This window comes from Henckelia pumila, chromosome 1 (assembly GCF_033568475.1).
Source record: "Henckelia pumila isolate YLH828 chromosome 1, ASM3356847v2, whole genome shotgun sequence".
Lineage (NCBI taxonomy): Eukaryota > Viridiplantae > Streptophyta > Magnoliopsida > Lamiales > Gesneriaceae > Henckelia > Henckelia pumila.
Window position 1 is genome coordinate 153,314,767 of NC_133120.1, and position 72,089 is coordinate 153,386,855.

Sequence of the window (72,089 nt, forward strand, 5' to 3'; positions counted from 1 at the left end):
CGAAAAACCTTTTTTTTTTTTTTTTTTTTTTTTTGCTTTTTTTTTTTTTGAATTTGAATTTTTTTACCAATCAATTAATATGTACATCAATATTGTGTGCCTATAAAATTAATTTTATTGAAAAACTGAAATAACAAAAGTCATCCTTCGTTCTTTTTTTAAAAAAACATAATTGGTTTAATTAGTTATCTAATTATTCAAACATACTTGAATTGTGGATTTAACTTGAAAAATGTATTGATTTAGTGATTTTAAAAAATATTGATTTTTGAAATAGAAATAATTAAAAATTAATGAAGTTATTTTATTATATTATATATACACATATTTGCATTATATATTACATTATTTTTATAAATTCAAAAATTATTATTATTGAAATAAAAAACGTTAGCAATTTTTTTTGTTTTAAATGCAGTTATTTTCAAATATATTTTTCGAAGTATTAAATCACAAATATTTGATTTAACCATTAATTTTTTCCAAAAAATTATTCGAATAACTAAAAATATTTATTTTTTTTTAAAAAAAAATTATTTTAATATTTTTTTCACAAAAACCGATTTTTAGAAAAAAAAAGATTCAAAATTTTTTTTTTTTTAAAAAAACCGAAAAACCGAAATAATTTCGGTTAAAAACCGAACCGAACCGCCCAGTTCGGTTCGGTTTTCGGTTTGGCTTTTCGGAGAACCGAAATTTCGGTTTAACCGAAATTTCGGTTCGGTTCGGTCCAAACCGCCCGAATGAACACCCCTATATGTGACTTGAGCTCTTTCTTGTGTCTATTTGTTTGTTTTCCAAACATTATATTTTTATCTGACAATTTAAACTTTGCTAATTAAAATTTTCAATCTACCCCTTCGACGGATGATTTTCTTTTAAAATTTTCAGTAATTTTTAAAATGTTTGTTCTAAAAAAGTATTTATTTAACACTAAAATGTTGTGTAATTGCATAATAGAAACAACTAATTTCTAGTTAATTCGACATTCCCAATCTTTATTTTAATTATACTGATTTTAAACCATAATATGTGTTATCAAGAAAAGTTCATAAAGTCAGTACTCAAGAAAATAATTCAAAACAATATCCAAATTTTGATGATGTCGAAATTTTATCATGGGTTTGGTCTGGTAGAATGGATCTTCCAATTCCTTTTTAGAGCAGGTCGGGTCGTGTACCACCGAATTCTGCACAAGCAACAACTAGGTCAGGGGGCGCCGAAAGTGTTTTCGGCGTGATCCCTTCGATGCCTAAGTCAGTGTCTTGAATGCATATGATATGATTAATGCGAAAACTGACATATTAAGACTCCAATCAATAATATTTTGGAGAAATTCACCACAGAGAAGTTGGTAGGAAATAAACAATAAATTATTAAGGGAACAGAGCAATCACAAATGAATGTACAAAAACTCGGGCCCAAATATTAAAGGTGTTAGAGACTTATCTCATTTAATGTCAGAGATCACATTCTGGGCACCAAAACCACGAACTTGAACAAAACTCCTGGATACCCTGATTGCTTGAGTTCCCTGATATCAACTTGCTCGCAAACCCAACCTATGGGTGCTTCAACTGACCCAACAAAAGAAGCTCGCCGGGACTTACTACTCAGTTCATCATGTCTTAAATCCGCCATCATGCGCGGGAGGTTCCCTTTCATAGGATCGTTCCTCATGGTCATTCTGAACAGAGAAGGTGGCAGCTTTGCCTGGAGTTCACTGGAGTCATCCCCGTTGCTTGCACCCGGAAAACTTCAGGCCTCAGGCATGTTGTCTAAATGTGTCTGTTCCAGGCTGGGTAGCGAATTGACGGAGGCGGGGATGGCCTTTGAAAAGCGGGCTCCTCTAGGGGCTAAGCCCCTGCTACCAAGTAAAGCAAGAAATAAAAGCGATCACGGGGCCATGGAAGTTGCTGTGAGATAAGTCGAGGTTAGTGACGATGAGAGGAGCGGAATATCCAATGGAGTCAAGTGCTATTTAGGAGACTCAAAATACAGAGCTGATTGCGACATCCCAGCGGGAAACACAAGTGAAGTCCCATGAAATAAATACAAGAATCAGAGGTGATGATGGCAGGACTGATGGCAGCCTTAGGCTGCTCCAGGACATTCAAATCCTCGGGGTGGGTGGTTGAATCTTCCAGTATAAAGAATTGAACAACAACTATTGTTGTTGTAAGTAGCAACATCCAAACAAGAGGCCGCACATAGAAAAATCGAAGCTCACGAGAAGCAGCACTGCGCAACGTTCAAATTTCTGCGAATCGAGCGTCCATAATAAGAAATCTCGAAATCAAGCAATAAAACGAGAGAAAATCATCCACTTGAACCAATAGAAACCATAGCCCAAAGTTATCCAACCCACGATAACCCATCACCAAGTCATCCCATATCTGCCACTCACGATTCTCTAAATGGCCAAATTAGTGGGGAAGAAGCATGGAATCAACGAGAGAAAAAGAGAAATTTCTCTCCGAGGGTGTTTCTTCGACGAAAGCCATATCAACGTCCTATAACTCAATTCACACGTACGGCGCCAATTGATGATGTCAAAATTTTATCTCGGGTTCGGTTTGGTAGAATGGATCTTTCAATTTCTTTTTAGAGCAGGTCGGGTCGGGTACCACCGAATTTTGCACAAGCAACAACTAGGTCAAGGGGCGCCGAAAGTATTTTCGGCGTGACCCCTCCGATGCCTAAGTCAGTGTCTTGAAGGCAGATGGTATGATTAATGCGAAAACTGAGAGATATGAGTGCGTGAATGTAAAAGTGAGAGTGGATGTGTGATGAATAATGAATTGTGAGTAATGAATAATAGTACCTGTATTTATAGGAGAAAATAGAGTAAGTTACCTTGTCGAATTATAATATGTACTGGACTAGGACTCTACATCCATTGAGCCTTTCTTAAGTTTATCTCTATCTTGCGAATATTTGAAAAGATCCAGGATTATCTCATATATATATCAGAGTCCAACTTGAACTAGAAAAGAATAATTGCGGCCCATTAAAAACAGCATAGGTCGGCCCATAATGACCAGCTCAGGTCGGCAAAGTCCAACATAATTTTGGACTGGACTGGACCTTGCCACCTTGGGCTATATCGGGTAAACCCATTATAAATGGGCTCGGATTTAAATATTTTCTAGGGGTAACAAATTTGTACTACGTATAAAATATGTAAGTTTTAAAAATATTATCAAAAATTACACGGGGCACAAATTCTTTTTTCTTTTTCCACCATTTCAACTTGAAAATTAAAATAAATATATTTCATTTAAGAAATTAAATTTGAAGTAATTTATACTAGTACCTGATTTTTTTTTTTTACAATAGATATAATTTTAAAGTTATAAAAATATTTTTATCTCAAAAAATTAAAATTACAAATTAGTGATCGGGTTGTCGGGTTGGTTCATGATTGGGTTTGGGTTTGTAGTTTTCGGGTTGTTTTAGGTTTGGGTTGTGAATGTTTTTTGATTTCCTTGCTTCAACCTGACCCGACCCATCCGAATTGACATTCCTAATAATAGTCAATTTACAATTAATTAATTTATGCGAGGCTACAAAAATAGTTCCAACAATCTCCTACTTGGGCCACAAAAGTTATCCGCTATTGTACGTGCAAAACTGGATTCAGCTCGTGCTATCTAAATCAAAATATTCTTGAACAATCTGGTCTATTGATCATACCAATATAGAATTACCAAATGGGCTTTCATTACTTTTGTAAATTACTAAACCCATAACATAGATCAAGTATGGATGTGTAGCATAGAAATACACAAATGTGATCCAAGAATAAAACATATATTTCCAATTGGTCATCTTAATGACTCAATCCAATAACAAACTCATTCATATGTCAAACCGTAGTGAAAGTCGTCACTTTATTTCAGAGTAATTCAAATAAAACTTAGGGAAAACTGCAAATTTGGTCTTATATATTTGTCACTTTGCGATTTTGGTCCTCTATGTTTTAATATTTCAGTTTTAGTCTTGCATGTTCTGATTTTTGGCAATTTCGATCCTTTTTATTCGAAAATGCTTACGTGACACTATACACGTCAGCTCCATATCAACACTGAATTTGAGACGTCAGCGCCACCGCCACGTCAAAAAAAGGACTAAAATTATCAAAAAAATAAATATAGCGAACTAAAACTGAAATTTAAAAATATAAAGGACTTAAATCATAAATTGACAAACATATATGACCAAAAAAGTAATTTTTTCTAAAACTTAATATGTACAGAAACTTAAACCATGTCAAATGGCTCAATACTCAAACTAAATACAACTCCTATTATATAGGAATATCAACCATATGGGCAACACCAATATGTATCACATGCCCACAAAACATCTTGGGTGGTCAACCTGTAACAAATGCATCCGTAATTGTGGAGTTTGGAAAATATGTTCACTTGACACACAATCATTTTGAATTATTTCCTTCACAACCAAAAAATTCATGTCAATATGCTTTGACTTCGAAAAGATTTATTCGCACTTTAAGTATAACTTAGCAGTTTTATTTTCACAATTGATCCTCAATTGTTTCTTAGACCAGTGATCATTTTCGATGATAAAAAATTATGCAGGTTTATTCGAAGTCTATATATCTGACTATCTCCAAATGTCAGATCTTCGATATGTATGTATAAAATCTTTAGTTCAATTTAAATACCACATAACCCTATTAATATCTCGACATCGAGTTTATTTGCTCAAAATTCCAACAATCATGTACAATAAATCCTTATGCAGAAATAACACTCCCACTGAACATGAGATGTATGAAACAATTGTTGGTGCTCTCTCTAGCTCCGAATGAGATTACCACAAAATCAATTCTATGATTGTCACGCCACGAGACCGAGACGTGCCACCGGCGTTGTTTCAAATTCACAAAAATTATAAAACAACCAGCCTCGTAGTACAGTATAAACCAAACCAGTTTATTATCATAAATAAACTCCAAAACATTGTCTTTACAACTCGATAAATCCAAAATAACAAAACAAATGCGGAAGCGTCTAAAAACTTAATAATAAAACATTAATGCTAAAAATCCCAAAAATAAACATAGCGAAATTTAGTCTTATTGGTCATCTATCACCATCCCCAAAACATATCTTGCTCACGAACTTCTACATCATCATCTTCATAATCTGGGAGGGAAAAGTAAGGGGTGAGTGTTTTGGGAAACACTCAGCAAGTGGGGGCCGATCGATCATACCAAAATATATACATATATATATATATTTATTTCAAAAACTCATGAATTAATTTAAATCATAAACATTTCATATCATGTCTCAACATAGCATAGCATAGCATAAATAACATCATAACATATTTGACATGACATAACATAATCTTTGATAAGACACTGAAATTCCTCTCATTATTTGTGGCTAACTGATTAGTCTCCTATATGTAATCCCTCTAAGGGGTGAGGTCATAGAACGGTTATTATACCCACCGTATCAGGTCCATAACATAACATGGTTCGGAAATTCTCTTTCCACTCCTAATTCGATTCATAACAGTGTCAAAACATTTTTTTCATCAAAGCATTATCATGAACAATATTAAATAGCAAAATTCCAACGATTAACATGAGCGATCGAATTTTAAATCATACATATAATTTTAAAGCATAAGCCCACTTACCGTCACACGTGCGAAATCGGATAACTTGAATTGGCGAGGCTTGAACCCAAAACTGGGAAATCACAATTCGAAAAGTTCAGACTTGAAAGTCTCGAAAGGTTAGGAAAATTCTTTGGACTATCTCTTGAGCACTATCTTTCCAATTCCTAGACCACCACTTCGAAGCTAAGGGAAAAATATACATATTAAAACTCTAAATTGCTAGTCTTGATTTTTGAAATTAATAAAATAGAGTGGACCCACCTTCAAAATAAAAGATGCAAGAATTCTGCACACTCCAACCCACTTGCAGCTTTGTACTAACGTGAATAAGGGAAAAGAAGTGGACAGGCTTCAACTTTGCAGCATGGTTCAGAACTCGAGGCTGTGAGGATTTTTGGAGGTGTGTTGCCGAAGAATTTGCACGAGAGTGATAATGGTGAAGGGAGGCGGTTCTTGTACTTAAATAGGAGGCCAATAATCGGCCAAAAAGGAGGAAGAAAATCTCCTTGATTTAAATTTCTGAAATTACCTTGATTTGTGTCCAAATTATCGATCATTATATCTTGAAAAAAAAGGTAATATTATACTCTGCATAATTTGAGAGACCCTTCCATATTGATGCATACTTGCAGGCCAAGTTTCGGGTGTTCACATTCCTCCCTCCTTATGAGAAGTTTCGTCCTCGAAACTTGAGTTAACTTGCTCTTCAAATAAATAGGGATACTTTTCCTGCATCTTTTCTTTCAACTCCCAAGTAGCTTCTCTTTCAGTGTGATTTGACCATTGTACTTTGACATAAGGAATTGTCCTTCGCCTAAGGACTTGGTCCATGGTATCCACTATTCGAATAGGGGCTTCTTCATATTTCATCTCTTCATTCAGATTTCCATCAGTCACTAGTGGCTCTGCGTCCAAAATATGACTTGAGTTGGGAACATATTTTCTTAGCTACGACACATGGAACACATTGTGAACTCTTGACATAGCAGGTGGTAAAGCTAGTCGATATGCTAATGTTCCTACTTTGTCGAGGATCTCAAATGGTCCCCACATATCTTGGGTTCAATTTTCCAGCTTTGCAAAATCTCACGACTCCTTTCATAGGTGAAAGTTTGACGTAAGCCTTTTCGCCTACTTCAAATTCCAAGGGTCTCCTTTTTAAGTCCGCCCAACTTTTCTGGCGATCTTGTGCAGTTTTAAGTTTCTCCTTGATTATTGCAACCTTTCCCACTGTCTCTTGAATAATTTCGGGTCCGATAACAGCCTTCTCCCCGACTTCATCCCAATAAAGAGGAGAACGACATTTTATCCCATACAGTGCTTCATACGGAGCCATTCCAATGCTGCTATGGTAGCTGTTGTTGTAAGCAAACTCAATTAAAGGTAAATGTTCGCTCCAATTGTTGCTGAAATCCAGGGCACATGCCCGCAGCATATCTTCAAGGGTTTGGATTGTCCTCTCAGTTTGACCATCAGTTTGAGGGTGATAAGCCGTATTGAGTGTAACTTTACTCCCCATAGCTTGCTGAAAGCTCTTCCAAAAGCGCGATACAAATCTTGGATCTCTGTCAGACAAGATACTGACTGTAACCCCATGTAGCCGTACTATATTATCCATATATAGCGTAGCTAATTTGTCCAAACTATACTTCATGCGTACTGGTAGGAAATGCGCAGATTTTGTGAGTCTATCTACGATCACCCAAATACCATCATGCCTCTGCTTTGATTCAGGGAGTCCCACTACAAAATCCATGGAAATGTGCTCCCATTTCCATTCCGGGATTTTTAATGGTTGGAGTAACCCTCCAGGTCGCTGATGTTTGGCTTTAACCTGTTGGCATACTTGACACTTAGAGACGAATTCTGCGACATCCTTCTTCATTCCATTCCACCAAAAATTCCTTTTTAGGTCTCTATACATTTTTGTACTCCCCGGATGAACTGAGAACTTCGATTTGTGTGCTTCAGACAGGACTTCATTCCGAAGGTCACTGGCGTCTGGTACCCACAGTCATCCTTTCATCCATAGAATTCCTTTATCATCCACTTGAAAGTCTGGTAACTTACCCTCCTTGATTTGCTCCTTGAACTTAACCAACGACGGATCTAGGTCTTGGCTCAACTTGACTGTTTCACGAAGACACGGTTGAGCCGTTAATGAAGCTAGAATATTCTTGTTCATGTTCTTTCGACTCAAGGCGTCAGCCACTTTATTGGCCTTACCTGGATGGTAGCTTATGATTAGATCGTAATCTTTTAAGAGTTCGATCCATCTTCTTTGTCTCATATTCAGCTCCTTTTGCGTGAATAAATACTTGAGACTTTGGTGATCAGTGAAAATTTCACACTTTGCACCGTAGAGGTAATGTCTCCAAATTTTCAGTGCGAACACCACTGCTGCTAACTCAAGATCATGAGTGGGGTAGTTTTGCTCATGAGATTTCAGCTGTCTAGATGCGTAGACGATCACTCTCCCTTCTTGCATTAGCACGCATCCCAAACCTTCCTTTGATGCATCACTATAAATTGCAAAATCTTTTCCTCCCTCGGGTAGCACTAGTACTGGTGTAGATGCTAACCTTTCCTTCAGGACTCCGAAACTCTTTTCACAGTCCTTGTTCCAATCGAACTTTACGTTCTTTTGGGTGAGTTTCGTAAGAGGTATAGCTATTGAAGAAAATCCTTCAACAAATTTTCGATAATAGCCAGCCAACCCTAGGAAGCTTCGAATTTTGGTCACTGACTTGGGTCTGGGCCAGTCTGTTATTGCTTCAAATTTCTTGGGATCCACCAAGACTCCGGCTGCTGAGATAATGTGTCCCAAGAATGCCACGCTCCTTAACCAAAATTCACACTTTTTGAATTTGGCATAAAGTTTATTCTCCCTTAAGGTTTGTAGTGTAATACGGAGATGTTCTTTGTGATCCTCTTCGCTAGGTGAGTATACTAGGATATCATCAATAAAAACCACCACGAACCTATCAAGAAACTGTTTGAAAACTCGGTTCATGAGTTCCATAAATGCTGCAGGGGCATTTGTCAAGCCGAACGACATTACTAAAAATTCGTAGTGCCCATATCTTGTTCGGAAAGCCGTCTTTGGAATATCTTCTGTCTTGACCTTCAACTGGTGATAGCCCGATCGCAGATCTAGTTTGGAGAAAACAGTAGCTCCTTTAAGTTGATCGAATAAGTCATCTATCCTTGGAAGAGGATACTTGTTCTTGATTGTGATCTTGTTGAGCTCTCTGTAATCTATACACATTCTCATGCTTCCATCCTTTTTCTTGACAAATAAGACTGGGGCTCCCCACGGAGATGCACTCGGTCTAATTTGATTCTTGTCCAGCAACTCTTGCAGTTGTTCTTTCAATTCCTTGAGTTCCGCTGGTGCCATTCGGTAAGGAGCTTTCGAAATCGGAGCAGCTCCAGGTTCTAGCTGAATCTCAAATTCAACCTCTCGGTCTGGAACCATTCCGAGTAGTTCCTCCGGAAAGACATCCGGAAACTCTCGTACAATTGGAAGGTCTTCTAGTTTGAGCTCTGGCTCTTCTTTTACCTTGCTCACCATAGCTAGGTAAACTTCTTCGCGACCTTTTATCGCCTTCCATGCTTGGGAGGCCGACAAGAGGGGTTTTCGCATCTTGGTCTTTCCTTGAAATGTAATTTCTTCGAGGTTTGGGGTTCGAAGTTTAACATTCTTATTCCGACTGTTAACCACTGCATGATTTCTAGACAACCAATCCATCCCAAGGATAACATCAAATTCTACCATGTTGAGTTCAATCAAATCAACATCAAAGATTTGTTCATAGACACACATCTTACAATTCCTATGTATCTTGAGTGTCTCAATTATCTTGTTAGTAGGGGTTGCTACTCTCAGTGGTTCAGTTAGATTCTCAGAGATAAGCCCTATCTTTTTAGTGAATCTCTTAGATATAAACGAATGAGTGGCACCACAATCAAATAAAACATATGCAGGCTTAGTATTGATTAAAATGGTACCTGCCACGACTTCATTCGCGTCATCAGCCTCTTCTCGTGTGATAGCAAACACACGGGCTTTGGGCTTTGTCTCTTTAGGTTGGTCCTGCGCAGTACTAGTATTTGGCCCGGTCCTTGGCTTCACTGGTTTAGGACAATCAGTCATTCGGTGCCCCAACTTCCCACAATTGAAACAGGCGCCAGTTTTTCGATGACATTCCCCTTCGTGACGGAAGTTGCAGGTAGGACACAGTTTGATTAGTGGTCGACTTGGAGCAGAGTAAGTTCCTTTGGATGGTCCACCAGTTTGGTTCGGGTGCTTGGGTTTTGGCCCGATTGCTGTAGATTGACCAGACAGAGGTCGTTTATTCTTGAAGTTGTCTTCCCGACGCTTGATATCCGATTCAGCTCAGATAGCTGCTCCCATCAAGTCTGCAAAGTTGGCAGGCTGAAAAACTGCTAATGCCGACTGGATTCGGCTATTCAACCCCTTTTTGAAACGGTGCAGTTTCAGATCATCATCTCCCATAATGGTAGGGGCATAAGACCCAAGCTCATTGAATTTAGAAGTGTACTCCACCACTAACATATCTGACGATTGCGTGAGGTTTTCAAATTCACTTAGCTTCTGAATTCGAACCTCAGTTGGAAAATATTGCTTCAGGAATGCAATGCGAAACTGTTGCCATGTGATTGCTCCAGCAGCTAACATAGCAGGCGAGACAGCTTCTCACCATTTCCTTGCTTTATCCTCCATAAAAGGAATTGTTACCTCCACTTTAAGTGCTTCAGGGACTTCAAGTAAACGCAATTGGTCCTCCATTTTCTTCATCCAATTTCTTCCCACCTCTGGGTCAGCATCTCCCTTAAACATTTCAGTTCGGTTCTTACGGAGTGATTCATAATGGAATTTGACTCCATTCTGAGCAGGTGGGGGAGGTGGCAGATTGCCGTTGCCATTGGTATTTTCCATCCCTTGGAGGGTCGTTGCTACAATTGCTGCGATAGCCGCAAGATCTTCTCGGCTCAGATTGATTCCTGGAGGTGGATTCGCATTATCCCCACGATTGTTGTTGCGTGTTCTTGGAGTTCTCCGGCCATTTCCTACATTAAGGGAGTTCTAAGAGTTTGTCGAAACATGATACTTAAAAAGAAAGGAAATAGCAGAATAAAATGAATCAATAAATAATCCCAAGAATAAAAGTTATTTTATTGATTCTCAAAATGAAATGAAGATAAATGAAGCAAAACAAACCAAGTCTCAAAACATTAAGGTATCATGCTGAATCAAACAAAAACAATGCTGAATAAAAGGACTAAGCTAGATGAAAGCCTAATCTATGATTTCTCCATCGCCCGAGGCTTCATCTTCTGCAGGAGCATCTTCGGGGTTCTCTTCTGCCACCATGTCTACTTGTTGTAGGTGATTGATATGCTCGAGCAGGGCTGCGTTCACTTCATCACGACCTTGCACAGCGTTTTGCAATACTTGCACTTGGTGTTGGAGTTCTAACATTTCCATCATTCTTTGGTTGCGTAGGTCCTCGAGGAAAGTGATGGTAGCTAGGGACGACTCCAACTTCTTTTTCGTCTCCTCATGTTACTTATCTTCCTTATCAAGATAATATGCAAGCCTTTCGACGTCGCCTTCGAGGTGGTCCCGATGCTCCTCCATCTCACTCTTGTTCGCCTTTAGCTTCTTTATGTCTTCCATCATCTCCTCTTTCTCGTATTGCTCCACATATAGTGAAGTCCTCAATGACTCGATAACTTGATTCTTGCTTCGCACTACGTTTTTGCGAGCTGTGACTTTGGTGCGAGCCATCTTTTTCTAGAATAAAGAGGAATGGATTCAGGTCAGAATTCACATTGATGAATACTTCAGACAGAATTGATATAGGACAAGATTTTCGGGCAATATTTCCAAAAATGGAAAATTTTGAGATTTCTTTATGGGCAGAAACTACAAGTTGAGGGTGTCGTGGGAAAATTCGCGGAATTGGATTTCGAATTTTTTAGGTGAAGTTATAAGCATCCGAAAACTTTCCTAAAACGACAAAAACGCAATTTCGAAGGCTTAAACGATTGAATTCGGGCTAAAAGCGTCATTAATCATACATAGTATGTGTTTAACTCAGAAGATTGTTTCAGGTCAGGATACGCAGGGCTTTGGTCAAAATTTGACAACGTCAAATTTTTCGGTACGAAATCCCATCCGGATTTATGAACCTGGCGGCTCTGATACCACTAAAATGTCACGCCCCGAGACCGAGATGTGCCACCGGCGTTGTTTCAAATTCACAAAAATTATAAAACAACCAGCCTCGTAGTACAGTATAAACCAAACCAGTTTATTATCATAAATAAACTCCAAAACATTGTCTTTACAACTCGATAAATCCAAAATAACAAAACAAATGCGGAAGCGTCTAAAAACTTAATAATAAAACATTAATGCTAAAAATCCCAAAAATAAACATAGCGAAATTTAGTCTTATTGGTCATCTATCACCATCTCCAAAACATATCTTGCTCACGAACTTCTACATCATCATCTTCATAATCTGGGAGGAAAAAGTAAGGGGTGAGTGTTTTGGGAAACACTCAGCAAGTGGGGGCCGATCGATCATACCAAAATATATACATATATATTTATTTATTTCAAAAACTCATGAATTAATTTAAATCATAAACATTTCATATCATGTCTCAACATAGCATAGCATAGCATAGCATAAATAACATCATAACATATTTGACATGACATAACATAATCTTTGACAATACACTGAAATTCCTCTCATTATTCGTGGCTAACTGATCAGTCCCCTATATATAATCCCTCTAAGGGGTGAGGTCATAGAACGGTTATTATACCCACCGTATCAGGGCCATAACATAACATGGTTCGGAAATTCCCTTTCCACTCCTAATTCGATTCATAACAGTGTCAAAACATTTTTTTTCAGCAAAGCATTATCATGAACAATATTAAATAGCAAAATTCCAACGATTAACATGAGCGATCGAATTTTAAATCATACATATAATTTTAAAGCATAAGCCCACTTACCGTCACACGTGCGAAATCGGATAACTTGAATTGGCGAGGCTTGAACCCAAAACTGGGAAATCATAATTCGAAAAGTTCAGACTTGAAAGTCTCGAAAGGTTAGGAAAATTCTTTGGACTATCTCTTGAGCACTCTCTTTCCTATTCCTAGACCACCACTTCGAAGCTAAGGGAAAAATATACATATTAAAACTCTAAATTGCTAGTCTTGATTTTTTGAAATTAATAAAATAGAGTGGACCCACCTTCAAAATAAAAGATGCAAGAATTCTGCACACTCCAACCCACTTGCAGCTTTGTACTAACGTGAATAAGGGAAAAGAAGTGGACAGGCTTCAACTTTGCAGCATGGTTCAGAACTCGAGGCTGTGAGGATTTTTGGAGGTGTGTTGCCGAAGAATTTGTACGAGAGTGATAGTGGTGAAGGGAGGCGGTTCTTGTACTTAAATAGGAGGCCAATAATCGGCCAAAAAGGAGGAAGAAAATCTCCTTGATTTAAATTTCTGAAATTACCTTGATTTGTGTCCAAATTATCGATCATCAGATTTTGAAAAAAAAGGTAATACTATACTCTGCATAATTTGAGAGACCCTTCCATATTGATGCATACTTGCAGGCCAAGTTTCGGGTGTTCACAATGATGATACCATACATGATATGCATACTTTAAACAACAAATATACTTACTTAGCTTGTATACAAGATGCTTTGAATCTTTGGACTCAAATTTCTCCAGCAGCATCATGTATATAAATTAAATAATGCCAACTTTAGAAAATATTATCTTAACATCCATTTGATATAACTGAAAACTAGGTATGTCACTTGTTGGTTCTCCGGATTCGCATATAGCTAGAACATCGAGAAAATCGATAGTTAAACATGAACATTGCAAAAACGGGAACATCGATGTATTTATTTATAATGTTGACTTTTTCATGAGTTACTCTCCCACTAAAGTCAACATACTTGATAAACTTTGCATTCTCATTTTAAAGGAATCGATGAACCAATATTTAATCACATTAGAAGTTTATACAATACTTAAAACTTAAAAGTTTCATTACCAAAAGGATAAAAAAAAATTGATTTGTCCAAAACTGAAACGGAACCAGATTTTTTTGTCTAAATTATTGTACACTAAATATATTATTTTATATTATATTATATGGTTGTGTTTGGTGAATATGATTACACTCAGATTGATTCCTTAACTAATGTTTCTCTCGTCATTTACGCCTTTCCCCCAAACCCGAAGCCACGGGATATTTTACTGTATAATATGGAAATCAGATCCACTCCTCACTCTGGGTTTAGGAATCCATTTACCTACAGTGAACTGGATTGAAGGTCAACATTACCAAATTTCCCCTGGATATTTCAACTTAAATTAATTATGTTGCGTGGTCGATATTATCAGATCTGGATTTGAAAAACTTTCACGATGAAGAAAGAAAATGGTGTCTATCAATGTCGATCTTCGTGGACATAGGCAGAGAGCTGCATGGATAGTAGGAGTCGGTACTGCTTTCGTCAATGATCACAACAGTAGTTTCGTTGGTTGCCTCGTTCGAGTCACTTGGTTTTCCTTCTTCTTCATTTACGTCTATAGCGTTCGAAAATGTTTCTGGAGATTGACAGATATAGAAGTTGCTAAAACAAAATATAATGAATACTCACAATAACCAATAGTACATGTATATATTTAAATTCAATGAACCACAAATATATATATATATATATATATATATATATATATATATATATATATATATATATATACACATCAATGTGGTGGGCCCGTATAGATCAACATTGAAATTTAGTCTTTCGACATAAATAACAATTTGTTAGTGGTATACTTTAATATCATGTTTATCAAATATTGATAATAAATCTGGCCAACAAAATACATTCTTTGGACCGACATATTGCATGCATGGACAATCCCAAAATCATCACATATTGTGTTATAATTTGGTCAAAAAATAATCTTTCTTTGGGCCGATTATTTTTCACATAAATTCAACACAATTTAATACCCTAGGATAGATATGCATATAATTTGAGCAGAAAATAATCTTCATTTGGGCCGATTTTTTCCTGCATAGATGTAACAAAATTAAATAAAATATATATTGTGTTTATAATCTAGCCAGAAAGCAGTCTTCCTTTTGACCGAGCATTTTTTATTAACTCGTATCCCATTTTACGAGCTCAATATTTAAACATGATTAAAAGATTTCAATCTAAATTAACCAAGTGATTAATCGGATCAAAAATGTGGAATCATAGCTTATGAACCACCGAACAGATCGAAACTTTCGAAGTGGGTTCGGAACCACCGAACCCTAACAACTGAATATCGAAAGCAAATGGTGAGTTTGGACCTTCCAAATGTGAGATCAGAGCATCTGAAGTTTAGACCATGCGCACAAAGTGAGGTGTCACTAGCGTTTAAACACCCAATCACATGCATGAGATCGGAATGTCCGAAGATAGGATCATAACTTCTGATCAAGACAGTCTAGCAAAATGGCTGGTATGCAAAGATCGGAGCTTTCGAAGTGGAGATCAGATCTTTCGACCGTCTCCTATAAATAGGGCATGCGAGAGCCTCATTTCCTTGCCAATTCACAAGTTCTTTATCTCCAATCTTGTTGTTTCTTGGGCGTTTCCAGGCATCTAAGCGAGGTCCAGGTGGTACCGAGGCACTTCCAAAGTCGCAGCGGAGTCATGCCCAGGAGTTAGGGCCTTCGACAGCAAAGGGATGACGACGGAAGTAGGTATAACCTTAGATCCCTAATAGAATTACGGGATATCTATTATCTTAGTTAAAACTTTTATTTTAGTAATAGTGATATTGTAAATATTTCCTTGTAGGCTTGGACCTTAGACTGGTGTTACTAGGGCTGCCTTAGTAAGGTACGTAAGTATTGACTGAGATAGTCAGCGAGTATTCATGCTTATATGTTGCATTTTATGTGTCGATACATGTTTTACTGCTTTGATATATCATGATGCATGTGCATATTCATGTTGATCCGAGTATCTTTCGAGATAATCTTTGTAGTAGGGTCGCTCAGTCCTATATTTATTGATTATATTGTTTGACACCAGGAGACGTTGTGATGACAGAGATTGACTCTACGATGATCTTGACGAGTGTGTGGATGTACCCAGCGGAGTTGACCCCATATGGTACTACATGCTCATTGGAGTCTAGACTGAGCAGGACTAGTAATAACTTGTACCCAGTCATTTGCATGCATCATACTAAGTTTGTATACTCGTGCTTATTGTAGTCATGCTTATCGTAGTGAGCATAGTCTCTCACGTCCAATTTTTTGTTTCTTGGACACCCTATTTGATGGGACAGGTCTCAGGTTAGACGACGTCAGTGAGTCGAGATAGGGTTGAGAGCTGGAGCTGTGATTGCAGTGAGTTTTTGTTAGTTTAGTGGTGTTGATACTGAGTTTCCATTTGGTTGTATAAACAGTTTACTGTTTTTGGTTTTAGTCAGCGGTTGTATTCCATCGATTTGGTTTGTAAACCTAGCTTTAGTTTTTGTTGTTTAATTCTCTTTCTCTTTGCTTAAGTTATTTTGATTGCATGATTATTAGGTCACAAAGTAGGTGATTCGGGTAGGCTCGCTACATTTATGGTACTAGAGCATGCATAGGATTTTGGGACTTATGTTTGGTTTTTTGGGTTTTTATGTTCACTAATCCTTTCAGATAGCCGATAAAGATGACGAGAGCCACAGTATCATAGGTCATTGGGGTGACGACAATGCTCAAATATGTCCCCCATACACACCACCATCACCAAGAGGGTAGAAACCGTTTCAAAATGCACAGGTTCCTTCAGATGAAGACTAATCCTTTGGTGGTAGGCGAGAAACTGGAGGTAGCTGAGGATATGTTAGAGCGCATGGAGAACTATTTTCATGCTTTTGAATGCTCTGAGGAGCAGAATATGGAGGCCACTAATTTTCTCTTAGAGGTTCATGTCCGCAAGTGGTGGAGATCCACATCTGCACAATTTCTCTAGGAGCATGGTCATATTCTGTGGATTGATTTTCTTATGTTTTTCTCACAGTTGCACTTTCCTCCTGCCCTCCGTCAGGCAAAGACGATTGAGTTTCTCAATATAAAGCAAGGGTCCATGATCGTCGATGAATATCAGCAGAAGTTCATCAATCTTCTATCGTTTTGCCCTCATATTGGCACCAATTCTGAGGCAAAGTATGACCACTTCGTGCAGGGTATGAATCAAGAGATCTTTGACCGGGTCACTATCTGTGATGATCCCACTTCTTATGTGGGTTTAATGAACTGTTGTCGATAAGCGGAGATCAGTGTGAGCCATGCCAAGTTGTTGTAGTCTTTTCGACTTGCTAGTTTTTTGAGTGTGCGTGCTCGGCCTTTCAAGATCTAGGGATGAGGGATCTACATCTTCTTCTTCTAGCTCTGGTGGTGTCTTTCGTTTTGGAAAGAAGAATAAAGAGGAGGAGGGCCGTTGTGAGAACTGTGGGAAGAAACGCCCATTTGATGAGTGCCATCGTGTTTCTGGGGATTGTTTCTTATACAGAGAGATGAGTCACATGAAGAAGAATTGTCCTAGCCGTGGTGGATCAGGTAGTGGTTCTCAGTATACCATTCAGCAGCGCCCTCAGGATTCATCTCATGGTCCGTCCACCTTGCGCCCACGTGTTCATGGGAAAGTCTTTGCACTCAACCAAAATCAGACCCATTCCGAGAGTGAGTGCATGATTTCATGTACATTTAGTTTATGTGGTATATATGCTTGCGTTTTGATTGACACTGGTGCATCGCATTTGTTTATCTCTGCACTATTTGTCAAGAAACTTAGATTGCCCTACATTTACTTAGACATTCTCTTAGTAGTATTGACTCCAATGGGTCAGGAAGTTTTAGCTAAGAGTCTAGTGGTAGGTTGTATCCTTGAGTTCGAGGGTCATCAATTGTGCGATAATTGGATGGTGTTAGCAATGGATGATTTAGATTGCATCATTGAGATTGATATTTGACTGCTTATCGAGCTACAATGGATTGATACCAGTTGTTTTTCCAGTTTCGTCCAGAGTAAGGTGATGTGTGGTACTTTTATGGTGAGAGAGCACGACCCTCGATGTCGATTGTATCTACTCTAAGAGCTTTTCGTGTTTTAGAGTTCGGAGGGGAAGACTACCTTATCTATGACATTGACACGTCCTTTGAGGGTTCGGATATTTAGGATATACCAATGGTCCGACAGTTTCCGCATGTATTTCCTGATGAGATTCCGGGATTACCTCCTGTCCGTGAGTTAGAGTTTGAGATTGAACTGATGTTAGGGAAAATAACGATTTCCCGAGTGCCTTATCGTCTGGAACCATCAGAGATGAGAGAGTTGAAGCTGTAGTTACAGGATTTGCTTGACAACGGTTATATCCGACCTAGTGTTTCACTTTGGGAAGTTTCGGTTCTGTTTGTCAAGAAGAAAGATAGTTCGATGTGTCTTTGCATTGACTACAGACAACTGAATCAGGTGACAGTCAATAATAAATATCCTCTACCGTGCATAGATGATCTGTTTGATCAGTTTCAAGGGACTTCTGTGTACTCAAATATTGATCTGAGTTCCGAATATCATCAGTTGCAGGTTAGAGACGAGGATATTCAAAAGACAGCTTTTCGTACGAGGTATGATCACTATGAGTTTTTTGTGATGTATTTTGGACTAACAAAGGCTCATGCGGTCTTCATGGATGTGATGAACCGGGTTTTTCGAGACTACTTGGATAAGTTGAGGTCGTGTTCATTGACGCTATCCTGATCTACTCGCACAACATTGACGAGCACGTTTATCATCTCAGGATAGTCATATAGAATTTTGCAGGAAAGACAATTGTATGCCAACTCATCAAATGTGAGTTCTGAATTGACAGATTTGTCTCTCTTGGTCATATGATCTCTAGATACGGAGTTTCAGTTGATCCTAGCAAGACAAAGGCGATTTTGAATTGGTCGCGGCCGACGACAGCCTCCGATATTCGTAGTTTTTTGGGCCTAACAGGGTACTACCATCATTTTATCGATAATTTCTCGCAAATAGCTAGACCGTTGACTCGGTTGATGAGGAAAGATGTTCCTTTCATCAAATCTACATAATGTGAACAAAGTTTCTGCGAGTTGCAATGTAGTTTGACACGGTTCCTGTGTTAGCTTTTTCGTTTGGTTTTGGTGGCTTTATAGTCTACACTGATGCTTCCCTTCCGAGCTTAGGGTGTGTGTTGACTCAAAATGAGTATGTGATTGTCTATGCATGTAGACATCTGAAGACTCACGAGGAGAATTATCTCGTACATGATCTAGATCTCGCATCCATTGTCATTACTTTGAATATTTGGCGACATTATTTGAACAGTGAGCGGTTTGTGATCTTTTCGGATCACAAGAGTTTGAAATATTTGTTTACTTAGGTAGAGTTGAACATGAGGCAGCGCTGATAGATGGATCTATTAAAGGATTACGACTGTGAGATCAAGTACCATTAGGTTATTCAAATCCGGCTGCTTATGCACTCAGTTGCAAAGTGTATTTGAGTTCCCTTGGTACTAGTGTAGTTTCTCGAGTGGTATATGAGTGTTATTCCTTTGGGATTTACTTTCCGCCATAAGAAGAAACAACAAGGAATTCGAGTTTCTTCAGTACTTGCGGAGAGCCTTGTACACGCGCATCAGGGAAGCACAGTGCTTAGATACAAAGTCTCAGATGTTAGCTCGGTTAGCTCAGGGAGGCAATACATCTGGTTTTCACCTTCAGATAGATGATTTGTTGTGTCTTTCGAGATCGTGTGGTAGTTCCTGATGATTCAACATTGAGAGACGAGATCTTGTCTTAGGCTCATCGTAGTAGATTCTCTATACACCCAGGTAGTATTTTCATGGCACCCTTCAAAGCTTTATACAGACGCCTTTGTCGCAAACCGTTGTTTTGGGACGATGTTGGCGAGTGTTAGGTTGAGGGACCAGAGTTAGTTTAGCATATCGCCAACAAAGTAGAGTTGATTAGACAGAGAGTTAGAGCTGCTCAAGATCGGAAAGCCAGTTTCCCAACACGCAGCATAGACCTCTATAGTTTTAGCCTAGTGAGCATGTTTTCTTGAGAGTTTCACCTTTCCTGGGTAAGTTATCGCCGAGGTTCATAGGGCCATTTGAGATTCTCGAAAAGGTTGGAGATGTAGCCTATATGTGAGTCTCGTATGTTGCATCCGACGAAGGTTCAGTTAGAACATGATCTATCATACGTGGAGAGACCCATCAAGATCATTGGCAGGAAAGAGAAAGTACTTTGGAACAAGAGCATACCTCTAGTCATGGTGTAGTGGCATCGTCGAGGCACCTTGAAAGTGATTTGGGAGTTAGAAATTCATATGCGTTTGAAGCATCTTGAGTTGTTTTGAGAGATGCATTTTCTTTTGATTTTAGCAATTATACTTTGTAAAATGTTTAGTTGTAATAAAAACATTATAACATTTTGTTTTAGTATCCCCAGGCTTGATTTTGGGGACGAAATCTCTTAAGGTAGGGAGAATGTGGTAACTCATATCCCATTTTATGAGCTTAATGGTTAAACATGATTAAAAAATTTCAATCTACATTAACCAAGTGATTAATCGAATCAGAAATATGGAATCATGGCTTTGGAACTAGGGGTGGGCGTCGGGTCGGGTACCCGAACTTTTCGAGTAATAAAAATACCACCCGAACACGACATTTATTATGCACTACACGACCATTAGGTTACCTGAAAAATTCGGGTAGTGTCGGGAACCCGATATTTATAGCCTAAAAACACGAAAAGAGCCATTTTCTTAAGCTGATTTCTGAACAAAAGAAGTTTGCACTCTGCTCCAGTCAATTATAACAAATCAAAAACAAAGATCCATCTCTCAAGCTATTAAAAACAGGCATAAGTCCAACACAAGTTACACAACCACAAATATATCACTTTTAGTTTCTACTTTCCAAACAGTAAACAAAAATCATCACAATTCACAAATTCACAACCATCATTTTACACTCCAATAAAAATCAAAGCTGCCCCAACTCAAAAAAAAAAAAAAACCAAAAATCCATCACATATTAACCAATCATATTTGAAGTAAAAATTTCTAGTTCTTCTAATCATCATTCATCAACAATAAATAAACAGGAGGCAAAATCTTCCAACTTCCAAGTTATATCATCATCTGTCATCTTCTAAATCAAGAGTGAGCCAAATACCTAAAATGTTGTAATACTTTGAGAGTTTTGTAAGATAAACAATAAATGTGATACCCCTGTCCCACATGAGAAAATGAAAGATTTAAAATGAGTTTATAATGGGCTACAGTGGACTTCTATAGCAACTTGGGTTAATCATTTTCGTAAAGCGAAGATGGATACGAAGTAGTTGCTATATGGGCCCATTGTGCAGTTGCACTTGCGCGGGCCTGGGCTCGGGGCCTGGGCCCGGGGCCTGACAGAATGGTATCAAAGATGGTCACTAGCCGGTAGACCCCGAAAAATAAATGCTATGCGGGGCAAAGTGCAACATGACGGGAGCCACCTCTTGAACCCGTAGGAGCCACCTCTATATTTTTGTGCTGGTGGATCAAAGGTCAGTCTCAACGAGGACGCCGCGTTCTGAAGGAGGGGTGATTGTGATACCCCTGTCCCACATGGAAAAAATGAAATATTTCAAATTAGTTTATAATGGGCTACAATGGACTTCTATAGTAACTTGGGTTAATCATTTTCATAAAGCGAGGACGGATACAAAGTAGTTGCTATAGGAGCTCATTGTGCAGTCGCGCTTGCGCGGGCCTGGGCCCGAGGCGTGATAATAAAGTACAAAAAATATAATGAATTCAAACTTTACAAACTTACATTCAACAACTGATGCATTTCATAATCATATATCGATCATGGTTGAATCCTTCCCTGATCTTGTTAATTCTTTGCAAACAAATCAAATAGATTATTGATTAGAGAGTAAAGCATGATCAGTAAGTTTAAATATATCAAAGTAAAAGGAAAAAAAAAAAGATGTCTTTCTCAAGTGTTTCAATTTCAGCCAAATCTTCCTCCCGCATATAGGCTTTGAATCCATCCTTAGCCAATCTTGGGCACATACCAAAGACTGAACTATTCTAGGAGATAAAGAACTTCTAAAAGCATCCAAAACACGATCACCTGTACTAAATGATGATTTTGAAGCAACAGTAGAGACAGGAACCGCTAAGACATCACGTTTTATTCAAGAAAGAATAGGAAATCTGAGAGAATTAACTTTCCATCACTGAAGGATATCAAAATTTCATCACAATCTTCATGATCTTTACCTAGATATTTCTCCAATTTTGACTTCACATGTTCTTTTTCCCACCAAGTTTGTATTTTCTAAACTTTTCTTTCAGGTACGTTCGAGAAGTCATGAAATTATCAGATTGAGAATCTTTTGAAAATGATGTAGAACCTAATGCTGAAGCTGCCGGACTTCCTGGAATTCCATATCTCAGTTTATAATGGTAAAACATTTCTTGAATTCCATTTTTCACTTTTTCTTTCATCATTGCATACTTCGCGATTTCATTGTACATGGTATCAAATGAAAACTCAATGAACTTTAATTTGTGGCGAGGATCAAGAATCAGTGCATAATACAATATAATGTTCATTTTTTTCAATCGAACCCCAGTACTTGTCAAATTTATCCTTCATTTTTCTTGACATTTCACTTAATTCAAAATCATCACTTATCAACCATTGTTTCAAAAGCATGTCAACAACATTATTTCATGAAATACGGTGTTTGAGGTGACGTATAAAGATTAAAAAATTTCCAAAGTAAGTTTGTAAAAGTGTCCAAGAAACTTCAACAATAAACTAGCCGTTTCCCAATCGTATTTTGACGGAATCCCATCATACGGCGGTTTGAGAGATCGTTCACATAGGCAAGATCTGTATCAACATAAGAATCAAATGCTTTTTTCAGAGATACCGCTGAATCTAACATTAAATATGTAGAGTTCCATATTGTAGGTACATTAAAACTTAAAAATTTCTTTGTATCTATCTTTTCAATCTCAACACATTCACAAAATCTTTTATACCTAGCTGGTGAGTTTCAGACATACCTCACTGCTCCTCTAATTCGAGAGATAGCCACATGTTCGTCTTTCCCTCCTAAGACATTTGTTTTCCAATTGTCAAATTTTTTTTGCAAATATGTTATTGCAACATCATTTGACGAGGAATTATAAACCGTGATGTTAAAGATTTTGTCAAGTTTCCAATCAAGTGAACATTTTTATTTTTCCCACATCATCACCCTTATGTCCAAAAATCAGACAAAAATTCAAATTTCTCTTTTGCAAAGTCCATTAATCGTCAATGAAATGAGCAGTTAGACACATATAATTCACTCTCTGTATTGATGTCCATGTGTATGTGGTTATACAAATTCTTTGACAATGTTGTTGCATAAAAGACATCAACTTTACTTTCTCATTCACATGCACATATTTTAAACATCCTTGGTTGTTGTCCTTCGAGATGGAATTGTAAACATTGGACATGCAACTGACATGAAGTGTCTAAATCCTTTTTCAGTTGTTTTAAAAGGAAATTCATCAACAATCAACCAATAAGTTAGTGTCTCTCTCAATTTGTTCTGATCAAATTTCTAAGTACCAATTTGTGCCTCTTTCTCACATGCTTTTGATGGTTGTAAAGTAATGCGAGCTTGATTAGTTGCAACTTCTTGAGGTTTTTTTCTACATAAAGCGAAGTGGTTCTGTATAGACAGAGTTCTATGTATTTTTGGATCTGCTTTAACCTCTCTACGACAATTTTGCACCTAGCTTTCTGAACCTTGTCACTTTCACAAAAAAAAATAAAAATTCAAAGTGTTCCCAATATGGTGACCTACTATTAACTTCTTTCCTATCTCTCTTTTTAGACTTCAGTTTTACTTCATCTTTATCACCAACATTTTCTAAATCTTCCACAAAATCAACATCATTGTTCTTTTTCTCATCAACATTATCAGTTGTCTACATTAGATGGTCTACTACGCTCTCCATGTACACACTAAATTTCTGAAATTTTGACAGTAGGATTATCTGAGAAATTGCAAATCCCCTACTGCCAAATACTGCTTTTCAAGAAAGTTCTGTCCAGCCCAAGAAGAGGATGACAGTTGAAAAACATTTAGGAAGCCATGGATAGATTCTTAGAATTAGATAAAGAGACACCAAAAGCAATTCCGTTTCAATTCTGTAAAAACCTGGAACTTGGCCTCCAAGTTTTTTTTCTTTTTTATTTAGGAATGATCTCCCAAACTTGGAAGAGGTAATCTTTTCTTTTCTTCTAGATTGAACAACTTGGATACAAATCAACTTATTTCAGCAATTAAATCAAGTTGATTTATTGACAGAATTTTTATTCCATATCAAGCAGATTTTATTTCCATAATCGGAGCAACAAATCACTCCATTTTCAACCCCATATCTCGTCACCCTCTCCTATATAAAGCCACAAGACCTCTTCAAAAATCTATCACTTTCTTCCCTTATTTTCGAGCGTCAGATTAGCAAATTTAGGATCAAAAGTTTTCTGTCAATCTCTGCCATATTTTCGTGAGTAGAGGCTACAACTTTGATCCATATTAAATCCAAAATTTAGTCCCTTTCTTTGCTTTTCTCGAAACCATCATAGTCCAAAAGAATAGTGTTGTGTGATCTCACGTTTGTGGCTTAGAAATTGGGAAAGAAAAGAAATTGGTTCTTAGAGTGTCAGGGGCTTACGTGGGAGGTGAATAAATTAAAGAAGAGGCTTGTTTTGATTGGTCAAAGGAGTAGTGGGTCTCGAGAAGTACTATTGAATTTCCAATTTTCGGTCAAGTAAGGCTGCATTTCGTTCGGATTTCCATTGGAGTTTCGGATCAGGCTTTTCCAAGTTGTTGATTCCTATACACATTATCTGTAAGTGGGTTTTTTTTTAAAAATATTATGTATGATTTAAAAGTCGATCGTTCATGATAATCTTTGGAATTTTGCTATATAATTCTTATTCATGATAAGATTTGTTAAGAGTATGTTTTGACACTATTATGACTCAAATTATGAGTAGAAAGGAAATTTTCGAACCATGTTATGTTATGGCCCTGATGCGGTGGGTAATATTAATCGTTCTATGACCTCACCCCTTAGAGGGATTACATATAGGGGACTGGTCAGTTAGCCACGAATAATGAGAGGAATTTCAATGTATGGCCAAAGTTATGTTATGCTATGTTATGTCATGTCAATTACGGTATGATGGTGTTCAAGCTATGTTATGTTAAGACATGATATGAAATATTTACGCTTTGAATTATGCTATGAGTTTTTGAAATAATATATATATATGTATATATTTTGGTATGATCGATCGGCCCCCACTTGCTGAGTATTTCCCAAAACACTCACCCCTTACTTTTTCCCTCCAGATGATGAAGATAATGGTTTAGAAGAACGTGAGCAAGATACGTTTTGGGAATGGTTATAGATGAATGTTAAGACTAAATTTTGCTATTTTTATTATTGGAATTTTTGCATTAATATTTTGTTATTAAGTTTTTAGGCTTCCGCATTTGTTTCGTTATTTTGGATTTATCAAGTTGTAAAGACAATGTTTTGGATTTTATTTATGATAATATACTGGTTTGGTTTATACTGTACTACGAGGCTGGTTGTTTTATAATTTTTGAGAATTTGAAACAACGCCGGTGACACGTCTCGGTCTCGGGGCGTGACAAATTCCTCACAATTTATGGTTCGACTTTGAACTGAAAGAAATAGTAAAAGAGTGTCATAAAATCAAGGTACATATAATTATATAAACCTAAACGCGAGCTTCATACCTTCAATGAATCAATCGGTCGAGCTTCAAACTGAGTGAACTGTAAAGAGTGAAGAATGAAGATGAAGAAGCTTCATTTCAAACCTTCAATCGACCGAGAGAAATAGTAAGAGAGGGCAGACCTTCGACCAAGAGATGAACTACATGATTGAGGAGTGAGCGTTGAGAATCGAGATTGAAGAGCCACAGCCCGCAGATGAAGAGTGAAGAAAGAAGAAGAGTGAAGAAAGAAGAAGCTGGATTTTATTTATGATAATAGACTGGTTTGGTTTATACTGTACTACGAGACTGGTTGTTTTATAATTTTTGAAAATTTGAAACAACGTAGGTGGCATGTCTCGGTCTCGGGGCTTGACATTTAAGTGGTATCAGAGCTGCCAGGTTCATAAATTCGGATGAGATTCCGTACCTCAAAATTTGACATTGTCAAATTTTGACCCAAGCCCAGCGTATCCTGACCCGAAACGACCCTCTGAGTCAAACACATACTTTGTATGATCAGTGACGCTTCTAGCCCAAATTCGGCCGCTTGAGCCCTCGAATTCACGTTTTTGCTATTTTTGGAAATATCGGTATTGCATATAACTTTTCGTGGGAAACTCAGAATTTGATTCCGTCGATTGTCCCATACTTTTTTTATCAGTAGTTTCAATCCTAGGATAATCTTACAATTTTCTATTTTTGGAAAAATTTTCCAAAAGATCCCCCATCATGAGAAACTGTCCACGAAATAATAATTTTCCTACTTCTTATATTTTATTTTGTACCCTAAGCCTTTCCATTTGTACCTTTCAGGAAATGGCACCAAGTTTTCCTCGTACTTGTGCCCATGCCATCTTTCGCATGAGACAACTCGTCATTGATAATCAAAAGCTAAATATCACCCGACTTTATGCTAAATTAGCGGATGCTAGGCGTGAGCAGAAGGATTGGGAGAAAAAGGCCAATAGATTCTTCCACGATTTGGAACATGAAAAGACGAAAGAAAAAATGGAGGCGTTTGTGGTGGAGCATAAGAAAATGAAAGAAAGTATGGAGGCATCTCATGACACCATATCCGAACTCTCCGGTGTTGTGAGCCACTTGACCAAACAGGCAGATCATAAGAAGCGAAAGTGGCAGCAGTTCGATGCCGAACAGGTTCTGGTTCGTCAACAAATGCGAGTTTGCATCCAACAACTAGAGGTTCAAGTCCAGCAACTACAGAACACAGTGGCAGACTTGAATACTCAGAATGCCATACTGCTCAATGCGATTAACCAGTTGCAAGTAGACGATCCAAAAAAAGATCCAGAGGAAGAACTGGAAGAGAATCCAGAGGGAGTAGAGATTGAGGGCCCCGTGGAAGCAGCGGAGAATGGAGAAATCAAAGATTAGGCTATAGGCTACCTACTAGCACCTTTTCCTTTTGTTCAAACATTGTTTTGATATTCTTTTACTCAGTAGTACCTTGATATTCCTATGGTTTTGGATATTTTGATAATTTTTGTGACATTAGTTCCTCTTTTTGTTTCTTGTGAGAATCAATGAAATAATTTTTATTATTTTGATCAGTATTGATTCATTTGTTCCGCTATTTCCTTTATTCTTGAAATACCATATTTTGACAAAATTTTAAAGAATCCATTACTGTAGGAAATGGCAGGAGAACACCCAAGAACACACAATAACAATCGTGGGGATAATGCAAATCCACCTCCAGGAATCAGTCTTAGCATAGAATACCTTGCGGCTATTGCAGCAATAGTGGTGACGACCCTCCAAGGGATGGGAAATACAAATGGAAACGGCAATGACAATCCGCCACCTCCTCCACCTGCTCAGAATGGAGTCAAATTCCACTATGAGTCCCTCCGTAAGAACCGAAGTGAAATGTTCAAGGGAGATGCCGACCCGGAAGTAGGACGAAACTGGTTGAAGAAGATGGAGGACCAACTGCGATTACTTGAAGTTCTCGAGGCATTAAAAGTAGAGGTGACGATACCCTTCCTCGAATACAAATCAAGTAAGTGTTGGGAAGCTGTATCACCAGCCTTGTTAACGACGGGACCAATCACATGGCAGCAGTTCCGCACCGCATTTTTGAAGCAGTACTTTCCAGCTGAGGTTCGAATGCAGAAGCTAAGCGATTTTGAAAACCTTACGCAAACACCAGATATGACAGTGGTGGAATACACCTCCAAGTTCAATGAGCTCGGGTCTTACGCCCCAATAATTATGGGAGATGATGATCTGAAGTTGCACCGTTCCAAAAAGGGTTTAAACAGCCGAATTCAATCAGCATTAGCAGTTTACAAGCCTACCAACTTTGCAGAACTAATGGGAGCGGCTATCCGAGCTGAAACGGATATCAAGCGTCAAGAAACTAAATTCCACAACAAATGACCTTTAACAGGACAATCTTCTTCGAACGAGCAGATTTCCAAGCGTCCGAACCAGTCTGGTGAATTTTTCAAGGAGACTTATTATGTTCCCAATCTCTCATCGATCAAGCTATATCTTACCTGCAACCTCCGACACGAAGGGGAATGTCGTTGGAAAACTGGCGCTTGTTTCAACTGTGGCAAGTTGGGACACCGAATGTTTGATTGTCCTGAACCCATGAAGCCAAGGACGGGGCCAATTCCTGGCACCACTCAGATTCAACCGGAGGAAGCTAAGCTCAATGCTCGTGTGTATGCCATCACACAAGAAGAAGCAGATGACGCAAATGAAGTTGTGGCAGGTACCCTTCTAATCAATAATAAGTCTGAATACGTTCTGTTTGATTGTAGTGTCACACCTTCGTTTATATCTAATAGGTTCGCTAAGAAGTTAGGGCTTATACATGAGGAACTGACTAAACTATTTAGAGTAGCGACCCTAAGAGCAAGTTAACCCAAGTTTCGAGGACGAAACTTCTCTTAAGGAGGGAGGGATGTAAAAACCCGGAACTTGGCCTCCAAGTTTTTTTTTATTTTTTATTTAGGAATGATCTTCCAAACTTGGAAGAGGTCATCTTTCATTTTTTTCGAGATTGAACAACTTGGATACAAATCAACTTATTTCAGCAATTAAATCAAGTTGATTTATTGACAGAATTTTTATTCCCTATCAAGCTGATTTTATTTCCATAATCGGAGCAACAAATCACTCCATTTTCAACCCCATATCTCGTCACCCTCTCCTATATAAAGACACAAGACCTCTTCATAAATCTCTCACTTTATTCCCTTATTTTCGAGCGTCAGATTAGCAAATTTAGGATCAAAAGTTTTTTGTCAATCTCTGCCATATTCTCGTGAGTAGAGGCTACAACTTTGATCCATATTTCCGTCCAAAATTTAGTATCTTTCTTTGCTTTTCTCAAAGCCATCATAGTCCAAAAGAATAGTGTTGTACGATCTCACGTGGGTGGCTTAGAAATTGGGAAGGAAAAAGGAATTGGTTCTTAGATTGTCAGAGGCTTACTTGGGAGGTGAATAAATTAGAGAAGAGGCTTGTTTTGATTGGTCAAAGGAGTAGTGGGTCTCGAGAAGTACTATTGAATTTCCAATTTTCAATCAAGTAAGGCTGAATTTCGTTCGAATTTCCATTGGAGTTTCGGATCAGGATTTTCCAAGTTGCTGATTCCTATACATATTATCTGTAAGTGGGCTTTGTTTTAAAATATTATGTATGATTTAAAATTCGATCGTTCATGATAATCTTTGAAATTTTGCTATATAATTCTTATTCATGATAAGATTTGTTAAGAGTATGTTTTGGCACCGTTATGACTCAAACTATGAGTGGAAAGGAAATTTGTTATGTTATGGCTCTGATGCGGTGAGTAATAATAACCGTTCTATGACCTCACCCCTTAGAGGGATTACATATAGGGGACTGATTAGTTAGCCACGAATAATGAGAGGAATTTCAGTGTCTAGCCAAAGTTATGTTATGCTATGTTATGTCATGTCAATTACGGTATGATGGTGTTCAAGCTATGCTATGTTAAGACATTATATGAAATGTTTACGCTTTGAATTATGCTATGAGTTTTTGAAATAATATATATATGTATATATTTTGGTATGATCGATCGGCCACCACTTGCTGAGTGTTTCCCAAAACACTCACCCCTTACTTTTCCCCTCCAGGTGATGAAAAAGATGGTTTAGAAGAACATGAGCAAGATATGTTTTGGGGATGGTGATAGATGAATGTTAAGACTAAATTTCGCTATTTTTATTATTGGGATTTTTGCATTAATATTTTGTTATTAAGTTTTTAGACGGTTCCGCATTTGTTTCGTTATTTTGGATTTATCAAGTTGTAAAGACAATGTTTTGGATTTTATTTATGATAATATACTGGTTTGGTTTATACTGTACTACGAGGCTGGTTGTTTTATAATTTATGAGAATTTGAAACAACGCCGGTGACACGTCTCGGTCTCGGGGCGTGACAAATTCCTCACAATTTATGGTTCGACTTTGAACTGAAAGAAATAGTAAAAGAGGGTCATAAAATCAAGGTACATATAATTATATAATCCTAAAAGCGAGCTTCATACCTTCAATGAATCAATCGGTCGAGCTTCAAACCGAGTGAACTGTGAAGAGTGAAGAATGAAGATGAAGAAGCTTCATTTCAAACCTTCAATCGACCGAGAGAAAGAGTAAGAGAAGGCAGACCGTCGACCAAGAGATAAACTACATGATTGAGGAGTGAGCGTCGAGAATCGAGATTGAAGAGCCACAGCCCACAGATGAAGAGTGAAGAAAGAAGAAGAGTGAAGCTGCAACCCGTCAATTAGGGATTTAGTTTTCTCCCCTTTTTAGTTTTAATATAATATATATGTGTAAATTATAATATAATATATATATGCTATAATTATTTTATAAATATTATATATATATATATATATAGGTCAGGTACCCGACTTAATTTCGGGTAGACAAGTCCCGAACACAATTAATTACCCGAACCCGATATTTTCATGAAATTACCCGACCCGATCGGGGTAAACCCGATCGGGTCGGGTCGGTACCCGATACCCGACGTTAAAACGCCCATCCCTATTTGTAACCACCGAACATGACGAAATTTTCGAAGTGGGTTCGGAAGCACCAAACCCTAAAAACTGAAGATCGGAAGCAAATGGTGAGTACGGACCTTCCGAATATGAGATCGGAGCTTTCAAAAGTTAGGCCATGCGCACTTAGTGAGGTGTCACCAACGTTTAGACACACTATCGTATGCATGAGATCGGAACGTCCAAAGATGGGATCGGAGCTTCCGATTAGGACAGTCTAGAAACGTGGCTGGCATGCGAAGATCGGAAATTCCGATTGTCGCCTATAAATAGGGCATGCGAGAGCCTCATTTCCTTTCCAATTCACGAGTTCTCTCTCTCCAGTATTGGTGTTTCTTGCGTGTTTCCAGCCATTTAGGCTAGGCTCGGGCGGTAGCGAGATGCTTACAAAGTCGCAGCAAAGCTGTGCCCAGGAGTTAGGGTCTTCTACAACAAAGGGCTGGCGACGAACATAATCCTAGATCACTAATAGTATTAGAGAGTATCTATTAGCTTAGTTAAGGTTTTTAGATCACATGATTTGAGCTCTAGATACCAAGTTGAAACGTATTAAGAGAATATATTTTCATATATGTATGAAATAATGATAAAATGTATATTTATATACAACCTAAAGAGATAAAAATAAAATGGAAACAATATACAAAATATATAAAAGATATGCACAATATTTGCAAAGATATATTCCAATAGAAATTAGATAAAGTTCTAGAAGAAAATATTTTTTTATTCAAGTGTTGAGTAGATGATTTCTTTACAAAAAAAAATTGTTTTAATGATAATATTAAACGGGGTTTAACGGACCTCTACTTGTTTATTCCAATAAAAAGAAACAAGGATTTTCAGATACGTCCAAGAATGTCATCCATCGTAACCTTCATCACAAAATCGAAAATTGTTTTTTAAAAATAAAAATTTAGTTAAAAAAATTGTCAGAATGAAAAGTAGATATATATGCATAACTATGTAAAAAAAATTGTTTGAAACAAATTCAACCATTTCAATTTAATTGGTAATCAAATCATGCAATATATATGCATAACTATGTAAAATTGTAAATTATATAACAGATGCCGAAGCCAATATCACAAAATCTTAGAATATGTGAATGTAATACAATACCATCGAGAAATAATAATATTAATTCGTAATTGTAATTTAGAATATCTAGTGATATAACATTTTAAAGATTTGTTAAAATTTTCATATCGTGATAAAGCGATGGTTTATGTATTAAACATTTTATAATTTGAAAATTAGTTTCATTAAGAAATTCATTACTTTTTAATGCATTTATTATTATTATTATTATTATTATTATTATATTATATATGGAAGTTGTGTTGTCTAGTTTATATTATTATTTATTACATATAAAATAAATAGGAAAGCTTGTAAAATTAAAAAGGATAGATTGTCTTCACAAAATTAGAAAAGAACATGTGAGGATAATAATATCAATCTACAAAATAAACAAGCTGAAATGTGATTTAACACTTTTTTATGACACTTTCAGAAACAGTTTCAATCTCTTGTATCCTAGATTGCAGGAAATCTGTGTGCGAGTGACTTCGTATTTTTGTATGTTTTTTTTTTCACTACTAAAACTCTGATAGAAAATCGTACACATTTATATATACCATTTCACAAAAAACAAACAAAAAAATTTACCTATAAAAATATTATTTAAAGTCTCGAATTTGATGTTTGACGAAATCACCAACTTTCGAATGTACTCATAGCGACTATTTTAGAAAACTAAAAACACGATAAATTAATACTACTTGGTATATTAATTTAACTGTTCCGGTGATCGTTACAACAATAGAGCGTGTATTTTTTAGCTCTTATAACTGTAAATACGAGATAAAAGAATAAAATAGATGATGAAGGTATTGATACAGATTTTGTTCAGACTTTCAAATCCTCTTTCAGTTGTGTCGTTCAAAAGCGTTGGACAGAAATCAAGCACAACAACCTGCAAACTATTATTACTGTCAATCATCGTCTTCATCACTTCCATACTGCTGGCATAGAGAATGTAATCCAGTACTGCTCGCCACTGCATCGTCTTCCTTCTTCGGCTTGGAGTCTGCAATTGTTTTCTTCACAATAGAAACTCTAATTGAAGAAGACTTGAAAACAGATTTAGTGTCACCCTTATCTGTCAGCATTTAAAACATGCTAGTTAGTTAACAAGTGCATCGGTGAGTAACACTTTCTTCCGTAAATTTCACGAGGCAATGATCAAAAGATTATCTTTATTCACATGATCAAATGGTTCCATACAATTAACACGAACTGCTCAAATAGCGAAGAATCAGATTACCCAGACAACATAAAAACACTACGCAATTGACAATTTAGTAGTTGCACCTGCAGCAGTCGAATGAAAAACAATATGTAAAATGCACATTGGAATGTAGGGGGCAAAAAAAGAAAAGAAAAGACAAATGCTTTGGCACATAACATTTTAGGCCTTTTAAGAGACAAGGATAAGCTATGTTCACATCTTTAAAACTATAGGGGAAATTAGAATAAGTTCTGCCAAAACAATTACGAAACAAAAAAGGAAGAAACTAAATTTAAACAAGCTGGAAAAAGGGTTAGCATAGCACCTGGACACCAATGCAGAATGGAAGAGTAAAAAGGTCAAAAACATAACCTTGGCAAAATCTTTTTTCTACAGTGTTGACTAACTGATTTTTCTTACCGTAAAAATGAATAAATATAAAATGTCTTTTCCAAACACAATTGACAAATCTGATGGTTCGTTAAGTTCTAACAGGAAATTCTTTTATTAAAAAAAAATTCTAACGGGAAAGTTTCATATTCGAGTTTGAATTTGATTCGAACAGTGAAGCCCCCAAAACCTATAGAAAAGCAACGATCAATCGGAGAAAATGCGAATATTTATCTCAGAACTCCCCCACCCAACACCACCGAAAAAGAAAAATAGTAAAGCAAATAAAAATTCTGTATTTTCAAAGACTATAGAGCTAAGACTGCCTGAATGTACGGAACAAACAAAAAATTTACTCATCAATGGAACAAAACGTGATTGTACACACCTTTGTTATTGGAGTTCTCAAAGGCACTGGTCGTTGTCAAAGAATCGGTTGGATTGGAAGGTTGTTCTTGGGATTGCTTTCTCCTCTGCATCAATAAAAGTAGCAATGTCCGTGTCACGAATTCAACAAAAACAGGCTTCTGCCAATTAAGGTCTCAGTATAAACTATAAATACATGTGCTTGTTTATAATTATTTGAAAGAAGTCCTCTGATTAGCAGGAAACGAAATATGACTGTTCTATACACTGTAATTCTATCACAAGACTCTTGTCAAAAGAATTTTCAAAGATCATAGAGAAGACGACTTAAGGAACCTAGTTGCTCTGGAAGCCTCCTCTTTCACATAATACTATAAATACCGATGTATGCAAAAGTGAAATTTTTAATCATAAAGTGAAACATGTCTTAAAGGGACAATTCCAGCAAGCTACAAGGATAAAGTATGCAAAAGTTAAAACATAGTCAATATTTTATTTGCTTCCCGGAAAATTAATGAAAAACATAGGAAAGAGGAAAAAAGAAGAACTAATTTAATAAGTTAAATGAACAGTTAAGTTTCTACAAAGGCCTCAAGAAAGGCAGAACTCAACCAAATAGCCGAAAAGAAACTTTTACCTTCGTGAAACCTGTGGAGGCTTCCCCATTATCAGAGGAAAACAAAGTTAAATCCTCATTATCATCATTGATATCTTCGTCATTGATTCTTCGTATGATAGAAGCCTCTCTTTGTCCCTAAGTCAATGATGGAATGTGGAAAGTCGTGATTATGCTAAAATATTTATTAGCAATAAAAAATATATTTCGCAAAATATTAAATAATAATGCAAATCAAAAGTTTCATCAGAAAATATATAGCATAATTAAATAGTTGGGGTGATCTTGGAATTAAATGTCTCTGGATTTAATTAAACGATAAAAAAGAGAGAGAGAATGGCTGCTGACGTATTTATCCTAACAATTACGGGCTTAGATTATTGGGCCCAATTGGCGGTGGGTTTCTTTTTTAAAAATTGAATCAATGGAATTTTCATCTTTTGATGAAGAGTGCAACATTGCGCCTATGGCTTGCGACCTGCGGCGTACCTCTTTGCTAGGGTGTGCATGAGAGGACTCTCAGGCGCAGCCCTAAGCTAACCAGACCAAGAAATTGGAACACACATTCTCACCTTAAATACCGATTTTATAAGAGCTTCATCCTCCTCTTCCAAAATCCTTTCCTATCAAACAAACAATACAATATGATGTAGTTGAATAAAACGTCTCATAAACAAACGAGAAACCAAGATGAATACATGGCCAAAAGCGTAAAAAATGAAATCCAAATTTGAAAGTCGATAATACATAAGATATGTGTTCTATAACTCACAACCAATATTCTTCATTTGCATTCTTTAATTTTGAAATGAAATTAAAGTACAGCTGGTTCAATTAAAGATGGAAACTGTTATAGCAGTAACTTACTTAAATTGCATAATTCAACGCATGCAAAAAAAATTAGAAACTAAAATAGCTATTGATAAGTACCTTTTTCTCATTAGAACGCTGAAGAGCTTCAAGCATCGCATCTACACTAACAGTTGCATGTCTCGACTGCAAAAGGAACAAGAAAACAGAAGAGAGCCGTAAAATATTGGTTGTGTACACATGATTGATATTAATAATACATGGCATATTATTAACGTACTACAGTTTTCAGAAGCACAAAAGGCGAGTGAGAATCATCAAAGCAAGTTGCAGTAAAACATAAAATTCTAGAACCTCAAATATAAATCTCACAATTATTGGACAACAAAATAAAACATAATATACTCACTAATATGGCAGAAAAAATTAATTACTATTACATTGCATCTCAGTCTCTCACTAGTAAGTTCAGAATCTCCGCCTACAAGAAGCCTTGAAATTTCAAGGATAAGGATCACCACGGAGAACAATTTTCCTTTTTCTAAAGAGTGCAAGTGTTGTGGTGAGGGTTTTGGCAGATTCCTGCCCATTTATATTCCGCAAATATAGCAACAGTGCATGAGAGGTATACTATTCTCCAAAAGAGGTAAACAAAACAGAAAAATAAACAGGATTCAAAGCTTTAATTGTGAACCAAGATGAGTTAAATTACTTGTCCCTCAGCCTACTAGTGAACCATATCTCAGAAATATGTTCCAATAGAAACATTCTTGTTATTGATTCGACTCATCTTCCCCAAAAAGTGGAACCCGCTCTCATAGCTCTGAATGAATTAATGTGTGCTCAATTAGTATCAGTGTTCTAAATGGTGGTCCTCAACCGCACCGTCTTCGCCTTAGGTGGTTTTGTAGGCGGTAGAAGATGAGCAGTGTTGGGTGAGGTGGGAGGGCGAGGCAGTCAAAGTCTAACAAAATTTTAAAAAACACTAATTATTAATACACTTTCTCTTCCAAAACATAATAACCCCACCAGCCTAGTCACCCACAACCGCCTCAAACCGCCCACCAACACTGCCGCCAGCAGCTCACTAGGTTAGCTCTCGTATATTTCTAACATATTCTTATTCTAATTTTATTTATCTTTTATTAAATTGTACAAAGCTTATTTATGCCTAAGCATCATATAATTACATATATCACATAAAAACTTATGACTATGTGTAATGGCATTACATGATTATATAGAATTATGTATAAAAATAGTAAAAAAAAATTCAAACCACCTAGGCAGAGGCGGTAGGTAGTCAGTGCCTGCCCCCACCACCGCCATATGCAACACTGATTAGCATCACATAAAATAAATCAATAGCAAACGCAAATACAATCAGATCCACTCTTCATAGACTAACTTGAGATTTGATCCACTTTTTGTGGACAAACTTGAGATTTTGGGATACCAAGTAAGATATATTCACGATGACCATGGGATTCTACTTAACCTAGGAGGAAGAGTAATAGCACAAAATGTGCCTCAGAACAATTACCCCATAGAGCTTATATTTATCTAACTTAAGAAGAACTCATGAATGGGGATGACAGTGCATCGAAATTCGAACCATGGTTACTTAAAGGCACAGGAAGCAGTAAGCACAAAGGGAAAGCTGTCCTGGAACCATGCAAGGGTAGGAGAGCTCTTTATCGAAATATGATACACCAAGCATGATATTTTATAATGTACATAAATGAAGACAATATATACATCAATGATGCATAGAACCAAAACATACTCTACAGAATATAATAAACAATAATGCGAATCAAAGTTCTAAAATAATTACTTTAGAGTAAGTAAACAAAAACACTAATCACCTGAATCACCAGACCCCCTCTTTATCAGTAGCAGCAATAGAAAGTAGTAGAGGATACAGAGTGATTTTGGAATTGAGAATTTAGTATTTTAACCAGTTTTACTTATTTCAAATCATGAAAAAAGAACTAGCAACTTGGATTAAGGAGCAGTTAGTCCAATTAGCATACAAAAAAAATCAAAATCAAAAGGTATCTTGCTTAAATCAATACATACCTTCATAGATTTCATTTCATCCAAAGCAGCAAGAATATCCATTTCCCTTTTGGAGTCCAAAGTTCGATTCTCCAATGATTTCATAGCATCTCCTATCTCTTCAGCATTCCTTTTTCTAGTTGCTTCATCTGTAGCCTGCATATAAAGAGAATATATCAGAGATCATAACTACAACAATATGCACACATCACATGGCACAACATATGGTTGAACTTGCTACAGTTCTAACAGGAAGACAGTCTCAATCTCAAAATATTAAACACAAGAAAATTACACGAGTACGAAGAACGGAAGAAGAATAGTTTACCTCATCTTCAGCTCGCCAAGGTTCAAAATTTCTTGTTGCACCTGATTCCACAACATAATCAGAGTTCTGTGGATCGGTCTTGTAAGTTATTTCAGCTGAGCATTTCGTGCATTTAAAATAGAACCTGAAAATTTGGATTCCCAGATAGGTCTGCATATTAACAAATACAACCAAGTCAGAGAGATTGTTGTTAAAACTGAAATATTTAGTAACCACAACACCTAGCTGAATTGAATAAAGGAGGGCAAGCAACCACAGATCAAAACGCACAATATTTAGTCTACACAAAAGAATGCATACAACTAGCCACATGAAATATGCAGAAACACAATAGATGTACACGCTGCTACCACACAAAAACAACTTAGAATTTGCAATCTATGCTAGCATTTAGAGTACTATAAGGAAAGTTGAGGTTAAGTGAAGAAAGACGCCTGGACACGAATTTTTAAAGTTATTCCATTAGCAATTACCCTGATAGCACATGTTCAATCGAATTATAAATCATCAATTAAAAAACTAAATCCTAATAACAAAAACTAACAAAGGCCACATATCCCAGAATTTCCATGAGCCTCAAAAAGCATAACATCAATCACCCTCTATTGATAAATCTTAATAAGAAGACAACAGATAAATCAGAACATTTCATACCTCTCCGTTGACATCTTCTTTGCGGGAATTAAACTTGGTTCCTTTATAAATGTAATTCCCACAAGTGCCGCAGCGAATGCTCATAGGCAACATCATACGGACCTTCATCTGTTGATTTTTGAGTTGCCGTCGCCGTGGAATCTTCGCCGGATCGAAGTCCGGAGGGTAATACTTGTTGAGAACTTTTCTCTCACCCATCTTGCTTCTCTCTGCTCAGCCCCAAATAAATCTGAAATTGAAGGAAAGATGACAAAAAATAAAAACACAAGGATGATCTTGGATTTGTTGCGAGAATTCTGGGATAATACATTAAATTATCCTCTAATGTTTCCACCCATTCCAGTTTTCGCCCCATAATAACAATCCCTCATGTTTTTCAATTTCGCTCAATTTGATCCTCACAGTTTCGCTCTCCAATCCCTCTATTGGAATATACGAACTGGAAGCTCGCTAGTGGATGGTGTTATACGATTTTGGGGGAGAGGCAAAATTAGGGATATCGTCTAAAATTACAAAGTTTGTGAGTTTGACCAAAATATCAAGAATTCACATTGCAATTGGTCCATCATCATCGCTCATAAATTCAAAAGCACAGGGAAATCTTAATTTTTTGACAAAATATTATAAAATCTAAACACTATTTTCTTTAAAACAAAAAAATCTCTAACTGTTTTCACAAAATTTCAATAACTCGAACAACAAATAGCAAAAACACAAGAAACTACCACAAAGTTCTCAAATTGGAGAAGCTATACAATTTTTTAAAACAAAAAAACTGAATGGGAAAAAAATTACCTGGCTACCAGGAAAGCGGCGGGAGAGGTGAGGGTGACAGCAGCAGCGACGATCACTTAAAATCGGAAGAAGCGATTTCGAGAGAGGCGAGGGAAGAGTGGACTGAGATTGGCGAGAGAGAAAGAGGAGTGAAAGCCTTCTTAGAGAAAGAGAGGAGTGAAAGCTGAAACATGTCGGTCTTATCAATTTTAATTAACTTTAATTTAATTTAATTTAATTTAATATTTCGTTAATAATTTGTTTTTTTAAGGTTGCGTTTACTTGGCTTGATAAAGGTAGGATTAGATTATTAATCCAATATTATCCTTTATTTACTTCAAAAAATTCAATTTTTCTCAAATCTCAAAGCTCGTCATTTCATCTCTATTTACCCTTATTTTACGTGATAGCCCATCCTTTATATTTCTAGCCTTCTAGGTATTACTCATCTTTATCGTTATTTTTGGAAAAAAATTCACAGATAACCTAATCTACCCTCCCCGTAAATTCTTCTCGTTTATCTCCTCTTTCGTTTCCCTCCCAATTCCTTCTTTTCCCTCCCAATTTCTCTTATTTTATGGGCGCGCCATCTCTATTTACCGTCATTGAAGTGCTTGGTTCCCAGTGTTTTGGCTTCTGCGAGCAAAGGTCTGTTTATTATTTCATTTTCTATTATTTATTTTGCTTTTGAATTAAAGATTGTTTAACATACTCTTCGGTAATTATACATGAATTTGGTATTTTTCTGAGTTCATGTTCTTTGTCTGGTTTTATTTTTTTGGAGCAATGAATTGATGCAAGATTTGCATCTCTGTGTAATCAAACATGAAAATCAAAGGAGGTCTGTTGTGTATTGGGTTGAAAAGTATTCATAATCAGATAGTGATTCAAGTTTTGATCTGTTTGATTTACCAAATTACGAATTGGATTTTGTTCGAGCACTGGTTTGCCTATTTTTGAGATATTTGGTTAAGATAAAAACGGGAAGGATACGGAGCTGGATTGATAAAAATTCATGTGAGTTCCAACTGAATTTCAGACAAGTTTTTCCTTTATTTCTTGTTTTTTTTCAATGTGATTGATCGGAAAATTTAATGTGGTTTGGAGAAACATTATGCAATTTAATGAGTGAGCGTCGCTGCTTCATCTCAATTTGAAGCTCCTTCCCCTTCTGAGTTCTGACGTTCTTACTGTGCTCTCTTCTGATTTTATTTTTCTTTTTGGTGTTTTAGAAATTAATGTCCATACTTCATGACCGACCAAAATGAGAGGAGATCACGGTGTGTTTTAGAATAGGTGGGATTTTGATTTTGCAAGATCTAACAGAAAGACGATACAATTCATTTTCTAATACTTCTGTGGTTTTTTTAATAAAAAAATAGAGTACAGTTTTTTAAATAAATAGTTGTGCGTATATGAAATTAAACGTAGATGATAAGAATGTAGTCGGTAGTTGTGTTGTGACTCATTTTGGGACACTATGTTTCCCCAATCAAGATACATTTTCCAGCCTAATTAATGCTTTTGTGGGATTGTCTTCATTTGTCCCTTTTACTGGTGTTTTAGAAATTTTTAATGTGAATTGATCTTTTTATGGCATAATATCATTTATTTTGCATGTCATTTTTTTTTTTGGAGTGTGAATACTTTAATACACATATTCAACATTTTAAACTAACTATATATTCCATGATGAATTTTTTTTCAGAGATGGATGACAAAGAGTTATTATGTTTGATTTTCATGACACTACAAGAAATTATTACTGATTGTGTCATATTTTTAAATGCGGTGGTAGTTTCTCATAAAAGGCGTAAGCAACCACGTAATCCTAGTATTCGTACGAGAATTGTTAGATATAACATGGCAGATAAAATACCAGGACAGATATCACATCTTCGAAGGATTGTGGATATCGGAGACATTGAATGTGTAAACAATTTGAGGATGAGTAGAAATGCATTTGCACGTCTTTGTTATTTGACAAAACATGTAGGAGGTCTGACTGATTGTAGATATGTAAGTGTCCAAGAAAAAGTAGCTATGTTTCTATCCATTTTGGGTCATCACAAGAAAAATCGTATTATTGGACATGACTACCTGCGTAGTGGAAGAACTGTTAGCAAAAACTTTCATGACGTATTATCATCTATACTTAAATTGCATCATATCCTTCTTGTCGAGCCAAGTCCCGTACCAGATAATAGCACAAATGAGAGGTGGAAGCTCTTTAAGGTACAATTCATTTATTAAAATGTTGAAACACATTTTTTTAAGTTTCTTAAACACATTTTATATATATATACACACTAGTATATATATATATATATATATATATATATAAAAGCACACTAGTTTATATTAACCAAATTATAAATTCTATTAGGGTTGTCTTGGTGTTTTAGATGGAACACACATCAGTGTTCATGTACGTAAAAATGAGAAGGCTAGATATAGAACAAGGAAAGGTATTACGTCTGTTAATGTTTTAGGTGTTTGTGATTGCGATATGAAATTTGTGTATGTTCTGCCGGGATGGGAAGGTTCAGCCGCTGATTCTAGGGTGTTACGTGATGCACTTTGTCGGCCAAACGGGTTGAAGGTTCCTAAAGGTATTTAATTTAATAAATACAAACTACTCATGATTATTTGATTTTTAATTTTCTCTTGTTCCAATTTATTGACTTATGTTTACACATTTTAATAGGTTGTTACTGTCTTTGCGATAATGGGTATGCTAATGCAGAAGGTTTTTTGACACCATATAAAAAAGTTCGTTATCATTTGAAATCTTGGGGACATGGAGCATCATCACCACAGAACTACAGAGAGTATGTCGTGATAGAAAGAACATTTGGTTTACTAAAGAAGCGATGGGCTGTACTAAGAAGTCCTTCTTTTTATAGTGTAAATGTGGGGCCTTGGGTTGCTAATCTCAAATTTTAAGGGGTAATTAATGAATAAGCATCATTAATCTAATAAGGAAAGAATAAGGATCAAGAAATTTTTTTTTTTTTTCAAAAGGGGGTGGGCACGGGCGGTCAAAAACTACCGCCCGGGTGCCCCTGTTTTTTTCCAAAACAGTAGGCTGAGCTCCAGGCTGCGCTCGGGCGGTAGTTTTATGCCGCGTGGGCGCATCCTGGGTAGAAAACCTGCTCTGTTATTTTGTCAGCAACATTGATCCTTTCAATCGATTCCAATCCATCAAATTCGACCCAAAACATGATATATAAGGTCCAAATCATGCATATAAACATAAACAAGGTCTCAAACATCTATACATATATTTTTTACATCGAACAAGTCGCTAAATAACGATAAACGACATAAACTATCTCAAGTTTCATACATGTATTCCAAAACCAACAAGTTCTAAGGTTTGATGCTTCTAGATCTCAAGACTTCATCTACAACCCGAGTCCTCACGTGCTAGACTCTCTCCCAACTGTCAATGACATCGATGATCAGCTCCTATCCTCTCTGTTATCATGCACACATACAAAACAAGACAACAGCCGGATAAAATCCGGTGAGAAACAATTCTCAGTATAACCAACATATATAGAAAGCGTTAAATAAATCATATCGACTCTATTTAAAACTCGACTCAACAAATAGAGTAATCAACGCTTCAATAAGAACTGATTCATCTCACTTCATTGCCATCAAGATTCGTAAATGATCTTGACATGGATATTCATCTATCGTAGCCATTTCGGGCTAAAAAATAAGGTTAACCGCAACCTTGGCATTGAATCAATTCAATATACTATCATATAAACTCAAACTCAAAGATCCACTACCTGAGATGGATCAACAACATCAAAACATAATCAAAACATATCAAGTATGTGATTTTTGCGAGCCAACTCAAGAATAGACGTTCTTGAGTTTCAAAGTCCCTAACTCGTGATGTCATCATTATATGTAAAGTCCAAAAATCCATTAAACTTGCTCACGATTATTTAAACATAAATTTTTAATGATTTTATGCCTTAAATTGTTTAAGTTATGATTTAATGATTATGTTTATTTTACGTTTAACAATTTGATTAAGTAAATGATTTCAGGTTGAGTTTGATTCTAGACTCTCGGGACGAGGCTAACTTACGAACGAAGTGTTAGAACGTATTTTTACGAGTATTTTAAGTATAATATTGATATAATTTGAATAAAAGAGTTGGGAGATAGTATTTTTTATCAGTCGAGTCAAGGAAGAGTGGTAGACTTCATTTTAATTAGTCACCACGATGCGAATTAAGTGTTGAAAGCAACACTCTTCTACCACGTTCCCCACTTATTTATGGACTTGTCTCCCCATGATTGCCCTCCTTCACGCCTATCTTCTTCTTCTTTCTTTTATTTTCATTCTTATTCTCTTCTTCTCTGAACACTACACGGTTGCTTCAAGAAATTTCAAAGTTAAACTTCAATCTTGCTCCTCTTCGTGGTTAGTTCGTCTCCGAAGTTCCGGATCAACTCCATCTTCATTTCAAGGCAAGTTTTTCAACTAGTATTTTAAGGTTTTGAAACCCATTCAAGATTATAATTATTTTTATATGAAAATATGTATGTTGAGATATGTATGCATGATTTTCAAGAATTTCAAGAGCATGAAGTTTAGATTTTAAGGGTTTGAAGAGCATGTTATGTGATAGTATGAAATCGTGAAGTATATGTCGTTCTTGTCATGTTCTTGAATTTGATTCAAGAGCTACATGTTTCATCTAAGTTTTTATGTGTTCTTGAAGTTTCAAGGGATGTTTTATTTAAAGGATATAGCTGGAGGAGTAGAAAATATCATATTTTGAATTATTGAATTAGTTTGAGTGAAAGTTTTGAAATGTTACTTATGTTGGATTGTTCCGGATTAGCGGCACTTGTTACTATTTTGAAGATCAAAATTAGTGTAGTGATCCAAATGATATGAGGCCAAATGTATTTGAAAAACAACTTATTTATCTACAACTTTCATGTTTTGAGTTTTGTCAAAATCATTTTGGAAGATTGGTCAAAATCATCCCAAAGTGTGTCGAGTGTTTTGATTTCCTGGCAGTGACACATCTGGGGAGAATGAGCATAACTTTTTACTGAAAATTCCAATTAAGGTTCAGTTTTCGGCATTAGAAAGCCAAGATCAAGGGCTAAAACTTTCATGTTTACCACTTTTCCAAATTCCGACTGCAAAATAGAGTTTAAGAATAAACAAGAAGACCCATCAGCAGGGTATGCGCGCCCGCGCCCAAAAAGTAGCGCCCCCGCGCATGGCCTTCTGATTTGAAGCTTTATTTATGTTATTTTGGGGTCCTAAATTCATGGTTATGATCTTTAAAGGCTTATAAAGTATATTGAATAATTCTTATGCAAAAAGTTTCAAGTTTTAAGTCAAGAACGACTTACGTGGATCGATTACGTTATGTGGTGCATGTACATGTCTAAGTTTCTTTCATGAAACCTATGTTCAATATGAAAGTATGATTTTTATCATTTATTACATGCACAAAGTTATCGAGTAAAGTTTTATGTTCATGAAACAAAAGTTAAGATGGAAATTATGATGTTTCAATGATGCTTCATGATGGATGAAAGGATATGTTGATGAAATGGAAATGATAAAGCATGAATGAATAATGCTATGTTGAATTATGAAGATATAATATGTTGATGCATGAAAATATTTTGATGTCTTATGTGTCTTTGTGGTGGCAATACGGGAACGGTGCTCCGGTTTGGGCTCCGGAGTAGCCCTCCCAAATACGGCTCAATGTACGGGTTAGGTCCTCCGGGATGAGCTCCGGAGGGGCCTCCGAAAATGAAAGAATGTTACGAGGCGTAATGCCATATGATTGTTGATCAACAAGAAAAGATGAATGTGCCCATTATGAAGGTTGCCACAATTTCGCATAATTCGTCGCCAAATGATAAGCTTATGTTATGTTATGTTATGTTATGTTATGTTATGCTATGTTAAGTTTAAATGATTATTGAAATCTCATGATTTTTATTGCATACTCTTGCTGAGTCTTTAGACTCACTATACTTGAATGGTGCAGGTAATGAGGATGACATTTATGCATATGTCGATGAGTTCAATGCCGGGCATGAAGAAGAGCAAGGAGTCGGACCGGCGGGCGATGCATGAGTGTGTTATGTGATGAGTGTGTTATGTGTTGAGTGTGTTTGTGTCAAGTTAATGAACTAAATGTTGTTATGTTGATTGAAGAAAATATGCTTTATGTTTCAAATTGTTATGAATTGGTTTGTAAACTATTCTGAAATGTTTTAAGTAAGGTTTGATGTATGCATACATCTTTCAAAAATTTTATTTTCCGCACAGAGGTTTTATGGTCATGTTAGTGTGGTAATACCTTCATCGGTTGAGGGTGTTACAGTTTGGTATCAGAGCAGTTCGCTCTGGGTTTTCTTAAAACACTCATGCATACTCGCCACGACTCCAACGCTCCGTCTTCATGTCTGTAAGTTATGATGTTTATTCGATCATGTGTATGATAATGCGATGAGATAATGTATGCATGTTACATGTTAAAGTATATTTACGTATTGAATTGTGACTGAGCGGTGTGGATAATATTGGACTTTAGGACTATGGCATCACGTAGGGGAAATAACACCAACGCCAATGCCAATGCCGCTAACAACAACCATAATGATTGCGGGCCAGATAGTGAGAACAATCAAAACAACCAGTTTTTGACGGGATTAACTGCTCTGCTTCAAGAGCAAAGCCGTGCTCAGGGAGCTCAAATCCAACAGTTGCTTCAAGCCCAGACAGCTAATGCCGGAAATAACCATCCTGCGGCTAATCAAAACCCTATCTACAAAAGGTTCTTAGAGTTGGGACCACCTGAGTTCAAAGGAGAGACTGATCCTTTGATTGCGGAACAATGGTTCCAAGCTATGGAGACTGCTTTTGAATTCATGCAGATCACGGATGCGGATAGATTGAGATGTGCTACCTATATGTTCCGTGATGACGCTCGTGTTTGGTGGAATGGAGCCAAAGCAGCATTGAACCTAACCACCCTTACTTGGAATGGATTCAAGGATGTGTTCTACGGCAAATATTTCACGGTGAGCACCCGAAACAGGTTGGCTAGAGAGTTTTTGGAGATCCGTCAAGGAAACATGTCAATTGCGGAGTATGTAAAGAAGTTTGAAAGGGGAAGATACTTTGTACCGATGATTTCTGGTGATCCTGCTGAAGAGTTGAAACATTTCATAGAAGGATTGAATGCATTCATCAGAAAGGATGTTAGACTAAGTGGAGCGAAAAAATACAAAGATGCGGTGGATCAGGCCATGCTGTCTGAAAAGGACAGAAACGACATTATCAGAGAGTCACAAGCAAAAAGATCTAGTTATCAGAATCGGGACCAACAAGGAAATGCTAACAGAAAGAGACCGTACCAAGCCCCACCCCAACACCGACCATACCAACAGCAGCAGCATCGACCTCAGGGGCAGAAACAATTGGCTCTACCAGCACCAAAACCGGCGATTGCACCAACAGCTTGTCAAAAATGTGGAAAACTTCACTCAGGTCAATGCATGGCAGGGACTGGAGTATGTTTCCTTTGCAAAAAGCCAGGGCACTATCGAAAAGATTGCCCTCAATCCAAAGAACCAGTAAGAGGACGAGTTTTTGCAATGGCACATGATCAAGTGGATCCGAATACAGCTATAGTTACAGGTATGATTAATGTTTCCAGTAATCCCGCTCATGTCTTAATTGATACTGGAGCTACACATTCATTCATATCTGTTGAATTTGTTAATAAATCGGGTTTAGTACCGGATAAGTCAATATCGAGATTTAGTATATCCTTGCCTTCAGGGGAAGAATTGAGTAGTGATTTGATCATCAGAGGATGCAGTATACAGATGCAAGGTCATGAGTTGTATGCTGATCTTATTATCCTCAAAATGTCGGACTTTGACGTGATATTTGGTATGGATTGGTTGTCTTGTTACGAGGCTACCATAGACTGTAAACGGAGGACGGTTTCCTTGAAAACTAAGGATGGAGAAACGTTTCTATTCCATGCCACACCGAAAAATAATTCATCTCTTTTAATTTCAGTAGGTAAGGCATGGAAACTGTTGAATAAAGGATGTGCAGGTTTCCTCGCAAGTGTCACTTGCGACCAAGAATTACCTCGATCGAAACTTGAAGACGTCGAGGTAGTGAGAGATTTCCCAGAAGTATTTCCTGATGATATTGCAGGATTACCTCCAGCTAGGGAGGTAGAATTTGGGATTGAATTAATGCCCGGAACCCAACCAGCTTCCAAAGCACCATACAGATTAGCACCGACTGAAATGAAAGAATTGAAGGAGCAACTACAAGGGCTACTCAATAAAGGCTTTATTAGACCGAGTATATCGCCTTGGGGTGCACCGGTATTATTTGTCAAGAAGAAAGATGGGTCTATGAGACTGTGCATCGATTATAGAGAGCTGAATCGAGTAATAGTGAAGAACAAATATCCACTGCCAAGGATTGATGATTTGTTTGATCAGTTACAAGGGGCAGTAGTATTCTCCAAGATCGATTTGAGATCAGGTTATCACCAATTGAAGGTGAAAGATGAAGATATTCATAAGACGGCTTTCAGGACTCGTTATGGCCACTACGAGTTTTTAGTCATGCCATTTGGAGTTACCAATGCATCGGCAGTATTCATGGATCTTATGAACAGAGTGTTTCAGCCTTTCTTGGATCAGTTTGTCATTGTATTCATAGATGACATATTGATTTACTCTCGTAGTTTCGATGAGCATCGTCATCATCTAACTACAGTCTTGCAGATTCTGAAAGAAAAACAATTGTTTGCTAAGTTCAGTAAGTGTGAATTTTGGCTGGAACAGATTGCATTTTTGGGTCACATAGTTTCGGCTAAGGGAATAGAGGTTGATCCAGCAAAGATAGAAGCAATTAAAAATTGGGTTACTCCAAAGAATGCTACAGAGATACGGAGTTTCTTGGGATTAGCGGGTTACTATAGGAGATTCATTCAGGATTTCTCCAAGATAGCGCTGCCACTAACGTCATTAACTCGCAAAAGTGTGAAGTTTGAATGGTATAATCAGTGTGAGAAAAGCTTTTTAGTGTTAAAGAAAAAGTTGATGACAACACCAGTACTAGCCATACCAGAAGGAACAGGTCGATTTGTAATTTATACAGATGCTTCCAAGAGTGGATTAGGGGCTGTCTTGATGCAAGATGGAAAGGTGATAGCATATGCTTCACGACAGTTGAAGATTCATGAAAAGAATTACCCTACCCATGACCTTGAATTGGCAGCAGTTGTCTTCGCACTCAAACTGTGGAGACATTACCTTTATGGTGAGAAGTGTCAGATTTTCACTGATCATAAGAGTTTGAAGTAATTCTTCACCCAGAAGGAGTTGAACATGAGGCAGAGAAGATGGCTCGAATTGGTGAAAGATTATGACTGTGATATTAGCTACCATCCGGGTAAAGCTAATGTAGTAGCAGATGCTTTGAGTCGTAAATCTGCAACCTTGAACAGAATGACAACTCAACAAGAGTTGATTGCAGATTTTGAACGACTCAGATTGGAAGTAGTTGAGCCGATGGAAGTTTGTGCCCTATCAGCCTTAACAATGGTTCCAAGTTTGCTCGACAAGATTCGAACAGGTCAGGCTTCAGACCAGCAATTATTAACTTGGAAACTTAAAGATGAAGCTAAAGGGGGTGCATTGTATACAGTGAAGGATGGGATCGTGCATCACAAAGGGCGAAAGTGGGTACCAGCAGTAGATTCACTGAGGGAAGATGTGATGACTGAGGCTCACACTGTACCATATTCTATTCATCCAGGGAGTACAAAGATGTTCAAGGATTTACAGATGCTATACTGGTGGCCAGGTATGAAGAAAGACATCGTTAAGTTTATTAGCGAATGTTTGACATGTCAACAGGTCAAAGTTGAACATCAAAGGCCAGCAGGACTTCTGAAACCATTACACATTCCTACTTGGAAATGGGAAGATGTCACCATGGACTTTGTGATTGGACTGCCAATTACACAACGAAGAATGAATTCAATATGGATAATAGTTGACAGGTTGACGAAGTCAGCTCACTTTTTACCAGTTAGAAACAACTTCTCGATGAATCAATATGCAGAGTTGTATATTCGAGAGGTAGTTAGATTGCATGGAGTTCCAGCAAGGATAATCTCTGACAGGGATCCCAGGTTCACATCGAACTTTTGGAAGAGTCTACATCATGGATTGGGGACAAAGTTAGCCTTCAGTACAGCTTTTCATCCGCAAACAGATGGACAATCTGAGCGAGTGATTCAGATACTGGAGGATTTACTTAGGGCTTGCATGATTGACTTCGGAGGAAATTGGGAATCGAAGTTGCCTTTAGTGGAGTTCACATATAACAATAGTTATCAAGCTACTATTGGAATGGCTCCTTATGAGGCTTTGTATGGGAGAAAGTGTAGGACTCCATTGCATTGGGATGAAGTGGGAGAAAGAGCTATATTGGGGCCAGAAATAGTGCAACAGACAATCGACATGATAGCAAAAGTCAAGGATAGAATGCTGACAGCACAGAGTCGACAGAAAAGCTACGCCGATAAGAGGCGTAGAGACTTGGAGTTTCAGGTAGGTGATCATGTGTTTTTGAAAGTGTCACCTTGGAAAGGAGTTTTGAGATTTGGGAAGAAAGGAAAGCTGAGCCCGAGATATATAGGGCCTTTCGAAATCCTAGACAAGGTTGGAGCAAGAGCTTATCGATTAGCATTGCCTCCAAATCTAGAAAGAGTACACGACGTCTTTCATGTCTCGATGTTGAGGAAGTATATCTCAAATCCTTCCCATGTCATTCGTCATGAACCAGTTCAGTGGACGCCAGACTTGTCCTATGAAGAGGTACCTATCCAAATTTTGGATACACAAGTCCGGAAGTTGAGAAACAAAGAGATCAAGATGGTAAAGGTCTTATGGCGCAATCAATTAGTGGAAGAGGCTACTTGGGAGACCGAACAAGATATGCGTAACCGATACCCCGAAATATTTGGTAAGTCGAATTTCGAGGACGAAATTCTTTTAAGGAGGGTAGAATTGTAAAGTCCAAAAATCCATTAAACTTGCTCACGATTATTTAAACATAAATTTTTAATGATTTTATGCCTTAAATTGTTTAAGTTATGATTTAATGATTATGTTTATTTTACGTTTAACAATTTGATTAAGTAAATAATTTCAGGTTGAGTTTGATTCTAGACTCTCGGGACGAGGCTAACTTACGAACGAAGTGTTAGAACGTATTTTCACGAGTATTTTAAGTATAATATTGATATAATTTGAATAAAAGAGTTGGGAGATAGTATTTTTTATCAGTCGAGTCAAGGAAGAGTGGTAGACTTCATTTTAATTAGTCACCACGATGCGAATTAAGTGTTGAAAGCAACACTCTTCTACCACGTTCCCCACTTATTTATGGACTTGTCTCCCCATGATTGCCCTCCTTCACGCCTATCTTCTTCTTCTTTCTTTTATTTTCATTCTTATTCTCTTCTTCTCTGAACACTACACGGTTGCTTCAAGAAATTTCAAAGTTAAACTTCAATCTTGCTCCTCTTCGTGGTTAGTTCATCTCCGAAGTTCCGGATCAACTCCATCTTCATTTCAAGGCAAGTTTTTCAACTAGTATTTTAAGGTTTTGAAATCCATTCAAGATTATAATTATTTTTATATGAAAATATGTATGTTGAGATATGTATGCATGATTTTCAAGAATTTCAAGAGCATGAAGTTTAGATTTTAAGGGTTTGAAGAGCATGTTATGTGATAGTATGAAATCGTGAAGTATATGTCGTTCTTGTCATGTTCTTGAATTTGATTCAAGAGCTACATGTTTCATCTAAGTTTTTATGTGTTCTTGAAGTTTCAAGGGATGTTTTATTTAAAGGATATAGCTGGAGGAGTAGAAAATATCATATTTTGAATTATTGAATTAGTTTGAGTGAAAGTTTTGAAATGTTACTTATGTTGGATTGTTCCGGATTAGCGGCACTTGTTACTATTTTGAAGATCAAAATTAGTGTAGTGATCCAAATGATATGAGGCCAAATGTATTTGAAAAACAACTTATTTATCTACAACTTTCATGTGTTGAGTTTTGTCAAAATCATTTTGGAAGATTGGTCAAAATCATCCCAAAGTGTGTCGAGTGTTTTGATTTCCTGGCAGTGACACATCTGGGGAGAATGAGCATAACTTTTTACTGAAAATTCCAATTAAGGTTCAGTTTTCGGCATTAGAAAGCCAAGATCAAGGGCTAAAACTTTCATGTTTACCACTTTTCCAAATTCCGACTGCAAAATAGAGTTTAAGAATAAACAAGAAGACCCATCAGCAGGGTATGCGCGCCCGCGCCCAAAAAGTAGCGCCCCCGCGCATGGCCTTCTGATTTGAAGCTTTATTTATGTTATTTTGGGGTCCTAAATTCATGGTTATGATCTTTAAAGGCTTATAAAGTATATTGAAGAATTCTTATGCAAAAAGTTTCAAGTTTTAAGTCAAGAACGACTTACGTGGATCGATTACGTTATGTGGTGCATGTACATGTCTAAGTTTCTTTCATGAAACCTATGTTCAATATGAAAGTATGATTTTTATCATTTATTACATGCACAAAGTTATCGAGTAAAGTTTTATGTTCATGAAACAAAAGTTAAGATGGAAATTATGATGTTTCAATGATGCTTCATGATGGATGAAAGGATATGTTGATGAAATGGAAATGATAAAGCATGAATGAATAATGCTATGTTGAATTATGAAGATATAATATGTTGATGCATGAAAATATTTTGATGTCTTATGTGTCTTTGTGGTGGCAATACGGGAACGGTGCTCCGGTTTGGGCTCCGGAGTAGCCCTCCCAAATACGGCTCAATGTACGGGTTAGGTCCTCCGGGATGAGCTCCGGAGGGGCCTCCGAAAATGAAAGAATGTTACGAGGCGTAATGCCATATGATTGTTGATCAACAAGAAAAGATGAATGTGCCCATTATGAAGGTTGCCACAATTTCGCATAATTCGTCGCCAAATGATAAGCTTATGTTATGTTATGTTATGTTATGTTATGCTATGTTAAGTTTAAATGATTATTGAAATCTCATGATTTTTACTGCATACTCTTGCTGAGTCTTTAGACTCACTATACTTGAATGATGCATTTAATGAGGATGACATTTATGCATATGTCGATGAGTTCAATGCCGGGCATGAAGAAGAGCAAGGAGTCGGACCGGCGGGCGATGCATGAGTGTGTTATGTGATGAGTGTGTTATGTGATGAGTGTGTTATATGTTGAGTGTGTTTGTGTCAAGTTAATGAACTAAATGTTGTTATGTTGATTGAAGAAAATACGCTTTATGTTTCAAATTGTTATGAATTGGTTTGTAAACTATTCTGAAATGTTTTAAGTAAGGTTTGATGTATGCATACATCTTTCAAAAATTTTCTTTTCCGCACAGAGGTTTTATGTTCATGTTAGTGTGGTAATACCTTCATCGGTTGAGGGTGTTACATTATACCTTCGTTTATCACGATTCTGAACTCTTCAAATCTCAATCAAACTTCTTCGGTACAAAGTTGACGTCTCGATTTGTTGGCCTTTCAAACTCAACTGAAACTAAAGAATAAAAATGTTATAACATTCATATCATCTAGATAACAACTTCAGCTCAGATATAAACCATCAAAACAGTCTAAAAACTCAATTCAACGATGTAGCGATTGAAAATCGGTAACCGACGTAATCCCGAAATCATTTCTAGCTTCACTTCAATCATTCGTACAACATATATCAGCTAATATATCATCAAACTCTTCATAATATCAGCTATAAACAACAATCATAAGCTGGAAATCATGCTTGGACACTTTCAATACAAACTCCTCAATCCGGTTTCGAGATAGAATCACATAAACAACAATAAACAAGATCAAGAACTCAAAACCTGATCTCTGCCACAAACTGATTTCGAATTCCCTATAAAACATCATAAAACTTACACGAGATCGAAGCCCTCATTGTAAGGATTCCAGAACAATTTACGGAATCGAAATCGGATAACCGGAGCAAAAGTTACAAGGATTTGAATATCAAACTTTCAAAGAAAATGAAGGTCTCGGCTTCGTTGTTCTGACTTCTCTCAATTTTCTGAATATATTTGTAGACTTACACGTTGAAAGCTGAGTAAGTAACTAAAAATCTGATAAGTTCAATTCTAATTGCAGTTTAGCCCCTCAATTCTTCAATATTTGCAATTTGGTTCTCGGCCCTTATTTTAATTCAATTTCAATCCAAAATAATTTAAAAATATTAGAATTTAAATCAAAACTCTAAATATTCCCAAATTAAATATACTCGGATTAAAATCAAATTAAATTCGGATTAATTTTTAATTAATCTCGGGCCTTACATTTCTCCCCCACTAAGACATGAGTTCGTCCTCGAATTCATAAACAGTATAGATATGCAGTCTGTATGCTCATAAGAATAAAGAATAACTGGAAACTGAATAAGAACTCACATCAGTGAAATAAGTAAGGAAATCTCTGTCTCATGTCTTCTTCAACTTCCCACATCGCTTCTTCAACTCCGTGTCGACTCTATTGAATCTTCACCAATGGAATGGTCTTCGTTCGGAGTTGTTTTGTCTTTCTATCGAGAATCTGAATAGGTTGCTCGAAATAGCTAAGAGTGTCATCCAACTCAGCTTCATCAGATTTAATCACATGAGACGCATCAGATATATATTTTCTCAGCATCGATACATGAAAGACATCATGTATTCCAGATAAAGACATAGGAAGAGTGAGTCGATAAGCAAGATTGCCTATCTTCTCGAGAATCTCGTACGGCCCAATATACCTCGGAGATAATTTTCCTCGTTTGCCAAATCGTATTGTGCCCCTGAACGGTAAAATCTTCAGAAACACTCTATCTCCCTGATCAAAAGACAATGGCCGTCGTCGTATATTCGCATATCTGGTCTGTTTATGTTGCGCTGTTCTCATTCGTTGTTGTATCAGTTTCACCTTCTCAGTCATTTGTCTGATCATATCTGGCCCTAACTTAGATACCTCAGAAACATCATCCCAATACAAAGGCGATCGACACTTCTTCCCATATAATGCTTCAAATGGTGTCATCTCTATACTCGTCTGATAACTGTTGTTATAAGAAAATTCCACAAGTGGTATAGAATTTTGCCATGTAGTACCAAAATCAAGTACTACAGCTCTCAGCATATCCTCAAGCGTCTGAATAGTTCGTTCAGATTGACCGTCAGTTTGAGGATGGTAAGCAGTACTCATGTAGTGACCCTTACCCGGATCACCTACTAAGCAGAACTTAGGCATGCAATTAACTTAATAAAACAGATATCAGAATAAAACTGCGGAAACCATAAACATTATACAACCCCAAGAAAAGGAATCTGTAATTTATCCAAAAATATACAACCAAATCGAATAGCTGTATAAACCCAAAACAACAGTAATAAAACCTAAGTGAAGCTCCAGCTGGCCAACCACTGACTAGCCCCTCCTGGATCCACCCTCCTCGTCCAATCGCAAACCTGCCCCATGGAATAGGGTGTCCAGAAAATACAGAGTACGAGACGTGAGCATAAAAGGCTCAGTGTGAGAGTATGAGTATACATGCATGCAAAGTGAACTCCCTATAGACTCGAGGTCAAGGATCAGATAACAGAGACAGACCGGGCCCTGGTATGTAGCACGCTGTGCCGTCGCTTCAGGAGGTGGCTCCCATACCGAGATAACCGTGGAAACGCCGGACCCAAATCGATGGAAGTCCATCCACTAACAGGATAGGGTACAACCCTACTAACAGACATCTCGAAGGAGATACAGCAAGATGCAAATGAATGCAGCATAATATCATGTCATATAAATCATGCATAATCAGTCAGGATATCTCGAACAGTACTTTCGTACCTCAAAACAGTGCAAGCTCTACCAACTCTAGGTCCATGCCTATAGTCTGCTCTACACTGCCAAATGATACTACTATCATTAAAGTGCTCTAAAAGCCTTAACTAAGCTATTGCATACTCCTAAATATTTATAAGAAGCAAAAGCTATACCTTCGTCCGTCGTTAGCCCTTTGATGTCGATGCCTCCAGAACTTGGGCACAACTCCGCTACGACTACCGAACGCCTCGCCGACCTCCAGACCAAGCCTAAGAAGACTAGAACAGCTCCAAAAGGACTAGAAGGGAAAGGAGAACTCGGAATTGGCAAATGAAAGTGAAGTCTCGGCCTTCTATTTATAGACAACGATCGGAACTTCCGATCCTTGATCGGAACGTCCGAACCTCGATCGGAACGTCCGATCCTGCCATCGGAGCTTCCGAAGATCCTGATCTGCCACGTGTCAAAATATCACTTGTTGACTCCGAATAGGGGTGATCGGAGCCTCCGGTCCTGATCGGAGCTTCCGATCCGACCACACGTCATGCCTGACGTAATAACATCGGTGCCTCCGATCGCTCATCGGAGCTTCCGATCCTGTTCGGAGCTTCCGATCGTGCCTTCGGAGCTTCCGATCCGTCCGATACCCAATTCAATTAATTAGCATTAATCCTTTAATTACTCAATTAGGGTACGGGCTACTACATTCTCCCCCACTTAAGATATTTCATCCTCGAAAACAGATCTTAAGTACCGAATGCAAATACAGAAATCAGAAACATTCTTTATTCCAATCAAACGTTTACAGAGTTTGCAACTGAATACAACTTAAAGAATGAAATCAAAACAACTCAGGATGGTCTTTACGCATCCTGTCCTCAAGCTCCCAAGTAGCTTCCTCAGTGCCTCGGCGCTGCCACTGAACTAAAACCAAAGGAATGACTTTGTTCCGTAAAACCTTATCCTTATAATCCAGGATACGAAGAGGTTTCTCAACATAAGTCAAATCCTTGTCTACCTGAACCTCAGACCATTGCAGAATATGAGATTCATCTGCCACATACCATCGTAACAGAGATACGTGGAACACGTCGTGAATACTGGACAGATGCGGTGGCAAAGCTAGTCGATAAGCCAAATCGCCGATGCTCTCCAAGATCTCAAACGGACCGATAAATCTGGGAGACAACTTGCCCTTAAGGCCAAATCTGAGAATCTTGCGGAAAGGTGACACTCTTAGAAACACTTTCTCCCCGACCTCGAACTGCAAAGGCCTACGCTTGATATTAGCATAGCTGGCCTGACGATCCTGTGCAGTCTTAACCGTTTCTTGATCTGATCAACAATGTCTATCGCCTGCTGGATAAACTCCGGTCCCTCAGCCTGTCTCTCCCCCACTTCTTCCCAGAAGAGTGGAGTACGACAACGTCGCCCATACAACGCCTCAAAAGGTGTCATCCCAATACTAGTATGATAGCTGTTGTTGTAAGCAAACTCGATCAACGGCAAATGATCCTGCCAGGCTGAACCAAAATCCATGACGCACGCTCTAAGCATATCCTCTAACGTACGGATAGTGCGCTCTGACTGACCATCAGTCTCCGGATGATAGGCTGTACTCAAACTGAGAGTAGTACCCATCGCACGCTGAACACTCCCCCAGAATCTAGAAGTAAACCTGGGGTCCCGATCGCTGACAATGCTCACAGGCACTCCATGAAGTCGAACGATCTCCTGAATGTACATCCGTGCCATGCGATCCACAGAGTACTCTCGGTTATAGGCAATGAAATGCGCTGACTTGGTGAGTCGGTCCACCACAACCCAGATAGCATCACAGTTCCTCGGGGATACCGGCAAATGGGTCACAAAGTCCATAGTGATAAACTCTCATTTCCATTCAGAAATAGGCAGAGTGTGAAGCAATCCTCCAGGTCGTCGGTGCTCTGCCTTGACTTGTTGACACACCAAACATCTCGAAACATACTAATAAACACTGCGTTTCATTCCCTTCCACCAGAAACGAGTACGTAGATCCTTGTACATCTTGTTGCTCCCAGGATGAATACTCAACTTAGTGCGATGCGCCTGAGACAAAATCTCCTCTCGCAACTCTTCATCCTGCGGAATCACAAGCCTACCAGACAAACACAGAAAGCCATCTGACTGATAATGAAATCCAGACGAGCTACCCTCGTTAGCTAGACGAGCTAAACGCTGGGTCTTCGAATCAGACATCTGAGCATCTCGGATCCGTGAATACAAGGCTGGCTCAGATAATATCGCAAACATCTGGATACTCTGCATACCTTTCTTATGCTTGAAGGTATAACCTGAAGTACAACAGTCACTAATCGCACTAGACATCGAACAAGTCTGAAGTGCGGATAGTCGCACCTTGCGACTCAAAGCATCAGCGGTGAGATTAGCAGCTCCCGGATGGTACTTAATCTCGCAATCATAGTCTTTAAGCAAGTCCATCCAACGTCTCTGCCTCATGTTCAACTCTGCCTGAGTGAACAAATACTTGAGACTCTTATGGTCGGTGAAGATCTCAAATTTCTCGCCATACAGATAATGACGCCAGATCTTCAAAGCGAACACAATGGCTGCTAACTCCAAATCATGGACTGGGTAGTTGTCTTCGTGAAGCTTCAGCTGTCTAGAAGCGTATGCGATCACATGCCCATTCTGAGTCAGGACACAACCTTACCCCTGAAGAGAAGCATCCGTGTAAACTACATACCCTCCAGATCCTGACGGTAATGCCAACACCGGCGCAGAAGTTAACCGCCGTCGAAGCTCACGGAAATTCTCCTCACACTCGGAGGACCACTCGAAATCCACACCCTTGCGAGTAAACTGCGTCAACGGTCGGGCTAACTGAGAGAAGTTCAGAATGAAGCGACGATAATACCCTGCTAGACCCAGAAAACTACGGATCTCAGCAACTGTCGTCGGACGCGACCAATTAAGTACCGCTTCAATCTTGCTTGGATCAATAGAAATCCCCTCCCTGGATATGATATGGCCAAGAAAGACCACTCTATCCATCCAGAACTCACACTTGCTCAGCTTGGCGTACAACTGCTCCTCTCGAAGAGTCTGTAGTACTAACCGCAAGTGAGAAACATGCTCTTCCGTATTACGCGAATACACCAAGATGTCGTCAATGAAGACCACGACAAACTTGTCCAAATACTCCCTGAAGACACGGTTCATCAAATCCATGAATATAGCCGGCGCATTAGTCAAACCAAATGGCATCACTAGAAACTCATAATGTCCATAGCGAGTACGGAATGCAGTCTTGGCTACGTCCTGATCACAGACTCTCAACTGATGATACCCAGATCTCAAGTCAATCTTGGAGTAAACTGACGTGCCCTGCAGCTGATCGAACAAGTCATCAATACGAGGCAACGGATACTTGTTCTTCACAGTAACTCGATTCAGCTGCCGATAGTCAATGCACAGCCGCATCGACCCATCCTTCTTCTTTACGAAGAGAACAGGAGCTCCCCAAGGAGACACACTAGGACGAATGTATCCCTTGTCCAAAAGATCCTGTAGCTGATTCTTCAACTCACGCATCTCTGACGGAGCCAGACGATACGGTGCTCTAGAAATAGGCGAAGTACCCGGCATCAACTCTATGCCAAACTCGACTTCCCTAGCAGGAGGAAAACCCGGAATCTCATCAGGAAATACATCTGGAAATTCATCCACAACAGGAATGCTCTCTAACCCAATACTCTCAGCGGACAAATCAACTGCATAGATAAGGTAGCCTTCCCCGCCAGACTCCAGAGCTCGACAGGCTCTCAAAGCTGATACCAAAGGCATCGGGGGTCGCGCTCCCTCACCATAGAAAAACCAACTCTCACTCCCTTCCGGATGAAAGCGTACTAATCTCTGATAGCAGTCCACTGAAGCTCGATAGGTAGTCAACACATCTATTCCCAGAATGCAATCAAAGTCGTCCATTGCCAGGACCATGAGATTCGCTAACAGAATGTTCCCTTCGAACTCTAAAGGGCAACCCATCACTAGACGCTTAGCCAAAGCAGATTGGCCCGTCGGAGTAGAAACAGACATCACTACGTCTAGTGCAATGCATGGTAACTTATGCCTCTTAACAAAACGTGCAGAAATGAAGGAATGAGATGCACCAGTGTCAATAAGTACAAGAGCAGGTATACCATAAAGCAAAAATGTACCTGCGATGACTTTCTCATTCTCCTCCACAGCCTGATCATGTCTCAGGGCAAACACCTGGCCAGAAGCTCGTGGCTTCAAATGGGAACTCCCAGCAGACTGTCCCTGCGACCTCTACTGAACGGTGGCCTGAGAACCCGATCCTGAACCAGAACCAGAACCGCCTCCCCCAGACAGTGGACAATCTCTCCGGATATGACCAGTCTCTCCACAACGGAAACAAGCTCCAGAAGCTCTACGGCACTTGTCGGATGGATGGTTCTTCCCACAGTGATCACACTTGTCCTTCTTACCGTAATGGACAACACCTCCAGAACCAGAGGAAGAAGAAGATCCAGACTTCTTGAAAGTTTGGGCACGGGGACCCAAAGAACTAGCAGGCCTCGACTGAGGGAAAGACCTGTTCCGCCGAATGCTATCCTCCGCCTGGTGACAACGGCTCACCAAACCCTCGTAGGACATGTCGTCGCCAACCGCCACACGGTCATGGATCTCAGGGTTAAGGCCCTGAAGGAACAGATTATACTTCATCTCTGAGCTATCGGCAATCTCGGGGCAATAGGATAACAGATCAAAGAACCTCTGCTGATACTTATCGATAGACATGGCTCCCTGTCGCAGACTCAGTAGCTCGCCTGCCTTCGACTGTCGGAGTGCAGGAGGAAAATACCGCTTTTGGAAAGCTGTGCGGAACTCGGCCCAGGTGGCCACTCCTCTCGCCGTAACAAAAGGTGCAGAAGTAAACCTCCACCACCTGCGCGCACGCCCATCCAGAAGATAGCCAAGGGTCTCCACCTTCTGCTCATCGGTGCATTGGAAAGTCTGAAAAGTCGTCTCCATGCGGTCTAACTAGTTCTCCGCATCCTCCGGAGACTCACCTCCAACTAAGGGCTTAGGACCCATAGCTAAGAATCGACGCACAGTGAAACGCTCGTCGTCATGGTGACGATGACGCCGTTCTCGACGAGGCTCCCGGTCGGCATCTCCCCAACCCCCACCAACACTTCCATGAGAACTCTGGTCGTCACGATTTGACATCTACAAAAATACCTCAAGATGAGACTAAATCCCAAGAAATCTTTTGCATGCTCTGATACCATAAATGTAGTGACCCTTACCCGGATCACCTACTAAGCAGAACTTAGGCATGCAATTAACTTAATAAAATAGATATCAGAATAAAACTGCGGAAACCATAAACATTATACAACCCCAAGAAAAGGAATCTGTAATTTATCCAAAAATATACAACCAAATCGAATAGCTGTATAAACACAAAACAACAGTAATAAAACCTAAGTGAAGCTCCAGCTGGCCAACCACTGACTAGCCCCTCCTGGATCCACCCTCCTCGTCCAATCGCAAACCTGCCCCATGGAATAGGGTGTCCAGAAAATACAGAGTACGAGACGTGAGCATAAAAGGCTCAGTGCGAGAGTATGAGTATACATGCATGCAAAGTGAACTCCCTATAGACTCGAGGTCAAGGATCAGATAACAGAGACAGACCGGGCCCTGGTATGTAGCACGTTGTGCCGTCGCTTCAGGAGGTGGCTCCCATACCGAGATAACCGTGGAAACGCCGGACCCAAATCGATGGAAGTCCATCCACTAACAGGATAGGGTACAACCCTACTAACAGACATCTCGAAGGAGATACAGCAAGATGCAAATGAATGCAGCATAATATCATGTCATATAAATCATGCATACTCAGTCAGGATATCTCGAACAGTACTTTCGTACCTCAAAATAGTGCAAGCTCTACCAACTCTAGGTCCACGCCTATAGTCTGCTCTACACTGCCAAATGATACTACTATCATTAAAGTGCTCTAAAAGCCTTAACTAAGCTATTGCATACTCCTAAATATTTATAGGAAGCAAAAGCTATACCTTCGTCCGTCGTTAGCCCTTTGATGTCGATGCCTCCAGAACTTGGGCACAACTCCGCTACGACTACCGAACGCCTCGCCGACCTCCGGACCAAGCCTAAGAAGACTAGAACAGCTCCAAAAGGACTAGAAGGGAAAGGAGAACTCGGAATTGGCAAATGAAAGTGAAGTCTCGGCCTTCTATTTATAGACAACGATCGGAACTTCCGATCCTTGATCGGAACGTCCGAACCTCAATCGGAACGTCCGATCCTGCCATCGGAGCTTCCGAAGATCCTGATCTGCCACGTGTCAAAATATCACTTGTTGACTCCGGATAGGGGTGATCGGAGCCTCCGGTCCTGATCGGAGCTTCCGATCCGACCACATGTCATGCCTGACGTAATAACATCGGTGCCTCCGATCGCTCATCGGAGCTTCCGATCCTGTTCGGAGCTTCCGATCGTGCCTTCGGAGCTTCCGATCCGTTCGATACCCAATTCAATTAATTAGCATTAATCCTTTAATTACTCAATTAGGGTACGGGCTACTACAACTCAAATGTAAGCGCGTACCTAGAGCTTCTTGTAGACTATGCCAAAAGTGTGAAGTAAACCTTGGATCTCGGTCAGATACAATCGACTTTGGCACACCGTGTAGTCTTACCACTTCTCGAATATAGAGATCTGCCATTTGATCATGACGATAAGTCATTCGATAAGGAATAAAGCATGCAGATTTTGTCAATCTGTCGATGATCACCCAAATAGCATCGCATCCTCGAGATGATCGTGGCAACTTCGTTACAAAGTCCATGGAAATGTGATCCCATTTCCATTCAGGAATCGATAAACTCTGTAATAAGCTACCTGGTTTCTTTCTTTCAGCTTTCACCTGTTGGCAATTCAAACATTTGGATACAAATTCAGTCACATCAGACTTCATTTGTTTCCACCAGTACTGACTCTTCAAGTCGTTGTACATCTTTCTACCTCCAGGATGAACACTGAAGCGACTGCAATGGGCTTCTTTCAAAATATTCTGTCTCAAGTCTGTAATATTGGGAACAACTATTCGGTTATTCACATACAAGATATTATCGTCACTAACCTTGTACTCAGACAGATGTCCTGATCGGATCATTTTAATTAATTTCTGTACATTCTGATCAGCTTTCTGCGCTTCTTTGATATGAATCATCAATTCTGGCTCAGCCCTGATTGCATAAACTCTCATTGGCCTTCTATCTATCTCAAATACATACCCAGAAATACAACAATCCTCAATCAAATTAGATACACCTACCGTAGACAAAGATAAAACACACACCTTTCTACTCAGGGCATCCGCTGCTGCATTAGATTTCCCCGGATAGTATTTGATTTCACAATCAAAATCCTTCAATAAATCGAGCCATCGTCGTTGTCTCATATTCAATTCAGATTGTGAGAACAGATACTTCAGACTTTTGTGAACAGAAAAGATTTCAAACTTCTCGCCGTATAAGTAATGTCTCCAGATCTTTAATGCAAAGACGATTGCAGCCAATTCAAGATCATGAATCGGATACCTGACTTCATGTGGTTTTAGTTGTCGAGAAGTATATGCGACAACATGTCCTTTCTGCATTAAAATACATCCCAAACCTTGGTGAGAAGCATCACAATAAACAACAAAATCACCAGTACTTGTAGGGATTTTCAAAACCGGCGCTGTAGTCAATCTCTTCTTTAGTTCGATAAAACTTCTTTCACACGCCTCAGACCAAATAAATGGTGCATTCTTCTGTGTAAGCTGTGTAATAGGCTTCGCTATCAATGAAAAATTTCGAATGAATCGACGGTAATAACTAGCTAAGCCCATAAAACTTCGAATTTCTGGCACAGATGTCGGTCTCTGCCAACTAATCACAGCTTCAACCTTACTCGGATCAACTGAAATGCCATATCCTAAAATTATATGACCAAGAAAAACAACTCTCTGCAACCAAAATTCACATTTGGTTAACTTGGCATACAATTTCTCTTCTCTTAATGTTCTCAACACAATTCGGAGATGATCAGCATGTTCACGCATATTCTTAGAGTATATCAAAATATCATCGATAAAGATAATCACAAAGTCGTCTAGATATTTTTGAAATACTCTACTCATCAATCACATAAAAACTGCTGGTGCATTCGTTAGACCAAAAGGTATGACTATGAATTCATAATGGCCATACCTGGTTCTAAATGCAGTCTTAGGAATATCCTAGTCTCTAACCCTCAATTGATGATAACCGGATCGTAGATCAATCTTCGAATATACCGATGAACCCTACAATTGATCAAATAAATAATCGATACGAGGTAAAGGATAGCGATTGTTTACTGTTGCTTTGTTCAATTGCCGGTAGTCAATACATAGTCTCATCGATCCGTCTTTTTTTCTAACAAATAATACTTGGGCACCCCATGGGGATACACTCGGTCTGATATATCCTTTGGCCAACAAATATTCAAGTTGGTCTTTTAGTTCTTTCAGTTCAATCGGTGCCATTCGGTACAGTGCTTTCGATAAAGGCTGTGTACCTGGCATCAATTCAATACCGAAGTCTACCTCTCTGTACGGTGGCAATCCCGGAATCTCGTCAGGGAATACATCTATAAACTCATTCACCACTGGTAGATCAGTCAATTTCGGACTAGTCTTCAGCATATCAACTGCATAGATAAAAAATCCCTCTGCTCCCTTCTGTAACAAATCAGTCATAGCAATAACAGATATCAAGGGAATTTTAGATCTGGCAACCTTACCATAAAATTTCCATTCATCAGTCATCACTGGACTGAACCTCACTATCTTCTGAAAATAGTCAACTGTTGCTCTGTACTTGGTTAGCATATCAATCCCGATTATACAGTCAAAATCAGACAAACCAAGAACAATACAGTCAAGCTCAACTTCATTACCTTCATACTGTAGTACATAGTTTCTAACAGACTTCACTGATACTATACCCTTTCCCAACGGTGAAGATATAGACACCACCGTAGTTAATGACTCAACAGGCAATGAATACAATGTAAAAAATTGTTCAGAAATAAAGGTATGCGACGCACCAGTATCGAGTAAGACATAGGCAGGATAACCATAAAGAAAACAGTTACCTGCAATCACATCATCCGGTGCCGCTTGTGCTTGCTCTTCAGTCAGTGCAAACACTCGTGCCTGTTGCCTCTGTGGCTGACTCCCAGCTTGAGTTCCTCCAGTACGGCTTTGCGTTGATGGCTGAGGTTGGAATGAATGCACCGATGATGCTTGCCTCTCTGGCTGTATCACTGGTCGAGATGATCCAGCACCCTGTGCATTTCCAGCACCTCTTTGTCGGCATACCCTTGCAAAATGACCTGTTTGATTGCATATGTAACAAGTACCAAAAACTCCTCGGCATTGCTCATTGGTATGACGTCCTCCACACTTGGTACAAATAACATCAGAAGTACCGGATTTTTGTCCACCTATGAATTGTCTAGATCTACTTGAACTAGAAGAGCTACTACCAGGGCGTTTAAACTTTTTACCTTTGCCTTTGAAAAAGTTCTTCTTACCACTGTTACTCCCTCCAGCATCAAATCGAGGTGGTGGTGGAATCTGTGGCTGCTCTTGAGGTTGTCTCATCGGCTGGGGAACACACCGAGCTCCTCGTTGTTTCAGTATTCCTGCTTCTGCACCCTTTGCTTGATTCAGAGCATCGGCAAAGGTATTCGGTCTTCCCGAATTCACAAGTGTAAACACGTCAGGATTCAAGCCATTAATAAACTGATCGGCTTGCGCTTTGTCACTGATAGCGACATGTGGAGCAAACTTCATCAAACTCGTAAATTTTGCAACATATTCTTCGATATTCATTTGGCTCTGTTGCAAACTTGCGAATTCCGCTCCCTTGTCCTTCCGATAAGAAACAGGAAAGAACCATTGATAGAAAACAGTTCGAAATACAGACCAGGTAATAACAGTACCTTGATTTTCCAACGCTCTCTTCGTCGCTATCCACCAACTTTTGGCAAGACCATGTAGTTGATGAATCACAAGTCTGACACGACGATCATCTGTATAGTCGAGAGACTCAAATAACTGCTCAATATCTTCCAACCAATTCTCACATTCCACAGCATTCTCTGTTCCGTGCAACTTCGGCGGTTTGAATGACTGGAATCGTTTCAGAAGTTTCTCCATTGGATTAGCATCACTAAACTCATCAGTAGAAGTACTACCCTGCCCAGGTTCAAGTACTGTCTCTGGTATCTGTGCAGCATTCATCTGTTCAGGCTGATTCGTAGCCAACATCTGTCTAACTCTTGGTGCTGGTCGGGGAGGCATATCTGATAATCAAGGAGATTATTGCACAATTCAATCACAGATATAATAAATCTGTTTCAGTCCGCCTCTGATTAGCACAATTATGCCTTCTTAAGAGATCGAGTTCTGATTCATACTCATACAATACATGTTATTACTTCAATCAGATAATCAGATAACATATACTTCAAAACACTGTATGGCATATTCTTCGCAAATTATCAGAGCATCATGTGACAATTTAATATATGTACTCAATAAATCATATACCATACAAGTATGAAAGCAATAAATAAATCAAAATAGAAGACTCGATCTACCTCGCTCATCTATTCTCAGTCCGAGAAACTTAAGCTCTGATACCACCTGTTGTGGGGCCTCGGGTTGCTAATCTCAAATCTTAAGGGGTAATTAATGAATAAACATCATTAATCTAATAAGGAAAGAATAAGGATCAAGAATTTTTTTTTTTTCAAAAGGGGGTGGGCACGGGCGGTCAAAAACTACCGCCCGGGCGCCCCTGTTTTTTTCCAAAACAGTAGGCTGAGCTCCAGGCTACGCTCGGGCGGTAGTTTTATGCCGCGTGGGCGCATCCTGGGCAGAAAACCTGCTCTGTTCTTTTGTCAGCAACATTGATCCTTTCAATCGATTCCAATCCATCAAATTCGACCCAAAACATGATATATAAGGTCCAAATCATGCATATAAACATAAACAAGGTCTCAAACATCTATACATGTATTTGTTACATCGAACAAGTCGCTAAATAACGATAAACGACATAAACTATCTCAAGTTTCATACATGTATTCCAAAACCAACAAGTTCTAAGGTTTGATGCTTCTAGATCTCAAGACTTCATCTACAACCCGAGTCCTCACGTGCTAGACTCTCTCCCAACTATCAATGACATCGATGATCAGCTCCTATCCTCTCTGTTGTCATGCACACATACAAAACAAGATAATAGCCGGATAAACTCCGGTGATAAACAATTCTCAGTATAACCAACATATATAGAAAGCGTTAAATAAATCATATCGACTCTATTTAAAACTCGACTCAACAAATAGAGTAATCAACGCTTCAATAAGAACTGATTCATCTCACTTCATTGCCATCAAGATTCGTAAACGATCTTGACATGGATATCCATCTATCGTAGCCATTCCGGGCTAAAAAATAAGGTTAACCGCAACCTTGGCATTGAATCAATTCAATATACTATCATATCAACTCAAACTCAAAGATCCACTACCTGAGATGAATCAACAACATCAAAACATAATCAAAACATATCAAGTATGTGATATTTGCGGGCCAACTCAAGAATATACGTTTCCCTAACTCGTGATGTAGTCATTATACCTTCGTTTATCACGATTCTGAACTCTTCAAATCTCAATAAAACTTCTTCGGTACAAAGTTGACCTCTCGATTTGTTGGCCTTTCAAACTCAACTGAAACTAAAGAATAAAAATGCTATAACATTCATATCATCTAGATAATGACTTCAGCTCAGATATAAACCATCAAAACAGTTTAAAAACTCAATTCAACGGCGTAGCGATTGAAAATCGGTAACCGACGTAATCCCGAAATCATTTCTAGCTTCACTTCAATCATTCGTACAACATATATCAGCTAATATATCATCAAAATCTTCATAATATCAGCTATAAACAACAATCATAAGCTGGAAATCATGCTTGGACACTTTCAATACAAACTCCTCAATCCGGTTTCGAGATAGAATCGCATAAACAACAATAAACAAGATCAAGAACTCAAAACCTAATCTCTGCCACAAACTGATTTTGAATTCCCTATAAAACATCATAAAACTTACACGAGATCGAAGCCCTCATTGTAAGGATTCCAGAACAATTTACGGAATCGAAATCGGATAACCGGAGCAAAAGTTACAAGGATTTGAATATCAAACTTTCAAAGAAAATGAAGGTCTCGGCTTCGTTGTTCTGACTTCTCTCAATTTTCTGAATATATTTGTAGACTTGCACGTTGAAAGCTGAGTAAGTAACTAAAAATCTGATAAGTTCAATTCTAATTGCAGTTTAGCTCCTCAATTCTTCAATATTTGCAATTTGGTCCTCGTCCCTTATTTTAATTCAATTTCAATCCTAAATAATTTAAGAATATTAGAATTTAAATCAAAACTCTAAATATTCCCAAATTAAATATACTCGAATTAAAATCAAATTAAATTCGGATTAATTTTTAATTAATCCCGGGCCTTACAGTAAAGGTTCAAAACTGAATGATTTTGGCATGTGCCTTGCTACATAACTTCATATGATCTGAAATGATGGTGGATCCCCTCGAGTATTTGACTGAGGAAGAGATAATAAATAGTGAGGAAGTTGAACAAGATGGTTATATAGATCATGTAGAGTGCTCATCACAATGGCAAACTTGGAGAGATAACATGGCCACAACAATGTATCATGAGTGGAGGGGTGTTCATTGACTTATTTTTTTTGCATGGAATTTGTTTTTTGTGTCCTTTTAAAACTTTGAATGGCATTCATTTTTTCTATTTTGCCGTGTTATTTATTACAATGTATTATGTCACAAATGAACTACTAACCTATATTACTCTTTGACCAATGCGACATTTATGTTTATGTGGAAATGTAATAGGTATGGAAGATTCTCGGATTGCTTGTGAAGGAATAAAAAGTAAGAAAAATGAGAAGGGGAGGAGAATGTGGAGTACAAAAGAAGAGGAGGCACTTATTTCAGCGTTGAAAGATCTTGTGAATAAAGGATGGAAGAGTGAAAATGGATTTCGTAATGGTTATTTGATTGTGCTTGAGGATTCAATGAAAAATACTTTTCCAGGTACTGATATACGCGGTACGCCGCATATAAACTCCAAAATTCATGTTTGGAAAAAAAATTATGGTTCTTTGTTCAATATATTTTCAACTAGTGGAATAGGCTGGAACGACACTGATAAGATGATAGATGCGCCAGATGACGATTGGACAGCACTTGTGAAGGTATGCTCTATTTGATGCTGATTGCGCACCATTTTTCGAGTCGAATTTGAATTCATATTATTTTTTGTTTTAGTATATTAAGTCATATCGTGAATTAGAATTAATGGTGATAAATTATTGTCTCTACAAAGAAACAAAATGTAAAAATCAAGCTTACCTTTTTCCCCGAGTTTGTAGCAAATAAAGAAACATCATATGTTATTTTTGACGTTGGGTCTTAAACATTGGCCTCAGAACTCTGAAATGCAACAAGTTACAATTATACAAACGTAAATGAAGTAAGTTATGCTTATATTATGTCATTTTCTAATGTGTGATGTTATGCAGAGTGATCCAAATGCAAGGACTATGAGATATAAGTCATGGCCATTTTATGATGATTGGTGTGAGATATTTGGAAAAGATCGTGCCACTGGTCATAATGCTGAAGGATTTGTTGATGCAGTACAAGATGTTTTGAATCAAACTCAAACAAGCAATGAGAATGATATTGACATAGGGCTCAATGATATACCATGTTCAGAAATTGAAGATGATATGAATCCAAGATCAACAAGAAAGCTTATCGGCGAGTCCTCTAACAAAAAAACATCAAAAAAGAGGAAAAGCACGGATGATAGTGACAATCTAAATGAAGTAATGAGACAATTTTCTAAAAAAAAAAAAGACAGACGCAAGACTTGGGGAAATTACTAAATGCTTAATGAATGCATTTGACAATACCGAAGCTACTAATGATGTCTTCCAGGTATTAAATTGTTTTGAATGGTTGACCATGGAGGCCAAGGTTTTTGCGGCAAAAAAACTGGTGAATAATCCACAAGATTTGAAACTCTTCTTCAAACTTCCTGATGATGCAAAGACCATTTTCATTAAAATGATGTTGCCTTAAAAGAATGGTTAAACAATGAATATCTAGTATTTTGGATCGGTTATTTTGCATGCTACTTATTTTGGATTTGTTATTTTCATATTTATTTATAACTCTAGGTTTGGATTTTTGTTTATGGATATCAATAACATATTATATTTATTTTTATCTAGAGGATATTCATGCTTGTGGAAGTATTTAATCCTTAAATAAAATTTTCTTTATGCAAACTTAAGTTTCAAAATTAAATACATATTACAGTATTTATGGCTAGAAATTTTGTTTTGTTTTTTCAATAGATAGTTTATTATAATATGGTGCACACATCAACATTGACAAACATTTTATTATAGAGAAGTTGGAAAATGGAACTATCTATATGTCATTTGTTTTGTGCTAACAGAAGGCAATTTTAGACCCAAATTTGAATCCCTCGTTGATGTATATTATATCATCTTACTTGTTCTTATTCATGAGAAGAAAAATTTTTTCTTTATCAATTTATCAGTTTTATGTAACTATGAAATATACATATTTTTTTACACAATTATTTCGCTAAATAAAAATGTCTCATATGTGAATCAATAATAATTTAAAACATTAAAAAATAATCCAATCCAAATTTTATGAATATAAAAGTAAACATAAGATTATTTATCATAGGAGAAGGGTAAACTGTAATTCGTCCATCAATCATTAATTCAATCTCAAAATAATAACTCGAAGTAAACATGTTACTGTTTATCCATTATTATTCCATATCCACTAAAATTATTTTAATAGTTCTAATATGATTTATACATATATAATCATATCCTACTAAGTAAACGCAGCCTTAGAGTACATGGAATCCACATGGTATGGGTGAGACACTTAGAGGTGGGCAATTGGATCGGGTGGTACGGGTTTCCACTCGACTCAAATTCGATCAGGTGCAAAAATCAGGTATATTGGGTTTTAAATCAGGTTCGGACTATCCGAACCTGATTAATATTTAGTCGATTCGGTTTTAGGTAGTAAAATACTACTCGAAATACCCGATCGGATACTCGACTATCAGAATTTTATTAATTTATTTTAAAAATATAAAAGCTATATGGGCTATTGTTTGAATTTTATCGATAAGCTCATTATTTTTTTGTAGAAAATATGCATGATTTGGTGCAATAAGGCAGAGTCGCAGTTTTCGTATTCTTCCATGGAAGAAATTCAAAATTGGAGTCTTGGTTCGAGAGACCATCAATTTGTAGATTGTATCAATTTTTTATTTAAAAAAAATAGGTAAACCGAACCCGACCCGAACCCGACTTAATCGGGTATTAGATGAGATTACCGGTTCGATTTCGGGTAGTATAAAACACTACCCGACTAATCGGATACCTGACCCGTGCCCACACTGAGAGTGCTCATATTCTATTGCTCACTATATCAATCTATACATACCTGTTAATAAAAAAAGAGCATGTTAGAGTGTGTTAGAATTAAACAATCAATTAAAGGGTATATATATTCCAAAATTGAGTTTGGGATCGGAAGAAGCGTGTTGTATTGCATTGGGAAAATAAATTTTAATTTTTGTATTTGTTAATATGTTTTAAAAAAAATCAGGGGTGACATGGCTGTCGCATGTGGCTATTTCCCATGGGTGCATATAACAGTATTGGTTATATTAGTATTTGTTTGGATCGGTTGTATTCTTCCGGTAGACTTTAATTGTTTTAATTAAGTTTCCCTTGGATTTTATGATTACCGCTTTTAAGTTGATTTGCATGTTTTAAGCTTGACTAATTAGTGATTTTGGGTTGGGTCATTGTAGATCTAACTTGTGAGTGTCATGACACCAAATGGGCTGACAATCCCGACAAAGACGCACGAGGACCTTATTAGAATCATCATACTTTTGGCCGCAAATTAAAGACAAAATCGAACTATATGTCAATACTTGTTTGGTCTGTTAACAAGACAAGGTAGAGAATAAGAAACCTGCGCGGCTGCTCGAGCCAACTGATTGCGGAGTGTCCATGGGATTCTGTCACTATGGACTTCATTAGGTCCTTGCCCAAGTCGGATGGGTTTGGCTCAATCATGGTGGTGATCGACTGGTTCAATAAGTATGACACATTCATTACATGCCCCAAAGGATTGAACTCCCGAGGTAGCCGCAAGAATGTTCTTCAAGTACTGGGGATTGCTAAGACACATCATAAGCGATAGGGATCCCCGATTCACAGGCCAACTATGGACGGAACTCTTCAAGCTCCTTGGGTCGGAACTACATTTCTCTACAAGATTTCACCCGCAAATCGATGGGCAAATCGAGCGGGTAGATGCCTTGTTGGAATGATATTTGAGGCACTTTGTGAGTGCCAACCAATGAGACTGGGCAAAACTTATGAATGTGGCACAATTCTCTTACAATTTACAACAAAGTGAGACCACTAGGAAGAGTCCATTCGAGCTAGTCATAGGGCAACAACCGAATACTCCGCATACACTACAGATATCTCTCGTAGCAAAGAACAAAGCCCAGCTACGACAAAGATGGCCAAGTATTGGAGCAAGCACATCACTTGGCCCGAGTATTGAGAAGACACAAAAGCGCATGAAGAAATGGGCCGATACGAAGAGAAGAAACAGGAGTACTCCATCAGAGACGAAGTGCTCATCAAGATCTTGCCACATCAATTTAAAGTCTTTCGAGGAGTACACAAGGG

The 72,089-nt window shown here is 38.0% G+C and overlaps 2 protein-coding genes across 2 annotated transcripts; one reads left to right on the forward strand and one right to left on the reverse strand.

Moving 5' to 3' along the window:
- The first annotated feature begins 16,578 nt into the window (after positions 1-16,578).
- LOC140874246 (uncharacterized) lies at positions 16,579-18,567 on the forward strand. The gene is made up of 4 exons (XM_073277525.1): positions 16,579-16,731; positions 16,828-16,973; positions 17,161-17,489; positions 18,317-18,567. The coding sequence occupies exons 1-4, from the start codon at positions 16,579-16,581 to the stop codon at positions 18,565-18,567; spliced, it is 879 nt and encodes a 292-aa protein (XP_073133626.1).
- A 13,945-nt stretch (positions 18,568-32,512) lies between these two features.
- Positions 32,513-39,200, reverse strand: LOC140889197 (uncharacterized). Its single transcript, XM_073296906.1, has 9 exons — positions 39,054-39,200; positions 38,259-38,487; positions 37,605-37,754; positions 37,298-37,432; positions 35,336-35,401; positions 34,978-35,028; positions 34,427-34,543; positions 33,812-33,896; positions 32,513-32,904 (listed from the first exon to the last, which is right to left on the reverse strand). The coding sequence occupies exons 2-9, from the start codon at positions 38,454-38,456 to the stop codon at positions 32,738-32,740; spliced, it is 969 nt and encodes a 322-aa protein (XP_073153007.1). The 5' UTR covers positions 38,457-38,487; positions 39,054-39,200; the 3' UTR covers positions 32,513-32,737.
- Positions 39,201-72,089: the final 32,889 nt, after the last annotated feature.

Excerpts from the sequence above, each read along its gene's own strand:
- LOC140889197 (XM_073296906.1), bottom strand. The coding sequence starts at position 38,456 with ATGGGTGAGAGAAAAGTTCTCAACAAGTATTACCCTCCGGACTTCGAT. Across the intron at positions 37,433-37,604 it reads CTTGGCGAGCTGAAGATGAG|GCTACAGATGAAGCAACTAG; the intron begins GTAAACTATTCT and ends CTTTATATGCAG. Across the intron at positions 35,029-35,335 it reads AGCGTTCTAATGAGAAAAAG|GAAAGGATTTTGGAAGAGGA; the intron begins GTACTTATCAAT and ends TTTGTTTGATAG.
- LOC140874246 (XM_073277525.1), top strand. The coding sequence starts at position 16,579 with ATGCACAGGTTCCTTCAGATGAAGACTAATCCTTTGGTGGTAGGCGAG. Across the intron at positions 16,732-16,827 it reads CCACTAATTTTCTCTTAGAG|TTGCACTTTCCTCCTGCCCT; the intron begins GTTCATGTCCGC and ends TTTTTCTCACAG. Across the intron at positions 16,974-17,160 it reads GGCACCAATTCTGAGGCAAA|ATCTAGGGATGAGGGATCTA; the intron begins GTATGACCACTT and ends CGGCCTTTCAAG.